Source organism: Coregonus lavaretus (assembly GCF_964263955.1).
Source record: "Coregonus lavaretus genome assembly, chromosome: 4".
Classification (NCBI taxonomy): Eukaryota; Metazoa; Chordata; class Actinopteri; order Salmoniformes; family Salmonidae; genus Coregonus; species Coregonus lavaretus.
The window spans coordinates 21397765-21469306 of NC_139991.1; the positions used below are offsets into that span (position 1 = coordinate 21397765).

Consider the following 71542-nt stretch of genomic DNA (forward strand, 5'->3'; position numbering starts at 1 on the left):
CAGCCACCAATTGTGCAAGTTCTCCCACTTAAAAAGATGAGAGAGGACTGTAATTTTCATCATAGGTACACGTCAACTATGACAGACAAAATGAGAAAAAAAAATCCAGAAAATCACATTGTAGGATTTTTAATGAATTTATTTGCAAATTATGGTGGAAAATAAGTATTTGGTCACCTACAAACAAGCAAGATTTCTGGCTCTCACAGACCTGTAACTTCTTCATTAAGAGGCTCCTCTGTCCTCCACTCGTTACCTGTATTAATGGCACCTGTTTGAACTTGTTATCAGTATAAAAGACACCTGTCCACAACCTCAAACAGTCACACTCCAAACTCCACTATGGCCAAGACCAAAGAGCTGTCAAAGGACACCAGAAACAAAATTGTAGACCTGCACCAGGCTGGGAAGACTGAATCTGCAATAGGTAAGCAGCTTGGTTTGAAGAAATCAACTGTGGGAGCAATTATAAGGAAATGGAAGACATACAAAACCACTGATAATCTCACGCAAGATCTCACCCCGTGGGGTCAAAATGATCACAAGAACGGTGAGCAAAAATCCCAGAACCACACGGGGGGACCTAGTGAATGACCTGCAGAGAGATGGGACCAAAGTAACAAAGGCTACCATCAGTAACACACTACGCCGCCAGGGACTCAAATCCTGCAGTGCCAGATGTGTCCCCCTGCTTAAGCCAGTACATGTCCAGGCCCGTCTGAAGATTGATAGAGTGCATTTGGATGATCCAGAAGAGGATTGGGAGAATGTCATATGGTCAGATGAAACCAAAATATAACTTTTTGGTAAAAACTCAACTCGTCGTGTTTGGAGGACAAAGAATGCTGAGTTGCATCCAAAGAACACCATACCTACTGTGAAGCATGGGGGTGGAAACATCATGCTTTGGGGCTGTTTTTCTGCAAAGGGACCAGGACGACTGATCCGTGTAAAGGAAATAATAAATGGGGCCATGTATCGTGAGATTTTGAGTGAAAACCTCCTTCCATCAGCAAGGGCATTGAAGATGAAATGTGGCTGGGTCTTTCAGCATGACAATGATCCCAAACACACCGCCCGGGCAACGAAGGAGTGGCTTCGTAAGAAGCATTTCAAGGTCCTGGAGTGGCCTAGCCAGTCTCCAGATCTCAACCCCATAGAAAATCTTTGGAGGGAGTTGAAAGTCTGTGTTGCCCAGCGACAGCCCCAAAACATCACTGCTCTAGATGAGATCTGCATGGAGGAATGGGCCAAAATACCAGCAACAGTGTGTGAAAACCTTGTGAAGACTTACAGAAAACATTTGACCTGTGTCATTGCCAACAAAGGGTATATAACAAAGTATTGAGTAACTTTTGTTATTGACCATATACTTATTTTCCACCATAATTCGCAAATAAATTCATAAAAAATCCTACAATGTGATTTTCTGAATTTTTTTTCCTCATTTTGTCTGTCATAGTTGACTTGTACCTATGATGAAAATTACAGGCCTCTCTCATCTTTTTAAGTGGGAGAACTTGCACAATTGGTGGCTGACTAAATACTTTTTTCCCCCCACTGTATATGCACTCACTACTGTATGTCTCGTCTGCTAAATGACTAAAATGTAACTCGTGGCCATCGCAAAGCCCTGACCTCAATCCTATAGAACATTTGTGGGCAGAACTGAAAAAGTGTTTGTAGGCCTCCTTGCTCGCACATGCTTTTTCAGTTCTGCCCACAAGTTTTCTATAGGATTGAGGTCAGGCTTTGTGATGGCCAATCCAATACCTTGACTTTGTTGTCCTTAAGGCATTTTGCCACAACTTTGGAAGTATGCTTGGGGTCATTGTCCATTTGGAAGACCCATTTGCGACCAAGCTTTAACTTCCTGACTGATGTCTTGAGATGTTGCTTCAATATATCCACATCATTTTCCTTCCTCATGATGCCATCTATTTTGTGAAGTGCACCAGTTCCTCCTGCAGCAAAGCACCCCCACAGCATGATGCTGCCACCCCCGTGCTTCACGGTTGGGATGGTGTTCTTCTAATTGCAAGCGTCCCCCTTTTTCCTCCAAACATAACGATGGTCATTATGGCCAAACAGTTCTATTTTTGTTTCATCAGACCAAAGGACATTTCTCCAAAAAGTACGATCTTTGTCCCCATGTGCAGTTGCAAACCGTAGTCTGGCTTTTTTATGGCGGTTTTGGAGCAGTGGCTTCTTCCTTGCTGAGCGGCCTTTCAGATTATGTCGATATAGTACTCGTTTTATTGTGGATATAGACACTTTTGTACCGGTTTCCTCCAGCATCTTCACAAGGTCCTTTGCTGTTGTTCTGGGATTGATTTGCACTTTTCACACCAAAGTACGTTAATCTCTAGGAGACAGAACGCGTCTCCTTCCTGAGCGGTATGACGGCTGCGTGGTCCCATGGTGTTTATACTTGCGTACTATTGTTTGTACAGATGAACGTGGTACCTTCAGGCGTTTGGAAATTGCTCCCAAGGATGAACCAGACTTGTGGAGGTCTACAATTTTTTTTCTGAGGTCTTGGCTGATTTCTTTTGATTTTCCCATGATGTCAAGCGAAGATAGACCTTGAAATACATCCACAGGTACACCTCCAATTGACTCAAATGATGTCAATTAGCCTATCAGAAGCTTCAAAAGCCATGACATCATTTTCTGGAATTTTCCAAGCTTTTTAATGGCACAGTCTACTTAGTGACCCACTGGAATTGTGATAGTGAATTATAAGTTAAATAATCTGTCTGTAAACAATAGCTGGAAAAACTACTTGCCAAAACTATAGTTTGTTAACAAGACATTTGTGGAGTGGTTGAAAAATGAGTTTTAATGACTCCAACCTAAGTGTATGTAAACTTCCGACTTCAACTGTAGGTATATTTTAGCAATTAGATTTACTTTTGATACTTAAGTATATTTAAAACTAAATACATTGACATTTACTCAAGTAGTATTTTACTGGGTGACTTTCACTTTTACTTGAGTCATTTTCTATTAAGGTATCTTTACTTTTACTCAAGTATGACAATTGGATACTTTTTCCACCACTGTTTATTTCTATCAAGATAAATATTAGCCACTATCAGTATCGACCATCAGTAGGCCTAATAACAACACATATTCAACTACTGTTGTTCCCTTCAGTTGGTATACAGTGCCTTGCAAAAGTAATCATCCCCCTTGGCGTTTTTCCTATTTTGTTGCATTAAAACCTGTAATTTAAATTTATTTTTATTTGGATTTCATGTAATGGACATACACAAAATAGTCCAAAATGGTGAAGTGAAATGAAAAAAATGTCAAAAAAATAAATAACAGAAAAGTGGTGCATATGCATATGTATTCACCCCCTTTGCTATGAAGCTCCAAAATAAGATCTGGTGCAACCAATTACCTTCAGAAGTCACATAATTAGTTAAATAAAGTCCACCTGTGTGCAATCTAAGTGTTACATGATCTGTCACATGATCTCAGTATATATACACACCTGTTCTGAAAGGCCCCAGAGTCTGCAACACCACCAAGCAAGCGGCTCCATGAAGACCAAGGAGCTCTCCAAACAGGTCAGGGACAAAGTTGTGGAGAAGTACAGATCAGGGTTGGGTTATAAAAAAATATCAGAAACTTTGAACATCCCACGGAGCACCATTAAATACGTTATTCAAAAATGGAAAGAATATGGCACCACAACAAACCTGCCAAGAGAGGGCCGCCCACCAAAACTCACGGACCAGGCAAGGAGGGCATTAATCAGAGAGGCAACAAAGAGACCAAAGATAACCCTGAAGGAGCTACAAAGCTCCACAGCGGAGATTGGAGTATCTGTCCATAGGACCACTTTAAGCCGTATACTCCACAGAGCTCGGCTTTACGGAAGAGTGGCCAGAAAAAAGCCATTGCTTAAAGAAAAAAATAAGCAAACACGTTTGGTGTTCGCCAAAAGGCATGTGGGAGACTCCCCAAACATATGGAAGAAGGTACTCTGGTCAGATGAGACAAAAATTGAGCTTTTTGGTCATCAAGGAAAACGCCATGTCTGGCGCAAACCCAACACCTCTCATCACCCCGAGAACACCATCCCCACAGTGAAGCATGGTGGTGGCAGCATCATGCTGTGGGGATGTTTTTCCATCGGCAGGGACTGGGAAACTGGTCAGAATTGAAGGAATGATGGATGACGCCAAATACAGGGAAATTCTTGAGGGAAACCTGTGTCATTCTTCCAAAGATTTGAGACTGGGACGGAGGTTCACCTTCCAGCAGGACAATGACCCTAAGCATACTGCTAAAGCAACACTCGAGTGGTTTAAGGGGAAACATTTAAATGTCTTGGAATGGCCTAGTCAAAGCCCAGACCTCAATCCAATTGAGAATCTGTGGTATGACTTAAAGATTGCTGTACACCAGCGGAACCCATCCAACTTGAAGGAGTTGGAGCAGTTTTGCCTTGAAGAATGGGCAAAAATCCCAGTGGCTAGATGTGCCAAGCTTATAGAGACATACCCCAAGAGACTTGCAGCAGTAATTGCTGCAAAAGGTGTCTCTACAAAGTATTAAGTTTGGTGGGGGTGAATGGTTATGCACGCTCAAGTTCTGTTTTTTTTGTCTTATTTCTTGTTTGTTTCACAAGAAAACATTTTTTCCATCTTCAAAGTGGTAGGCATGTTTTTAAATGAAATGATACAACCCCCCCAAAAGTATATTTTAATTCCAGGTTGTAAGGCAACAAAATAGGAAAAATGCCAAGGGGGATGAATACTTTCGCAAGCCACTGTACATTCTCATGATCTACATTATTACTCCATTTCATTACATTGCTTCCTCTGTAAACGCCGTCACGGCCAGGTGTTTTTTGCGGAGGATCATTAGTAACAGTTGATATATAAAAAAAGACATTTAAGCAAATTAAATCGTTTAGGAGTGGAGAGCAGACCAAGCAGTAACGGTTTAAACGCGACGCATGGCACAATACTTGGCTGTGTCATCGCACAGTTCCATGGTTCGTGCAGGCAATAGACGAGGGTATAGCCTACCATTATACTCTATTCTCCCTATTATAATTATATGTATACCAATCTTCCAACATCACCATGGGTTAAAGAACTGAATGTGGTCATTTTCAGAAAGAATCAAAAACCACTTTTCTTTCGTGCATAAAGGCTCTCCAAACCTGTTTATGATTCATAAATACTTTCCTAACCCCAAATAATCTACAAGATCAGAGCATTTTGAAATCTACCACTTGGTGCTGGAAGAGACGAATATGCATATATTCAGATGGCTTTCTTTCATTGACCCCTAATATTCTGAACCCATTCTCTTGATATATTCTATTGAGTCTGTCGACAAAATTCAAACTAAAAAGGGTACACCGTATTTAAAGAAATGGCTTAAGATAAATGTACTGAAAACCCTATTGAATGAAAACTCCACAAGAAAATCTGTTGGCCAGCAAGTGGGACGGTTTCAGTGGTTGAATTACATTTATTCAGCGCGCGCAAGAGAACCACGCCTGCAAAGCCCGTTACGCACCTTCATAAGGTTGAGGATTTGTTATACAGAAGCTGTTCATTTCAGGATGTACATAGCAGGTGTAACAATTAATCGAAGTAACCAAAATACTATCCATACATTGTTTTTTGAAACTACTTACTTACAAAAAAAAGAAGAAGCAGGTAATGTGGTGACTTGAGCAAGCAGAAGTACAGATAAAAATAAACAAATATAAAAAGGTCACTTTTAATTATAAAACCCCAAAGAATTTATTTGATGAGATCCCATCACCACTCACCCACACACACACCTACTGAAGCTACACTACTGCATTAGATCGCTGTGACGTTGGGGTGAGATAATCATCGGTTAAAATAATCACTCTGCGTTTTAGAAACGACCACAGTCAGAATCCCCTTATAGCCCAATATTGTTACAGAGCATTATTTGAGTACTTATAGCCCCCTATAGATAAATATCACTTCAGTCAACAGTACACATGTTGGTCATGATAAGGATGTCAATGTGGCCCCAGACATAATAAAATACCAAGTACCCACATACATGTACAGTACATGAACACGCGGCAGACATGACACATACAGTACATGAACACGTGACAGACTCCTGTCACAGGCAGCGTGACATCAAGCCTGTGACAAAATATAAAGGTCTTGTCTACGTCGAACACGCAGCGATGGCAGGGGTTAGAGCATCATAAAAACATTTCTGTACATCATTTATTTTCAGCGTCCTATTTGACATGATCTACTGCAGGACTATGGGCGGGTGATTAAAAATACAATTACATTATTTATTTTCTTCTGCTGCTTTCTGGTGTCTTCTTTCATGACAATGAGAAAAGGAGGAGACTAGAAGAAGCAACAGAGATTTACAACATCTATGGTGATCGTATTGGCCCCATGATTAAGCAAATAAAGGCGTTACACCAAAAATGTGGGTAACCCCAGGCAAACATACTGTTTTCAATAACACATCTTCAAAACCATCCCAATTCGGTTTCTTAGCATTATCTGATCTCTGCTAACTAAAGCAAACAATAGTGTTCCAAAGAGAAAGAAATCACTGCAGCTCAAACCGTGTCAGAGTTCTCTCCGAACCAGCTACACACCAATCAATTCACCACTGGTCTGTACTATTACCAAACTGATCCAAAGTGCTAGTTCCCCAATCAACGTCAAACAACTTCTGGAAGTGGCATTATTTAATCAAAACATAATACATCTCCAGTTGTGTTTGTCATCATGCTAGTTCCAAACTTGGGTCTAAAAGTTACTTTAAGCAGTCATAAAAAGAGGACCACAACGTCACCATACGCACATAAAGCCTGGGGTTCATTTCTACGTCACCTCTATCTTTAGTGATCTTAATATCTATACTGCGAGTGATACTGTAGCCGCCAGGTCTCAATCGATACCATGGAAGTTTGAATACATGTCAGAGGAAATATTTCAATTTAAAGTAAATTAACTAACAGGTGCAAGTGGGGCAAAGCAGCAAGAGTTCCTGGCATCTTATAGAACCAAGAATTTAACTAGCTATTATAATGGGAGTAGTGTTTTTCTGATGTCCTGCTTTACAATGAAAGGCCTTTCTGTCATAGCAGGGTTCGCCCGCTCACTTTATCTCTCTCTATTGCGTAGCCGAGCCAGGGTGAGTGTTTGTCCGTGACTCTTCTTTTATTCTAAGTCCTTTATCAGGCTGAAGCCTCTTCCCAAGGAGAGGAGCGAGAGAAAGGAAGACGGACAGGGACAGCTGAAAGACCTGAGAATGTCCAGCACACTTGAAAGAAGCACCGTGATCAATAGAATGACGGAGCGCGAGAGAAAGAGGAATCAGAAGTGATGGAGGGATGGGGAGAGACAGTTTGGTGTAGTGGGCGGGCTCATTGCCGAACCTCAACGTAATTGGCTGGGAAGAGGCCGTAGGCTCCCCGGCACACGCCCCTCCACCAGCCCTCGTCAATCATCTCAATGTTAGTGATGATGTCATCAGGGTCGAAGGAGATCTCGTCATCACCAGCTGGAAGGCAGACATTCCATATCAGTTTACTTTGCATTCCACTGCCCTCATATTATAAAGAATGTCAAAAGGGTTTGTTTATATGATAAATGTGTCTGAGTATTGTATTATATATTGTATCTATTGTAGTACTGTATTTTTGGGGTAATTATGAGGATATATTGATCTTAAAAATGAGGGTTTTGATAGATGTGATGATCAAAGTATAGACTATAGAGGGCTTGCCTCCACTCACCTGCTTGGTAGTCATACAGGGCCACTGCGGTTACCCCCAAGTCCTCCCCGTACTCATATGTCTTGGCGTCTGCAGGGAAAAGGTCACAGTTCATTCAGAGGACACAGGAAGACAAAACACAATGGGAGATTGTCAATTGGGCAAAATTCGGTCCTCTCCTTGACTCCTCCGTCCTCCTCTCCCTCTTGGCCTTGAAACCGATAAGTGGTCACCATATGTGGGAGTGTCAATTCATTAATAGGTGAACGGAGGAGTTTGTGCCTCTCCTCGATAGCCTTTTCCGGCCGAGGATACTTAAGTGTATACTATCGGGAAAAGTGTTGTAATCCGCCACACCCCCTTTGAATCAGCTGTTGTTTTCACGTAGGATGAACAAATGCACACCATTAAAAACAATACTCTAGTAATATTTTTATCAATAACATCTCTGGCACTAGCTCTCCTATTTTTAGTACTTTACACATATTTAGGGATTCCTCCTCTGTAAACGTAATTTGCCTGAAACGCGCTACTGGAGAAGGAGAGTCATTTCATGCATTTGTTTCCACGTTTCCTCTATTCCCCTCCGCACTTCCTGCTGAAAAAGGTCAAAGTTAATCGAGGAGAGGATGCAAGGAATTGAGCAGATCCAATCGAGATTCTCCCAATGGCTCAATCTCAATTGCTTAAAAATATGTCCTTTTCTCATCCTCTCCCCTTCATTTGCACTGATTGGAAAATACTTGACAGGTGAAAACAAGAAGGTAGAAACTCTCATTAGGCTGGCTTTCACCTGGTCAGTTCTTTCAGATCAGTGCAATGAAGGAGGGGACAGTGACTCAGCAAATGGCACTAAAAATATCCTGCTCCTCCCCCCTCACCTCGTTCACTCTCATTCTCTCACCTCCTGTCTCGTCAGGACTCTGGTATAGCGCCTCCTCCTGGGCGGGAGGCTCCTCATACATCTGCTCGGCAGAGGGCCGGGAGTTAGGCTCTGCCTCGTACAGCTCCTCCCCATTCTCCGCTGCTGCAGGATCCTCGTACACACCAGAGTCCTGACTCAGCCAGCAGAGGGAGAAACACCGTCAGATAATAGCTCCCTGGGTCAATTCAAATTCCTCCTTAACTGAATGTTTTTCAATTTTGGGGACTTTACCTTCTTTTTCTTCCTCTATGAAAACATCACAGAAAGCATGGTAAGGAAAGTCACAAAGGAAAAGCGAGAAGACTGCGGCATTGGAATAAATCAGATCATCCTTGTTCACGCCAATGTCACTAAACTGCATGAAGGATTGATTTCATCCATTTTTGAAGGATGTACTCATCCATATTTTACTCAGCAAACTAACTACTGGCAAAAAAAAGTGATGAGCATGTAGGCATGTTAAGCAAACAGGCATTTGTGGGAGTGCAGTGAATGGTGGAACCTGTTGTCATTCACCTGGTAAACTGGGTCGGCGGCTGCAGATACAGGCGAAGGTGCGGCTTGCTGGGCAGGAGGGGTGGGGCGAATGGTAGGGCTGGGCTCAGGAGCCGGGGAGGCAGGCTTGGCTTTGGCTGTCTCCTCTATCTTGCGCCGCGCCTCCTCTTGCTCCTGCTTCTCCTTGGCCTGGCGGCGGGTTCTCTCCTCATCCGCCCGCTTCTTGTCCTCCTCCTCCTTCTGCTTGGCGATGTTCTCGAAGCGGGCCTTGATGCTGCCCGTGCTGCTGCCAGCTAAGGAGGGCGGATCATAATCAAACCAGTGGTTCAAATTCATATTTTGCAATGATCTTGACAAACATATCGCACATTAACACACACACGCTGGTTTTGTGGTTACTTACCAGTTTCCACAGGCTTGGTCCTCTGGTAGGCAGGGCTTGGTTTCTCCACATCCTCAAAGTTACCTGCACTCTGCCATTCAAATGAGAGGGAGGAGAGTAACTACACACAATAGTTCAGAAATCCCCAGTCTTCAGATATTAGGTATAGAGACAATGTACCTTATCCATTCTGTCCTTCTGGACGCCAAACTTCCCTCCGAACCCATGGGAGTAGTCTGTAAACAGCAGACAATAAATAGTTAGTGTGCCTTTAATTCACAAATTCAATTGATAGTTCCCTAAAGAATCACTTTACGGGTGAACTATCGCTTAAATTTAAGAAAGGGTTAAAGTAAAAAAGGCATGCAGACCTGTGAAAGAGCATAAAATAAAATAAAAATGCTGACAATGGAGGAAGGGTAGGGCTGGGCGATCATTGTGTATTTGTCGGTATCGCGATAAAGATGTGCACTGATGAGTATTTTGCCAGTTGTAGCGTGAATATCGTGGAATACAAGTTGGCTACAATCTGTAGCCATTGTAGCCAACTTGGATTTATCTTAACATTTCTGAATAGTGGTTGCGTTACCATACAATAGGAATGTCTGAAAGGAATGTATTTAAATGTATTTATAATACCAATTATATCCTAGGATCCTACAAGTTTGTTTATCGATCTATATACACACACAAAAGTATGTGGACATCCCTTCAAATTAGTTGATTCGGCTAGTTCAGCCACACTCAGTGTATATAATCGAGCACACAGCCATGAAATCTCCATAGACAAACATTGCCCATAGAATGGCCTTACTGAAGAGCTCAGTGACTTTCAACGTGGCACCGTCATAGGATGCCACCTTTCCAACAAGTCAAATTTCTGCCCTGCTAGAGCTGCCCCAATCAACTGTAAGTGCTGTTATTAAGTGGAAACATCTAGGAGCAACAACAGTTCAGCCGTAAAGTGGTAGGCCAAACAAGCTCACAGAACGGGACCACCGAGTGATGAAGCACGTAGCACATAAAAATTGTCTGTCCTCGGTTGCAACACGCACTACCGAGTTCCAAACTGCCTCTGGAAGCAACGTCAGCACAATAACTGTTCGTCAGGAGATTCGTGAAATGGGTTTCCATGGCCGAGCAGCCGCACACAAGTCTAATATCACCATGCCCAATGCCAAGCGCCGGTTGGAGTGGTGTAAAGCTCGCTGTCATTGAACTCTGGAGCAGTGAAAATGCGTTCTTTGGAGTGATGAATCACTGGCAGTCCGACAGATTAATCTGGGTTTGAAGGATTCCAGGAGAACGCTACCTGCCCCAATGCATAGTGCCAACTGTAACGTTCAGGCTAGGCCCCTTAGTTCCAGTGAAGGAAAATCTTAACGCTACAGCATACAAAGACATTCTAGACAATTCTGTGCTTCCAGCTTTGTGGCAACAATTTGGGGAAGGCCCTTTCCTGTTTCAGCATGACAATGCCCCCGTGCACAAAGCGAGGTCCATACAGAAATGGTTTGTCGAGATCGGTGTGGAAGAACTTGACTGGCCTGCACAGAGCCCTGACCTCAACCCCATTGAACAGCTCTCATTACGCTTGTGGAATTTCTTTCCTTCTTAATGCGTTTGAGCCAATTAGTTGTGATGTGACATGGTGGGGGGGGGGGGGGGGGGGTATAGATAGGGGGGTATACATAAGATAGCCCTATTTGGTAAAAGACCAAGTCCATATTATGGCAAGAACAGCTCAAATAAGCAAAGAGAAACAACAGTTCATCAATACTTTAAGACACGAAGGTCAGTCAATACCAAAAGTTTCTTCAAGTGCAGTCGCAAAATTTATCAAGCACTATGATGAACCTGGCTCTCATGAGGACCGCCACAGGAATGGAAGACCCAGAGTTACCTCTGCTGCAGAGGATACGTTCATTAGAGTTACCAGCCTCAGAAATTGCAGCCCAAATAAATGCTTCAGAGTTCAAGTAACCGACACATCTCAATATCAACTGTTCAGAGGGGACTGTTTGAAATCAGGCCTTCGTGGTCGAATTGCTGCAAAGAAACCACTACTAAATGACACCAATAAGAAGAAGAGACCTGCTTGGGCCAAGAAACACGAGCAATGGACATTAGACAGGTGGAAATGTGTCCAAATTTGCACCGGTGTAGAAAATAGTAAAAAAAAAAAAACCTGGAATGAGTAGGTGTCCAAACTTTTGACTGGTAATGAATGAATGAAAGAATGAATGTATATATATTATTGCTATTGGTGATGAATATCTATTTTTGTCGATATTGTCCGGCCCTGGGGGTAGTTTGTACAGGGTGATGTTTTGAAGGGGGACGGGTAAAGGGCAAAGGCGCTTTAGACATTCCAAAACAGTTCTGGGGCAAAAAATAAACTTTGGAAAGAAAAGGAGGGACGGTGTGTGCTGTGCCTTGCTGAGACTCGTGCTTGGCCAGCCTCTCCTTGTGCTCATAACCCAGGGCACACTGGTCTTGCTTCTCCAGCTCTACCCCATACTGCCCTCCGAACCCACGCTTATAGTCTGAAACAATACAATACACACAAACATATATATATAGACACACACATACAAACACACAGAGTATATACAGTTGAAGTCGGAAGTTTACATACACTTAGGTTGGAGTCATTAAAACTTGTTTTTCAACCACTCCACAGATTTCTTGTTAACAAACTATAGTTTTGGCAAGTCGGTTAGGACATCTACTTTGTGCATGACAAGTAATTTTTCCAACAATTGTTTACAGACAGATTATTTCACTTATAATTCACTGTATCACAAATTCAGTGGGTCAGAAGTTTACATACACTAAGTTGACTGTGCCTTTAAATAGCTCGGAAAACTCCAGAAAATGATGTCATGGCTTTAGAAGCTTCTGATAGGCTAATTGACATCATGAGTCAATTGGAAGTGTACCTGTGGATGTATTTCAAGGTCTACCTTCAAACTCAGTGCCTCTTTGCTTGACATCATGGGAAAATCAAAAGAAATCAGCCAAGAAAAGAAATTGTAGACCTCCACAAGTCTGGTTCATCCTTGGGAGCAATTTCCAAACGCCTGAAGGTACCACGTTCATCTGAACAAACAATAGTGCGCAAGTATAAACACCATGGGACCACGTAGCCGTCATACCGCTCAGGAAGGAGACGTGTTCTGTCTCCTAGAGATGAACGTACTTTGGTGCGAAAAGTGCAAATCAATCCCAGAACAGCAGCAAATGACCTTGTAAAGATGCTGGAGGAAACAGGTACAAAAGTATCTATATCCACAGTAAAACGAGTCCTATATCGACATAACCTGAAAGGCCGCTCAGCAAGGAAGAAGCCACTGCTCCAAAACCACCATAAAAAAGCCAGTCTACGGTTTGCAACTGCACATGGGGACAAAGACCTTACTTTTTGGAGAAATGTCCTCTTGTCTGATGAAACAAAAATAGAACTGTTTGGCCAAAATGACCATCATTATGTTTGGAGGAAAAAGGGGGATCCTTGCAAGCCGAAGAACACCATCCCAACCGTGAAGCACGGGGGTGGCAGCATCATGCTGTGGGGGTGCTTTGCTGCAGGAGGGACTGGTGCGCTTCACAAAAGAGATGGCATCATGAGGAAGGAAAATTATGTGGATATATTGAAGCAACATCTCAAGACATCAGTCAGGAAGTTAAAGCTTGGTCACAAATGGGTCTTCCAAATGGACAATGACCCCAAGCATTCTTCCAAAGTTGTGGCAAAATGGCTTAAGGACAACAAACTCAAGGTATTGGAGTGGCCATCACAAAGCCCTGACCTCAATCCTATAGAACATTTGTGGGCAGAACTGAAAAAGCGTGTGCGAGCAAGGAGGCCTACAAACCTGACTCAGTTACACCAGCTCTGTCAGGAGGAATGGGCCAAAATTCACCCAACTTATTGTGGGAAGCTTGTGGAAGGCTACCCAAAATGTTTGACCGAAGTTTAAATTGTTTAAGGCAATGCTACCAAATACTCATTGAGTGTATGTAAACTTCTGACCCACTGGGAATGTGATGAAATAAATAAAAGCTGAAATAAATCACTCTACTATTATTCTGACATTTCACATTCTTAAAATAAAGTGGTGATCCTAACTGACCTAAGACAGGGAATTTTTACTAGTATTAAATGTCAGGAATTGTGAAAAACTGAGTTTAAATGTATTTGGCTAAGGTGTATGTAAACTTCCGACTTCAACTGTATAGGCACAAACAGACATTTACATACAGATATAAACAAGTACACAAGTCCTGCCGCACTCAGACCAAACACACACACACACACAGAGACGTACGCACACACATAGCAATCCTGCCTTACTTACTACATACAGTATATAAAAGCATACACACACAGAATAGAAACATACAGAATTACAGTACATAAAACACACATCAAATGAAAAACTTTGTCAACAACTTAAACCAAAAGAACCAAGGTGCTATGCACATCCAGTAAATCCAGCCTGAGCGCTAGACTGATCAGTCCTCTGTCTGTCTAGCGCTGTCTGTTCTCACTTCTTCTATTATGAGCCTGTGGCAGATGCCACGGCACCAGACAAAGGAAATACTTTAACCTCAATGACTCAATAGTAAAACCACAAAATAACCACATCAGTAAAAAGTGTGTTGGGTGGGTGGGTTAGGATGTGAACACATTTCCTGTGTGCGTTTTCCTGCTACTAAGGTTAGGTGTTAGGTGGAATAAAACGTTCGTAAACACAGGGTAAACACAGGTCAAACACGGGTACCTTTCTGTGACTCGTGGAGCTGCAGTTTCTCCTGGTGGTCCCATCCCAAGGCCGACTTGTCCTGTCTGTCCGTCTGCACGCCAAACTTGCCACCAAAGCCCTTCACGTAATCTGTGAAGGGCACGGAGAATATCAGCATGGATACTAAAGTGCAAAGTAGGATGTGTCTCCCGAGTGGCGCAGCGGTCTAAGGCACTGCATCATAGTGCTTGAGGCGTCACTACAGACCCGGGTTCGATCCCGGGCTGTCACACAACCAGCCGTGACCGGGAGTCCCATAGGACGGTGCACAATTGGCACAACGTCGTCCGGGTTAGGGGATGCTTTGGTCGGAGGGGCTTTACTTGGCTCATCGCGCTCTAGCGACTGCTTGTGGCGGGCCGGGCGCCTGCAGGCTGTCGCCAGTTGAACGGTGTTTCCTCTGACACATTGGTGCAGCTGGCTTCCAGGTTAAACGGGTGGGTGTTAAGGAGCGCGGTTCGGAGGACACATGACTCGACCTTCACCTCTCCCGAGCCCGTTGGGGAGTTGTAGCGATGAGATTGGGAGAAAAAGGAGGTAAAATACAAATAAAAGTGCAATGTAGGTAGGCCCAAGTTGGATAATTCAGTCAATGGCTGATTGGCATACAGTACAATACCGGATAACATATGTGATAACATTCTGCACTACAAAATGGCTACTGTGTAGGGATTCTGGTACCCGTGTCTGAGCCACCATCTCAACCATCGTGTGACCAACACCTGGGCTGTAAACACCGCCTTGGTGCAGTATGGGTAACAATGGAAGATCACCTTTCCCTCCCTCTGATACCAGCTGATACACTCAGCCTGGGATTGCATAATCAGTGAGGGAAAGCTAATGATAAGGTAACATTTTTCCAGGCCGTCGGGAGAGCTTGAAAACAAGATCCTACAAGCATAACTATTTAGCTAGTAGGATATTTGGGGCACTGTAGAGAAAAGCCTGGAAGAGAGAAACAAGTCTGATCAGAGCTGAAGGGGGTGTAGTACACTTGTCAGATATCTACAGCCCCACACTGTCTCTCCTCATCCCACTTGTTACACAGGCACAATAGAAAAACAAGTTAATGTGTGTGTGCATAAGGCTTAGGCGGTACACCATGGGATGGTTTGTCAATACCATTTAATCTATTTCTGTGTTTTAATAAATTAATATTTGTAGATACTTTTTAAGTAAATATCTGCAGTTAACTTGTGCAATATGTTAGGACATAAAGATTGCGTTCTTCATTTTACCTGTCACATAATTTTTCATTATGAAACTTACCAGTAGTCCCCAGTCACGTGGTGTTTGTTTACAAGCACAGAACAACGAGACCGGAGCCTTGTGAGTCACTCACTGTTGTGCAGCATGCTCCAGGTGATCTAATTACAGTATGGAATTCATAACTAAATGTTTGCCAGCTAGATATCTTATAACTATTAAGTTAACTGTCTAAAATGTGATAAATGCTCTGCAGTTGTACATTTAATGTGCTAAATTAGTAGCTAGTTAGCTATCTGCCTAACTGACTAGCTTCCTCCAAAATCAAGCAGAGTAACAGCAGAGAATCACCTCCTGGATCAACAGCCTTGCTGTCTAATATTTGTTTTGTGCGTGCAGCAAACTGTGAGCAGCATTTGTTTGTTACTTGTTTTGTTTAGGTCAGAGACTGTATACAATGTTCGTAATGTGCTTGTTAGCATTTAATTAGCATTGTCCCTGGGACAATCAGTGGGGTTTGAAAACAGCGCCCCTTGTGTTCAGTGCCGGTATTACTGAATATCCCGGTATTGCACAAGGTCGGTATGAAGGTATGACAATCTGGATACCGCCCAAGCCTTGTGTGTGTGTGTGTGTGAGAGACAAAGGGACATACACCTTTCTGAGACTCGTGCTTCTCTGTTTTGCCCTGGTACTCAAAGCCCAAGGCGCTCTTGTCCACCTTGTCCGTCTCCACTCCGAACTTCCCGCCAAAACCTTTGGTGTAATCTGATGATACCCGGGAAAGTGGTTGGGAAAATAGCAGATATAGTTATTCATAGAAAAAAAATAGTTGGGCTTGCCCCCAAGGCAGAGAATTCAGAGTTCAGTCAAAGTCCCATCTGGATACCCATTCTATATCCTATATACACAGGCAAGTGTTATTCACTGTCATACAGTCCAAAAACCATGTTTAGCAAACACTGTACAGCAGCTGATCAAGCTAAAACACAACAAAGCCATGAATTTGGCAGCCTAATATTTAGCAAGAACATTGCAACACTGTAAACCGGTGGGCTTCAACCTTGGTTGTGGAGAGCTACAGGATGTGCAGGTATTTGTTCCAGCCCAGCAATAAAAAACAACATATCATCAAAACCTTAATAAGCCGAATTAGGTGTGTCAGATCTAGGCCGGAACTAAAGCCTGCACATCCTGTAGGGTTGTTCCACGAAATGACTGCCTTTTGCATCCCTTCGATATTTTAAGTAGAAATTGGGCAGAAATATTGATTTTTAAAAGCCTGTTATATAAAAATGAAGTGCCTTTTAAAATAGACCACATGGAAAATTCAATTAATAAAAATTTTTATTTGAATAATGGCTTAATTAATCTTTTTTTTATATGAATAAAGGCTTGCTAAAGTGCCAAATTCATCATTTTGATATGTCCCTCTGTCAACCCTGTGTCACTTCTATTTCAACTCACTTAATTACTTTTTTTACCCAAGTTCCATCACTGTAAAGCCCTAGTTATATTGTTGCTTTGACAAAGTAATTTCTGAAGATTATTTATTTCATGTGATTAATGTACGTCTGTCTCTCATTTTAAGGTTAATGCCAGTACGTGAAAAGAAAACGTTTTAATATGGTGAAACTATTCCTTTATATATACACATATTAATGTTTAATTTTTTATAGAAACACTAAACATCCAATAGTCATGTCAACCCTGTTACACATCCAGGCCAGAATTGTTTTTTGTAAAGCTTGCATTCAATTGCCCCTCCCCGTTGCACATAACAAGCTTCCATTCCCACTGTCACAAAGGGATTCATGGCTGATTTACGATGAAATCGTCAACCCTGTTACTTTATTTGACACTTAATAGGCACTTTCTATAGTCATTTTTTTATGTAACCTCTTGAGATGGGAAAACGTGTTTGTTATTAAGTTTAACATGTGTTCTTTATGACAGAATGCTAAAATGAGGAGAAATCAAAAAGGCACTGAATTGGTGGATCGACCCAGTAGCTCTCCAGGACCAGGGTTGCTGACTACTGCTGTAAAATAATGTAATCAAGGAGTAAAAAAAAAGCTCAGACATCAATGTGGCTGGCTTTGACCTGCGCGCACACACACACACACACACACACACAGAGCGTGGGCGGGTGTTTGTGTGGGTAGGGGGGTGCAGCAAGGCAATGATACATACTCTGTAGCAGGTTTTGCCTTCATAAATACTATGTGTGTGAGACACCAGGACAGACTGTATTTCCCTACTTTGCCCTCAGTGTGTGTATGTGTACTCATGTTATGCTACACAAACCTTTCTCGGACGTAACTTTCGCTATATTTTTCCCCCACTAATGCATGTGTGCACGAATGTATGTGGGTGTGCCCATGTACAAATGATGTGTGTTTTACTCGCTACACAAACCTTTCTGGGAGTCGTGTTTTTCCGTTTTGCCCTGGTATTCAAAGCCCATTGCTGTCTTGTCCACGCGGTCTGCCTGCACCCCGTATTTCCCCCCAAACCCTGTGGAGTAGTCTGCACATCAAAGCAGGGGGAGGGGTCAAAGGTCAAGAATGAAGCAGGGAGTGGTGGCTGCAGTGATGAATACTCAATCCAAAATCAACCCCTAGCCCATATCATCTAGGCACTTAATGTACAGTAGGTCTGTTGTAAAATTCAGATTCAGAGTGTTTAATAGGATAGGTGTGAGCAATATTGGTACATTTCCACCTAGCCTATCAGAGGGCAAGGTGGAGCTGTTGTCATCTTGATTACACCGATGTAGTCATTTTAGATCAAGTGCCTTACGCAGTAGGAGCTAGGGGTTCATTTGGGATTGGGCACATAGCGCTAGCAACTAGAGGGGGGTAAGGAACAATGGTGGTCACAGCACAGAATCACGGGAGTGCAGCTGGAGTGGGGAGCACTGAGAGCTAAGAGCCACCCATCCTTATACCATAAAGGTCTGGCTGGGCGAGATACTATTACATCCAGATGGTCTACAGAGCAGAAACTTCTGAACAATGTGAAGTGTCTAAACAACTAGGATGTATTCAGAATGCTCAGGTCAGATTGGCCTTTTACCCTCTGATGGATACAGTTAGGATTTGTGGGGACTAAGGATGGTGAGCTGATCATAGATCAGAGCATATTGTGCAACTTCTACCTAGAGTTTCAAAACATTGAACTGTTCAACTTGTGTTGTTTGCCCGTTTTAACAGACCGTGTAAAATCACCTTTCTGCGACGCGTGTTTCTCAGTCTTCCCGGCATAGTCAAACCCAACAGCGGACTGTAAAGGGAGAGGAGATCTCCATGTTGATGTTAGCAAAGTCAGCAGCCAAAGGAGAACGCAGCATTTCTCAGCACCATCATCCAGTATCTTTTCATGCTATTCAAGTATTCTCATCTAAATGACACACCTTGAGAGATGGGCACTTACTCAAATTCTATTATTTTCATTCATCCTATAATTGGGTATTCCTATTGGGTCCCTCAAACTATATCTTACAAGGGAGATATGTCCCAAAATGCCACATCATACAGATGTCAAGTTAGCATTCAGACCTAAAATCACTGTGTAGTCATGAGTAGGGTCAGGAGTTTTTTCCTGACCATGTGACCTGACCGTGAGAGCCCAATGTGACCGTGATGAGCATACCTTGTCGACGCGGTCGCCCTGCACTCCAAACTTCCCCCCGAAGCCTTTGGATGTGTCTGTCTGAGAGCAGTGCTTGGACAGCTTACTCTGGTACTCATGGCCCACCGCAGACTTGGAGAGGGAGAGGGAGTCAAAGAGACAGAGGGAGACCGAGAGAAAGAGAGAGGGAAAGAGGGAGAGAGAGGTGAATAAATGCAAACAGTGTGAGGCTGACTGCAGGGTATGCAGTGGTTTGATCAGGTGTTGACAGCTGAGTCACACACAGACACAGTGGGGTAAACAGTGCTGGGTCATAACATTCACAACACACTGACCAGTGTGCTGGCAGAGTGAGGGGGGTGGGTCAAATGGCCCACTGCCTGCTCACGGTCACACATTACACACACATGCATACATATACACGCATACACGGTAAAACAGTGCACACAAACAGAGAGAGAGAGATAGTTAAGAGAGGGCTAGAGCATTGTGGATAACAACACAAGACTCAAACAGCAATGATTAGCTCAGCTGCTTTTGCCACAAATCCCAGTCAACGCACGGCAACATTCCTGCGTGTGTGTAAAAGTAAACATATCAGTAGAAGACTGAAATGCAATTGCCAATGCTATGCCAATCAGATCAGGTTAAACTAATTCCATTCCAAAAGAATGTTCCCGCCCTCCCTCTGGAGACTGTTGTAATATCGATCAGCTGTTGGGTCCTGGGCTTTGAATCATTGGATAAGCAGCTTTTCTACAGATATGGTCACCAAAATAAAAAAAATACAATCAAATTGCTGTGGTCTGAGGGGCATTTCCCGTTCTAGTAATTCTATTACTATGGTCACCACTCACCTTGTCCATGCGGTCCTGCTGCACCCCAAACTTGCCCCCATAGCCGTCCGAGGCCTTGGGCATGGTGGCCTGCTCCTTCTGCCTCAGGTCACTGTGCTCCGATGACACGTTCTCACGCAGCTGGTGGATACTGGAGAGGGGGTAGGAGGGAAAAGAGGGGGAGGAGGGAGAGAAATAATGGGGTAAGAATGACTGGGCTTCACTGACCATCCTCAAAAACCTTATGAAAGGTCAAAAATAAAAATAAAGTTAACTGAATAATGAAATGACCAAAGATGTATGAACATCGACAGGTAGACAATGAGAAAATCATGATTACAATGACGTTGAAATGATCCTGTTTGAAATGGTACTGACGCTGATGATGAAAACTGTTGTTGATAAGGATGATGAAGACAGCAGTGGTACTCACTTAATGTGTTCCTGGTGACCGGAGCCTTCCACCGTCTTGGCCCCCCACCGCTGCTCCTTCTCTGAAATGTCATTCTGTTAGCACGGAAACAAGGAGAAAGGGGTCAGCGGGGAAGGAGAGGAAAGAGGAAGATATAATAGGGAAAGGGGGGGGGGGGGGGGGGGGGGGGCAGAGGAACATGGAGAGGAAGAGGAGGAATAGTAAAAGAAAGAGTGGGCACGGGGTAAAGAGGGAGGAGAGGATATGGTGAGGTGTTAATAAGATGAGAGGAAATAGCAGAAACAGGTGAAAAACATCCATTGCTCTGGACTGAAACCAAAGTGGGACTTCATTACCATGGTTGACTTACCTCAAAGTCTGGGTCTGTCTCCCAGTCGTCACCTCCATCATCCACCGCCACGGTAACGGACTGACCTGCTGCTGCCTTCCACATCTGGGGAGAATACGCTTGTTTTACTGGCTTGCATGCTCAAACATACACACACTTAGCTACTTATGTCAGATAATGTGACTGCCGGAAATGATCGCTCCAAATTTCCTGTGAGCTATTAGTTTCTAACATTGCGTTGGTATATCAATATTCAAACATGCATCTTCCTATGAATTTGATCGGACCTGAAACCCATCTGAATGTCATTAAAAATGAGCAGACAATTGAATAACCTAATAATCATCAACCAGTAAGAAGTCTTTAAAAAGCTGGGATGGGGGTATTGTGGTGTATTTTGATTTTTTGAGGTTGCCTTTGGCCATCATCCAGCACCCAAGTCTCAGCAAGAAGGGCAACTTTTAACTAAGGCCTAACTCAGCACAAGACTGGATTCTGTGTTCAATGAGCGGCTAGTACGCAACGTGGCTCAATTCATTCCGAGGGGAAACGGAGGGAGGATGCACCCCGTTACAAAATGGGACTCTCTTTCTGTAACAACAACAAAATGATGTCTTCCGTCTGGCGCTGTTGTAACATACATACATACCACACCCCATATATAACAAAGCCCCTTAAAAAACGTATCAAATAAGAAAGAGGTGCGACCATAGACGGGTTGGTTGTTTAGCTACAAAACCGACGTGTGCGCAACTATGGGGCAAAACAGACGGGGTTGGCTTAGAATGTTGACAACATGTAAACGATATTTCATCTCCAATGTTTATTGAAAACATTTGCACAATAAACACTTATTTCTCAAATACAAGTAACAGTTGTTGGTTAGCTAGCTAGCGACTTTTAGCCATAGCATTGACATCAAATCAGTGAAAATAAGACATGGTATCAAGTCCAGAACAAGACGAAACTAGCTTAAACGAGCCACTTACGATTCCACACATCGAAGTTTCTTGTTAGCCATCTGGCCATCCAGCATCACAACTACACACAGACGTCTGCCCCATTGAAACGTGCTCATTGACTTTGTCAGCTAAACGATCCATTTAAGCTATTCCAAGTTAACCACAAAAGTCCCTCTTGTATTGCACATTGATGGTGAGTAGTCATAGTATTGAAGGCTGCCAGCCCCACCAGATTAAGTGTTTAGTTAGAAAAGCTACGTCCATGATACAAATGTAAGACAATTGGCTTCATTAGCTAGCTAGAATTGTTTTTCCAGGCAGCTGTGTTTTCATAATGTAGCTAACTAGTATTTCCGCGTTCTGTAGCTGGACTGTTCGACTGGACCACTGCACAGGGACAATGCAGCAACAACAGCCATTCAAATGTGCTGCCTTGTCAAGTGCACATGTGAGAGATTACAAACAAATAACATTGGCATAGTTAGCTAGCTTGTAAAGAAGCTACAGTTTTTGATCTTTATCAAACCTTGCGACATATTTTAATTTGCAGTGGTTTAACAGTGGAATCAGAAAAGACGATACAGGGAACGAGATATTTCTATTAGAAAATGACAGAAATGAATTTCAAGCGTAGCTAGATTTATAGCTACTAAACATGAAGAGGTTCATCGTAATAGTATTTCCTGTTCCAGTTAGCTAGCTCTGCCTTGTCTCGAAAATGATTTAGCCACTGGCACTGGTCGAGCTCGGACTGGTTTTTCCAATTCAGCCTGCATTCCATCCTGCAAAGCGCTCGAGCGCGTAGTAGTTAGAGATACTTTCATGTTTATCGCAATTACTTACTTTTTATGAAAATTCCCTGTTGTCAAAAATATATTTGAGATGTGAAAATAATGCAGCTCTTGACAGTCCTCGGGGTGTGATGGAACATTCCGTTTAGGCCCGATCTCTTCCGGCTCTCCCAATATCCCACTTCCTGCTTGGGGAGTGACGCAGTCTCATAGAGCTAGACAGAGGACTCATCTTTTGCTGCGTTTGTCGCGTTCAGAACAACTGGGAGCTCGGAACTCGGAAATCTCTGACTTCAGTGCGTTCAAAACAACTGGTAACTCGGGAAAAAACGAGCTCCGACTGAGAAAAAATTATTTTTATGGCAGACTAGAACCTATTGGTGTATTGCCTCCACCTACTAAGCTGCAAAAAACACTCAAACTGAACAGATTTATCTCCATCTCTTCATTCAAAGACTCAATCATAGACAGTCTTACTGACAGTTGTGGTTGCTTCAGGTGATGTATTGTTGTCTCTACCTTCTTGCCCTTTGTGCTGTTGTCTGTGCCCAATCATGTTTGTACCATGTTATGCTGCTACCATGTTGTGCTGCTACCATGTTGTGTTGCTACCATGTTGTTGTCATGTGGTGTTGCTACCATGTTGTTGTCATGTTGTGTTGCTACCATGCTATGTTGTTGTCTTAGGTCTCTCTTTATGTAGTGTTGTGGTGTCTCTCTTGTCGTGATGTGTGTTTTGTCCTATATTTTTTTATTCCAGCCCCCTTTCCCGCAGGAGGCCTTTTGCCTTTGGGTAGGCCGTCATTGTAAATAAGAAGATAAAAATCAATCCAGAACCATCCCACTTCTTCAGTCACAGTTCAAATCACATCCCTAGACAGGCTCAGGGGCCTGTGAGGACGGAGCATTCATCGAAAGGATTCCTTGTAATGCATCTGCTGTAAAATCCCTGAAGCCTCATTCACATTAACCATAAGCACTCAGCAGGGTTGGGGAGTAACGCCACGTGCACACTGCTTGCATCATCACGTTGCCGTACTGTACATTTTATGCAATTGGCACAATCCATGCTCTGCATCTTCACAGTTGAGATCACACAAAGGGAAAACACGCCTTCTGGGAGATGGCGGAAGGGGGGGGGGGGGGGAAGGGGAGGGGGGGGACCCGACCAACTTGGTCGGGGATTGTTGAGTTAGTAGGGAGGAGTGTGGAGAGGGTCAACGTCAAAGGTAGAGGGGAGGATCGGAAATGGCGGCGAGTAGTGCGGATGAAATTGAGAAAAAGTTGGTGAAGCAACAGCTGTGCTGGAATGCGAACAATATGGGTGTCAGTTCTGATGGTATGGAGCGGGAGGATGAGGGTCAAGGACCGGAATGGTCGGTAGTGGAAAGTCATAGGAAGAAGAGCGATCATGATACAGAAAGCAGTGGAGCGTCTAGTGAAGAAAGCATAAAGAGGGCCAAGGTAGGAAGCAAGAGTAATCATGTGTTGGAGTGGAAAGTGGTGATGGTGTTTGATGAAACCACAGGGCCTCACTTACAACCTATCCGACTAACTAATTCCATAGAGAAAGAGGTAGGTGAAGTCAAATTAGTTTGGTTAAATGGAAATGTTAGGTTGTTAATATTTTGTGGTAGCCAGGCTCAGCAAGACAATATTCTGAAAATGGAAACGCTTAATGGGAAGAAGATTAAAAGCCATGTCCCTGGTGCTTATGCTAGATTGAGGGGAGTCATCACTGGGGTCCCTATATCTATGTCCATGGATGATATTAAAGAAAATGTGAAGGGAGGAAGCGTGATTGAGGCCAAAAGGTTGATCAGTAGGAAAGAGGGTAAAAGAAGTGAAAGCCTATCAGTGCTGCTGAGATTTGAGAAAGTTTTGCCTGGATAAGTACAGATAGGATTCCTTAGTTTCAATGTCAGAGAATTTGTCTCATCCCCATTGCAGTGTTTTAAATGCCAAAGAATGGGACATATACAGTGAGGGAAAAAAGTATTTGATCCCCTGCTGATTTTGTACGTTTGCCCACTGACAAAGAAATGATCAGTCTATAATTTTAATGGTAGGTTTATTTGAACAGTGCGAGACAGAATAACAACAAAAAAATCCAGAAAAACGCATGGCAAAAATGTTATAAATTGATTTGCATTTTAATGAGGGAAAAAAGTATTTGACCCCTCTGCAAAACATGACTTAGTACTTGGTGGCAAAACCCTTGTTGGCAATCACAGAGGTCAGACGTTTCTTGTAGTTGACCACCAGGTTTGCACACATCTCAGGAGGGATTTTGTCTCACTTCTCTTTGCAGATCTACTCCAAGTCATTAAAGTTTTGAGGCTGACGTTTGGCAAATCGAACCTTCAGCTCCCTCCACAGATTTTCTATGGGATTAAGGTCTGGAGACTGGCTAGGCCACTCCAGGACCTTAATGTGCTTCTTCTTGAGCCACTCCTTTGTTGCCTTGGCCGTGTGTTTTGGGTCATTGTCATGCTGGAATACCCATCCACGACCCATTTTCAATGCCCTGACTGAGGGAAGGAGGTTCTCACCCAAGATTTGACGGTACATGGCCCCGTCCATCGTCCCTTTGATGCGGTGAAGTCGTCCTGTCCCCTTAGCAGAAAAACACCCCCAAAGCATAATGTTTCCACCTCCATGTTTGACGGTGGGGATGGTGTTCTTGGGGTCATAGGCAGCATTCCTCCTCCTCCAAACACAACGAGTTGAGTTGATGCCAAAGAGCTCGATTTTGGTCTCATCTGACCACAACACTTTCACCCAGTTCTCCTCTGAATCATTCAGATGTTCATTGGCAAACTTCAGACGGGCCTATATATGTGCTTTCTTGAGCAGGGGACCTTGCGGGCACTGCAGGATTTCAGTCCTTCACGGTGTAGTGTGTTACCAATTGTTTTCTTGGTGACTATGGTCCCAGCTGCCTTGAGATCATTGACAAGATCCTCCTGTGTAGTTCTGGGCTGATTCCTCACCGTTCTCATGATCATTGCAACTCCACGAGGTGAGATCTTGCATGGAGCCCCAGGCCAAGGGAGATTGACAGTTCTTTTGTGTTTCTTCCATTTGCGAATAATCGCACCAACTGTTGTCACCTTCTCACCAAGCTGCTTGGCGATGGTCTTGTAGCCCATTCCAGCCTTGTGTAGGTCTACAATCTTGTTCCTGACATCCTTGGAGAGCTCCTTGATCTTGGCCATGGTGGAGAGTTTGGAATCTGATTGATTGATTGCTTCTGTGGACAGGTGTCTTTTATACAGGTAACAAGCTGAGATTAGGAGCACTCCCTTTAAGAGTGTGCTCCTAATCTCAGTTCGTTACCTGTATAAAAGACACCTGGGAGCCAGAAATCTTTCTGATTGAGAAGGGGTCAAATACTTATTTCCCTCGTTAAAATGCAAATCAATTTATAACATTTTTGACATGCGTTTTTCTGGATTTTGTTGTTGTTATTCTGTCTCTCACTGTTCAAATAAACCTACCATTAAAATTATAGACTGATAATTTCTTTGTCAGTGGGCAAACGTACAAAATCAGCAGGGGATCAAATACTTTTTTCCCTCACTGTAGCTGTTCACCAGAAAGGAAGGAAAAGATGTGCCAAGTGTGGAGGGGAACATGATTACGGTGAATGTGGGAGCAATTTGAAGGTGTTGAAGTGTTGTAAATGTGGGGGGGAACATAGTGCAGCATTTGGTGGATGCCAGGTGCAGAGAGAGGCTAAAGAGACTCAGAGATATAGAATTAGTCATGATGTATCGTATGCAGAGGCTGTAAGACAGATGGGTGGAACTACATTGTGTAATGATGGAGCTTCCATGGCTGTTCCTTTACTAAGTGGACCTACTGTCAGGGCTGGTGTTTCTGCTGGTCCTGGCATGGTTTCGAGGCCTGTTCAGAAATATTGTGCTCATGAATGTGCGGTGTCAAAGGACACTTTAATAATGAACAAAGTTGACTTCATAGCTTTTATTGGTAAGGTTATCAATACGACTCGGGTTGTGGAAAGCAGAAATGCCAGGTTGAAGGTTATTGTGGAGACGGCAAAAGAGGGTAACTGATGTTACTGTTGAAATGGTTGTTGACATGCTGAACAATCCTAAGGGTGGAGTGTTTCAGCATAATATAGATAAAGTTTAATGGGGGAGGGGTTTTGGGGGGAAGGGAAGGGTGTGGTAGAAGTTAGTAGGGATTTATTTGGTTTTTATTTTATTTTCATGGTAGTACAGAATTGGACAGATCATGATTGATCATACATTCCAGCACAGTAGGTAGCGGCATGCACTTAAACGATTGTTTGCAGACCTCCATGATATCATAGAAGAAGAAGAAGAAGAAGAAGAAGAAGAAGAAGAAGAAGAAGAAGAAGAAGAAGAAGCAGAAGCAGAAGCAGAAGCAGAAGAAGAAGAAGATGGCGGAAGGGGGAGTGCTGGTTGATGGCATGTCGTTGAGTAAAGTTGGTGAGAATGAATGGAAGACGGTGACAACGGGAAATGGAGCAAAAAGAGTAAAAGTTGTAAACTAACATTTGTTTCTTGTAGGAGTGTGATTCATCAACAATGATTTATTTCTGGGAGATCCATTTGAGGTCACGAAGATGGTTAAGGTGGCATTAGGAAAGGTAGAGTCAGTCAGAGTGACCAGGAGTGGTTTTGTTTTGATTTCCTACTTCTCAAAAGAGGAGAAGGAGAAGGCATTGTGGCTATATAAACTATCAGGAGAGTTTTGATTTTCGGAGCAAAGCACTGATAAAAGGTGTTATATCTAGAGTCTCGTTGGACATTGTGACTAGTTATCTGACGAAACAGATTCCAGGAGTGGTTGGAGCACGTCGCCTAAACCGTGTAGCAGATAGAAAGGAGGAAAGTCAATCGTTGTTACTGATGTTTGAAGAAGAGTATTTGCCTACTCATGTGAAGCTGGGATACATGAGAGCATTTGTGAATAAACATTTGCAGTGTCGAATTGCGAAAGGTTTGGTCATTTATCAAGTCTATGCCAACGGAAGCAATATGTTGGTGAAGAAGGGGATGATCTACGGTGTTGTAATTGTGGTGGAAATTATGTTGCCGAATTCCCGGAGTGCCCTGCTAGGGTGGAGGAGTTTGAAGTAGCACGAATCTGGGCTGTACAGCAGGTCTCCTATACGGAGGCACAGGAAATTGTTGAAGGAGCGAGTGGAGCTGAGGACGCTATGGCAGTGGATGCCCAGCAGCCAGTTGAGATTCAAGAATGTCATTCATCAGTTGAAGGATACAGATACATTGATAGTGAAGAAGGTGTATTTAATTGCACTGCCTGAATGAGCAAGAAGTCCAAGAAGCTGGACATAATTGTATCTGCAGCTGCAAGGTTATTGGGTATTCAGGAATTAACAGCTGAAACATTGCGGGGAATACTGACTGAAGATGATCCCCTCCCAGGCTCCTGAGTGTGTGGGATGGTTTTTTGATTCATCTATTTTTGTAATTTGTATGATGTTGTATTTATTTTCCCTTTGCGCAATGGTTGAAAAAAATTAATCCAGTTCATTACCTGTACAGTTGGTGGCGGCATGCACATTAAATTAGTGCCATTATATCAGAGAAGAAGAAGAAGAAGTGATCACGCAAAAACATGGGGGAGAGACTAATTTTGTCCCTGTCAGGGTACCCCGCGCTATTCGATACAACTTCTGATGTATACTGTGACCAGAATTCCCAAAATGCAGCCTGGAAACTGCAGCGCTCATTAAGATGCCAGGTTGGTTAATAGGCTATAGAATTAAGAAAGACCACATTTCTAGCTAGCTAACGCATGTTAGCTTGCCACCTTAGTTTGTGTGTGGTGTGTGTGTGTGTGTGTGTGTGTGTGTGAGAGAGAGAGAGAGAGAGAGAGAGAGAGAGAGAGAGAGAGAGAGAGAGAGAGAGAGAGAGAGAGAGAGAGAGAGAGAGAGAGAGAGAGAGAGAGAGAGAGAGAGAGAGAGAGAGAGAGAGAGAGAGAGAGAGAGAGAGAGAGAGAGAGAGAGAGAGAGAGAGAGAGAGAGAGAGAGAGAGAGAGAGAGAGAGAGAGAGAGAGAGAGGCATAAAGGAGAAAAGGGCAGAGAAGGAAAGAAAGAGGAGTGAGACTGCAGCCAGCAACCACTGTCTCTGGCATTTTATCCCAATCAACAAGTGGGAATATGACAGACAAAGACAGCCAGGTGCAGGGAGAGGACAGGAAGAGGGAGAGGAGAGGTAGAAAACACCCAGCTAGAACTAGACAGGTGAACACTCGAGGTCGCTATCTGGGAAGAGCCTATGTCTTCAGAGTAACCCTATGCTGACCCTGAGCACCACTCAAGCTACCAGACCTCCGACCCCAAGCACCTCTCAAGCCACCCAACCCACTAGAACTCATACCCAGAAACACCAAGCCACTAGACCCCTTTCCAGCAGCGCATTCTGATTGCAATCGAAGCAGAAGCAGATAACCTGTCCGTTCCACCACCAGCACTACCTGGACTTACTGCAGTTGACGAAGATGAGCTCGGAAGTCAATCTTAAACAAATCTCTCTTTATTGTCAGCAAGCTGGAGAGGTCACAGTCAAACTTAGATGCATAAAGGACCGGTCTGAGGTGAGCTCTAAAAGGGCGTTCCTTACATAGAGCCTTATATACGGCTACCTAAACCTACATAAACATGATTCATTAGATTGGTTCCTACATGTGGCTGGCTCCGTCTCCTATCTTAACTTAAATAATATATTCTGGGCGTTCTGCCAGATGTTCCTCTGGAGGGGGCCATGACGGCCCCCATCTCATATCTTGACCAGACACAGGCAGGAACCAAGGATTGTTTAAGACACCAAAGATAAGATGCACAAACATTTCCTTTACATTCCATCATTTTATTACTTGTGTGATAATAATAATAGCATTTTTAAGTAAGCATTAGATTTGAGCTTCTATCAAAAGGAGGTTTTATCAAATTTCATCACTATAATAAATCATAATATGGGTTATACTTCTATTAACTACGTCATTATAATGAATCATAATATAGCTAAAATCTACAATCAAAAGGTTATAATCAACGGGAGTGAGTATCACAAATACACACACATACTCAAGGGATCTGTAGAGTTAGAGGTAAATAAATCTCTCAATGTTAACCATTGTTTCCATATATCTTACCACAATCGGGTTGGATTGACATATGTTTTTCTAACTGTCCCTGGGACATCGACTTAGTCAAAATATATAACCTTGTAGTTTAACAATTCTGCTAAGACCTTCAAAAGGTTGGTGCTGGCTCATAAGCTCAGTGTTCCACATAATGGAAACAGATTAAGGGTTTAGATTAATTTACCCTCAATTTGTTTAACGAAAACAACCTTCAGTCATTACTCATCGTCCGTATCTACAGGGGGAAATGGGAGCTCATCCAGAGATGGCAGCTCATTAGTTTCACCATCGTCTGGAGGAGCAGAAAACATGATAGCTGCTGAAATCTTACCAGCCAGAGAGGCACAGATCGCCTTACAGCATGTTAATAACACAATTAAGCAAACTAGACAAAAAACACACGCTGCCGCCCATTGGCCAATTTGGGATCCCCAACTTCCAAACAGGGATTCCAACGAAGTAGCAACAGTTGCAATGTATTCGGTGAGATCAGTCATATTAGAAGAGTGATCTGGGACAAAAGTACAACATTCATTGCCAATGATTGCACAAGTGCCCCCTTGACCTGCCAAAAGATAGTCAAGAGCCTCTCTGTTTTGCAGAGCCAATTTACACAATTATTTTAGCATTGCCAATTTTCTCTACTTTTCTAGAGATCTCCCGAATTTGGTCTAGGGCACATGCATATTGACTTTCACAGGGAAGAGAGAGAACACATGTTATAACAGTTTCACACCAACCTTGATAAGAATGAGATTGCGGCAAGGTTAGCCCAAGCTACAGTCTAGTGGCTCTCCTCACTATTTGGGGGCATAGTTCTGTCTCTAGAAGCCTCGCCTTTCCAAATCATACTTATAACTATTGATAAATTATCCAACGCAAATTTAGAATGACAGTCCTTAGTGCTTCACGTTGGTTCTATCACTTTAATTTAAGACCCTCAACTTAGCACACACCGATGCTGGCAGAATGTACATTTATATACAGTATATTGATCTTATATCTTTAGCGTTAACTATTCTCATCACTTGTGGTAATGACAGATTGGTGTCTCAATGCATTCTTAGTCGAAATTACTATAAATTGTGCAGTGTGCAGACCTCCACAATCAACCTGATACCCCAAAGAAACAATTTTGGATAAGCCTAAATCAATTATAGGCATGGTTGACCACCCCCCTCCCTCCCGGAACTCATCCTTCTGCCGTTTCTTCATGTTCTTCTTCAGATAGTGTTTCAGTTCCTTTTAATTACACATGTTCAAAGTGGATGGCCCTTGATAATGTCTCTCACCTGAGCCGCCACTGTCCTTAACTGTTCATTATTTCTTGTCCATTTTCCTATCAGTACACCAGCAGCATGAGAGAAGTTTGGATGGGATCTCTCTCTATGCTCACTCCACGTGGACTCATGTCGCACTCCTGAGAGAAAAGGCATGAGAGAAAAGGCAGTTGATAGCTTCGACTGGATGCTATGTACAGGTCGCTGGCTTGGACTCAGTTCTCAAGGTAGAAGTGGTGAAAGACCATATTGAATGCCATTTTCGCCATTACTTCAGCCTGTTAGGGGGGTTTGAGGTTCACACTGTTCTTGGTCAAATTATCCCTTCCATGCATCTAGATACCATCTGTGGTCATCTTCACCATAACCTCGAGATAGGACAGACCAGAACAACAGTTTAGTTTAGTTTAGGGCATATCTGATTCAGGAAATCCAGACAAATGATTTACTGTATAACAAATTATTACTACTACCAATATTCTTTTTTTTTGTTTTTTTTGTTTTGTTGGGGGGGTAGATCAGCTTAATATTGCAGATAGATTGTAACTTCCATCAATGTAATTGTCTGCATCACTTCCAATCCCCCATGTTTTTTATATATATACTCCCCTTTATTACTTTTCAACCCCGCCATCCTTTCCCTACTTGGGGTAAATTAGTGAACAACAATGCTTAGGCCTCTACTTCCAGCTTATACTTACTATCTACATTTTATGGACACAGTCAATTTTACAATAATTCTATTTTATTTGTTTTTGCTCCTGAACTTCTTCTACTCTCAACCTCTCCGATCATTTTCATGATGTCCATCCGGTTTGCTTCTATATGCCATATCTTTCTAACTGTGCTCTTTCCCAAAAGCTCCCAACATACAACCTATATACTTATTATGGACACAGTATGCTTACATTATTAGTTATCTTGTTATAATTTGTTGTTATTTGTTATTAGTCCCATCCTTCAACTCCATTCAACACCTCCCATCTATCTCTTAACACCATCCATATAGGATTTCTATTTGCCATATATATTTCAACTGTACTGTGATGTTTTACAAAAGTTCTGAACCTTTCTATTCTCATTGCTTCTACAGATTGTGAATTAAAAATATACATTTTTGCTAAAAGTATTATTATATTATTGATCGATTGACTATGACCTTTCAGATCACCCAGTAATGCTATCTGCAAGGTTAGCTCCAAGTAAATATTGCAATCCTTTAGCCATTCCTGGACCTGTGTCCAAAAACAAGCTACAAATGGACAGAACCAAAACAAATTATCTAATGATTCTGTCTCTTCACAGCAAAATCTGCAGAGCTGGGAAGATTGTATCCCCAATATAAATAACATTCTATTGGTAGCAAGAATTTTATATAATAATTAAAATTGAAAGATTCTAATTTTTAAATCCGGTGTCGTTTTGCGTGTCAGTTCATAAACACTATGCCATGGGATCGGTACGTCAAAAATCTCTTCCCAACTATTTTGCAATCTATATGGGACGGCTGTCAATCCTTGTTCTTTAAAGCAAGGCCGACAGACAAGTTCCTTACTTTCTCCCCCTTCCACTTTCCTCTTCCATTTTTGCGGTAAGGCTGCAATTAATTGGTTGTAATTTTGGGTAGAGCAGACATTTCCATATGTTTTTGTTAGCTGCATGTGCGACATAACTCCACCAGTCCTACCGATGATATCATTTACGAACATTATACCTTTTTTAAACATTTTGTCAAAAAATAAAGTTTTTTTGTCAATTAATATATTTGAATTTAACCACCATTTTTGTTGCATTATTTGTTCTGTCGTTTCTGGAGGATTAAATTGAAATTGCAACCAACTTTCTATGGCTTGTTTTAGAAATAGTGATATTTGGGAGATGATTTCCTTTTCAAATAACTGAAAATGAGTGGTTGTAATTTACATTTACATTTTACTCATTTAGCAGACGCTCTTATCCAGAGCGACTTACAGTTAGTGAGTGCATTCATGATTATTTTTATTTTTTTCATACTGGCCCCCCGTGGGAATCGAACCCACAACCCTGGCGTTGCAAATGCCATGCTTTACCAACTGAGCTACATCCCTGCCGGCCATTCCCTCCCCTACCCTGGATGACGCTGGGCCAATTGTGCGCCACCCCATGGGTCTCCCGGTCGCGGCCGGCTACGACAGAGCCTGGATTCGAACCAGGATCTCTAGTGGCACAGACCACTGCGCCTTAGACCACTGCACCACTCGGGAGGTAATCTGAATAAAGGGAAAAAGGCCATTCTTGAACATTGGGTGAGACAATCTTACTAATTTGCTTGAGAACCAGTTCGGATTTAAGTATAACTTAAACTATAACTATTTTGTATGACTGAAGCTTTTAGTGATAGGTCTAATGCTTTAATATTTAATAATTTCTGTCCTCCGAATTCATATTCATTATATAAATAGGCCCTTTTAATTTTGTCTGGCTTGCCGTTCCAAATAAAATTGAATATTTTTTTCTCATATAATTTAAAAAACTGTTCGCTAGGCGTAGGCAAGACCATAAGCAAATAGGTAAACTGGGATAATACTAAATAGTTAATTAGGGTGATTTTTCCACAAATTGACAGGTATTTACCTTTCCATGGTAGCAAGATCTTATCTATTTTTGCTAACTTTCTATTAAAATGTATTGAAGTGAGATCATGTATTTCCTTTGGGATATGTATTCCGAGTATATCCACATCACCATTAGACCATTTTATTGGTAAACTACATGGTAATGTAAAACTTGTATTTTTTTGTGATCCAATACGTAATATAGTACATTTGTCATAATTTGGTTGTAATCCAGAGAGATTAGAAAATGTATCTAGATCCTCTATGAGGCTGTGGAGGGATTCTAGTTGTGGATTTAAAAGAAAACATGAATCATCAGCATACAATGACACCTTTGTTTTTAAGCCCTGGATTTCTAATCCTCTGATATTATTATTGGATCTGATTTTAATAGCTAACATCTCGATGGCCACAATAAATAGATATGTCGATAGTGGACAACCTTGTTTCACTCCTCTTGACAGTTTAAAACTTTCGGAGAAATAGCCATTATTTACTATTTTACACCTAGGGTTACTATACATGACTTTGACCCATTTTATAAGAGATTCTCCAAAATTGAAATGCTCCAGGCATTTATATATAAACCCCAGTCGTACTTTATCAAATGCCTTTTCGAAGTCTGCTATGAAGGGGTGGTACTTGCCTTATATTATACTTGCCTTATATTATCTCCAATGTATCTTCCATGTAAAAAACCTGTCTGATTAGAATGAATATTATCCGACAATATCTTTTTAATTCTATGCTCTATACATTTTGCTAGAATTTTTGCATCACAACACTGAAGTGTAAGGGGCCTCCAATTTTTTAAATGGACTGGATCTTTATATTTTCCACTTGTATCCTGTTTCAGTAATAATGAGATCAGACCTTCTTCTTGAGTGTCAGATAATCTACCATTTACATAGGAGTGATTAAAACATCCTCTTAGTATATCAAAAAAGGTTTGGTATACCTCGACTGGTATGCCATCCAACCCTTGAGTTTTCCCGGACTTAAAGTCTTTAATTGCATCCAGAAGTTCCTCCTCTGTAATTTCACCTTCACATGAGTCCTTCTGTATGGCTGTTAATTTTACATTATCAATAGAAAAAAATCTCTACAATTAGCTTCAGTTAGAGAAGATGGAGGTGACTGAAAAGAAAACATATGCTAAAAGTACTTTGTTTCCTCCTTCAAAATATCGTTTGGTTAATCATGGGTGACTCCGTCAATTATAACCAGTTTCATTAAATTATTTTTGGTAGCATTCCTATGTTGAAGATAAAAAAATAATTTTGTGCATTTTCCCCATATTCCATCCAGTTTGCTTTATTTTTATAATATATTACACTTGATCTTTCTTGAATAATTTTCTCAATTTCTTTTTGTTTTTCCTCTAATTTATTCTGAGCCTCTATGTTTCAGTTTTTATTGCCATCTATCTATTCTGTTAGACTTTCTATTTCCTTTGTTAGTATAAACTCTTTTGACCTAAATTGCTTTTGTTTTCTAGATGAGTACTGAATTGCATGGCCTCTAAAGGCACATTTAAAGGTGTCCCATACAATAAGGGGATTTGCTGTACCTATGTTATGTCGGAAAAAGTCAGTTATAAATTCCTTTGTTCTAATTATAAATGAATTATAATCCAATAGGCTTTGATAAAATTTCCAACAGCCTCGCCCACGTACCACTACCAATATTCTTAATACAGATTTCTAAAACAAATGTCAAAGAGAATAACAACACATAGTTGAAACCATTGTTGTTGTTTTTCCAAATTAGGTTATACTCCCCTATCATCTTGGCGATCTCACTGCAGAGTTACAGGGTCAGGGAGTCAGAGGGCTAATCCTTAGGGAGAAATCCAGACCATCCAGCAGACCCAATCTGGTGAGATTTGTTATTGAAGCAAGACAAAAACAAAGAAAAGAAAAGAAAACAACAACAACAATACACATATATCACTCGAGGTGGGGAAAACGTCAATCCTTCATGGTCGAATTGCTGAAAAGAAACCGTTACTAAAGGACATCAATAAGAAGAAGAGACCTGCTTGGGTCAAGAAACACGAGCAATGGACATTAGACCGGTGGAAATTAGTCCTTTGGTCTGGACTCCAAATTGGAGATTTCTGGTTCCACCGCTGTGTCTTTGTGAGAAGCGGTGTGGGTGAACGGACGATCTCCGCATGTGTAGTTCCCACCGTAAAGCATGGAGGAGGAGGTGTGGAGGTGTGGAGGTGCTTTGCTGGTGACACTGTCTGTGATTTATTTAGAATTCAAGGCACACTTAACCAGCATGGCTACCACAGCATTCTGCAGCGATACACCATCCCTTCTGGTTTGGGCTTAGTGGGACTATAATTTGTTTTTCAACAGGACAATGACCCAACACACCTCCAGGCTGTGTAAGGGCTATTTTGACCAAGAAGGAGAGTGATGGAGTGCTGCATCAGATGACCTGGCTTCCACAATCCCCCGACCTCAACCCAATTGAGATGGTTTGGGATGCGTCAGACCACAGAGTGAAGGAAAAGCAGTAAATCAAACAGAGTATTAACCACTAACAAATATTCATTAACAGGTGAGTTGTGTGTGGGTGCTGGCATGTATACACTGCCTTGCAAAAGTATTCATCCCCCTTGGCTATGGAGGACTAAAAGTGCCACAATTAAATAAATAAATACACCATTAAATAATTACTTAAATGTGTCATTAATTAATTAAAATTAGAATTAAATACATAAATGTGTAATTAAATGTATCATTAATTAATTCAAATACCGATTCATTTTATGTAAAATACATATATAATTATTTCACTATTTACATTTACATTTCATGATCCTGCATTGCAGTGATTCATGAATTACTTAAAACTGTCAAACTGACCCATCAAAGTCAGTGGGCGGGGCTAACGCGAATCTAGTCTGATCCATTGCTTTGGTCTGAAGTAGAGTAGGCCAACCTGGATAGAGACAATGGAGGATCTCCGTGAACTTTCCAGGGAGTTGGTTAGAGACATTTTAAACTTAGCAGAGGATGTAGAAGCAGGACCTGCTGACCCAGAGCATGTAGCTAGTAAAGCAGAGGAACTTATTGAAGTTGTTGGAGTCATTTCCGCACTTTCCGACGAAGATATCGACCACAGAGTGATTGCAAATCTAGAAGAAGTTGTCCACCGCTTCTCTGGTACCAGGGCACTTCAGGCCCAACACACACAGGGACCGGGGCGTTTGGCGTTTGACATACCGAGTGCAGTTCTGGAGCATCAACTTCTTTGTGGAGTTCCCGCAGTTCAAATTGCAGCGATGTTCGGTGTGTCAAAGAGGACCATCAGGAGGCGCATGCAACAATACAGTTTAAGGTATTTACACTAAATTCATGAGTTTTCTGTTTATGAATTGCTGCTCTCATACACTCGGAAAGAATATGACGTTTAAGGTAACATTACTTGATGTTGTGTTTTTCTTGTTTGTACAGAAAGACAGATCTCTATTCAGCTGTGAATGATGAGGAGTTAGACCGTATTGTAAGTGAAATTCACAGAAGTCATCCAAACACCGGCTACAAGCTAATGCGTGGTCACCTGAATGCAAGAGGTGTGCATGTTCCAAGTGAGTAGATAATAATATGGGCATTATTTAAATGTATTTTTAATTTGGAGCTCTGCCCCTTTGAAAGGTGAAGGAAGCCCGCTTATGGAAAGACATCGCCTCTGAGATGTAGAATGTGTAGAAGAAATGTGAAGAGAAACACACATTTCAGGACGGCTGACTTGTATCATCAGGATAGACATGTCCTGTGATTTTTAGCCTCCTGTTTAATAGAGGTGGAACAATATCTGACAGTAATATTCTCAGCTGTCCGGATGTGCCCCTGCTGTAAAGGGTATAATATAATCATAGAAAAGCAAAATATCATAGGAGGCAAAAAATCTCAGGTCATCTCTGTTCGAGCATGTGGTATCTATCTATCTATCTATCTATCTATCTATCTATCTATCTATCTATCTATCTATCTATCTATCTATCTATCTATCTATCTATCTATCTATCTATCTATATATGTGTGTATATATATGTATATGTGTATATATATGTATATGTGTATATATATGTATATATATGTGTGTATGTATATATATATATATATAAATATATATATATATATATATATATAAATATATGTATGTATGTATATATATGTATGTATATGTATGTATATATATAAATATATATATGTATGTATGTATATATGTATGTATATGTATGTATGTATGTGTATATATATATATATATATATATATATGTATATGTATATATAATTTTTATATATGTGTATATATATGTGTATGTATATATATATATATATATATATATATATATACATACATATATATACATATATATATATGTATGTATGTATATGTACAATATCTGACAGTAAAGTACATTTTTGAAGCTGTGGTGGTTCTGTAATAGTTGACTGTTTTACACACATTATTTATTTTATTATGACACCACTATATCCTCAAAATAAGTAGCCAGTGAGTGTGTGGTTATTCATTTTAAATTCCTCCCCTCAGTCTCAAGACTGCAAGAGTCTTTACGCAGAGTCAATGCAGAGGGAGTCTACATGAGACGTCTGAGGCTGCGTGTATTAAGGCGACGGCAGTATTTTGTTCCTGGCCCAAACTCTTTGTGGCATATAGATGGCCACCATAAGCTTATCAGGTCAGTGATATTAGCAGATAAACAATGCATCTTTCTATATGTTTCATTACAATTGTTATACAATAAAGTTATATTTTTTCATGTGTTTGCAACAGGTGGAGATTTGTTGTCCACGGTGGGGTGGATGGATTCAGTCGTTTAGTGGTCTACCTGACTGTGGCCGGCAATAATAGAGCTCATACGGTCTTACAGAGCTTTATCGCCGCTGTTGAGCAGTATGGGCTGCCATCAAGGGTACGGTCTGACAAAGGGGGGGAGAATGCAGATGTAGCAGAATTCATGATCAGAAGCAGAGGTACCGACAGGAATTCACACATCACAGGCAGAAGTGTCCACAATCAGCGGTAAAGAAATATGTTTGGCAACTAGGCTCACACAACTAACATACTAGTTGAATGTACTTTAGCATATGTCATAAATTAACAATTTCTCAATTTTATCCTAAACACAGAATAGAGAGGATGTGGAGAGATGTTTATGAACATGCCCTGGACCTCTTCTATCAGATCTTTACTTCATTGGAAGATCAGGAGACACTGAATCCAGACAATGAAGTCCATCTTTTCGCTCTGCACCGGATTTTCCTTCCACTGGTTCAGCAAAGCCTCGACTCTTTTCGAGATGCTTGGAACTTCCACGGTCTTAGAACTGAAAGGAATCAGTCACCACAGCAACTCTGGAGAAGTTACAGAGAGCAAGGCCCTGAGGAGGATCCTACTGAGGTTAACAATGAACTTTAAACACTTTCTTAAAATTGTTTCCCCAAAGGAATTATGGGAGAAAAAAATGGTGCTAAATGTGATACTTTAAATGAAACATTTACTATAGATTATTGTCTCTTTAAAATCTCCCGAGCTTTTAAAGATCAACCTGTGAGCTGTAGTTTCTACAGTGCATACTATGCAAAGCTGTATTATTTTAAAAAACTGAATAAGTAACATTTCATTTCTCACTGCCTTGGTGACCAAAAATAACAATCTTGTGTAAGGACATGTCAAACTAGTTTTAAGTACAAGACTGATTATGCTTGTCATCCATTCAGGTTCCTGAAGAATATGGGATCGATTGGAACGGACCTCACTGCCTTCATCGAGGCACTGTGTCAGTCCCCGAGGTTCAGCTGGCCCGTGAGCTCTCAGATGAAGAGGTTGCAATTTTGCCAGCTCCAGGAGTTTCTGTTACTGATGCACTTAGACTATATGTAGAGACTGTGGAAGTGTTATCAAGAATCTTAGACTGATGTCCAACCCATGTTTTTATTTGTTGTGTTAGAACAAGCAAGGAAAAACTGAAAGTTTACTTTCCTTTTAAAAGAAAGGAAAAAAAGCTGTTTCTTTGAAGCTTCCTGTCTCATTATGGTCCACAGAATGACTAACATGAATGCTGTACTGTTAGCACTGAAGGTGCAGAACAGTTTGATTTTAGTAAATGGAAGAAAAAAAAGTCAACTACTGCACAGTGTGTTAATGTTTTCAAAGACACTGAACTTGTGTCAATTCATCTGAACTGTGTATGCATTGACATTAGGGCTGGGCAATATGGAGAAAATCAAATATCACATTTTTGACCTAACACCTTGATGTCGATATTGCAACGATATTGTAAGGTTGACAATTGGTGCATTCACAAAATATCTTCCACATTTAGATTTCGGATAAATAACTATCATATTGTGGATATAATGACTAAGTGGTAAAAGGCAAATAATAGAACAGCTAGAACAGTCTGGTAAGTTCAGAAAATGACATCACTTTACTGTAATGCAGCCTTTGAAACCAGGAAAAGACTAAACTTACCATGTAACGATATTACACTTCTTCAAAATCTAATGGTGCTTTTCCATTACATGGTACCTACTCGCCTCGCCTCGCCTTTTTTGGTTTTCCATTACGAAAAAAAGTACCTGGTACCTGCTAACATATACTTTTTTTAGCACCTGCTCAGTCGAGGTTCCAAGCGAGCTGAGGCGAGCCGAGAAGGTGACGTGAAACCCTGCAGGCTGCTGATTGGTCGGAAAGAATCGTCACTGATCACTGCATTGCCAGCGACAGACAGCATTTTAAAATACCGTAGTTTAGCCAGCGGTGGTTTTTACTGCCGGAGGCTCCACGCAGAGCTTTCTCCGTAGCATACAAGTGGCCTGATGGTTATACTGGTGCGCTGGTGTGTGTAATGTGTGATGTGTGTGTGTCGAGTCGCCATATGTGTGTGTGTGTGTGTGTGTAGCTAGTGAGCGAGGGAGAAGTGAGAGAGTGACGGCGATTATCTCCGCAGCGAGTAGCGACTCTAGTCATATATATGTGAGAGAAACAAAGCGAGTAGCGACTCTAGAGTCATATATATGTGATCACGGTGGGAAATCTGGAGCAGTTAACGTTAACTATCTCTTTGATATCATGTTGTTCACGGAGACTGAGAACCAGGAAATGCGGCGGGGATTTGTCAATGGGAAAGCAAGCTACTAAGCCACGCCCACGGCAGTCGCTATGACGACCAGCCACGCTGAGGCAATCCTAAAATCTGCAATGGGAAACGGACGCACAGCGAGTCGAGGCGAGGCGAGTCAAGTAGGTACTGGTAATGGAAAAGCACCTTAAGACGATATCTAGTCTTATATCACGATAGATATAATATTAAAATATTGCCCAGCCCTAATTGACGTCTGAAAAAACTTAAACAAGCCCAAATCCAGTACTTTTTATGGCAGCGACAAGTGCTTTCTCAAAGTCCATGTAGAGTTTGAAATGAGCTGGCAGCTTTAGGGTTTCAAAGCATGTGGAGGACGTAGGAAGGGTTCCCCCAGAAATCTCCACTCTCAGTTCAGGAGGAAGCATCTCCCAGCCAACCCAGAATGTCAGCAGCTGGGCCAGGGTACCTGATGAAGCTAAAAGTCATAAAATGGATTAAAGACATTTAGTTCAACTGTAATTGATCATATCTATCCATGAGACATAGAAGCATTTGTAAAGAGAGAAAATAAGGTTTATACCTGTTTCAATGAACATCCTTAGAAAGCCAGTGATGCGGCAGGTGGTGTCTAAGTCAAAGTCTTCATCATCACTGTCCTCAACTGGCCATGTGATTTTTTCTAGGAGCATCTTAAAGAAAACAAAAATTGTAATTTAAAAAAAGGGAGAACTTATTTTGGTGAAGGACTATGCAGATCAAATTCTTAGAAAATGGAAAAATATCCATCTCAGTCATTGAAAATACACGTAAATTCATCAAGTTAAGTCACAAATATAACTAAATTACTGACTTACCTGGGGTGTGAACTGCATTTCAGCCATTTTGGGGAAAAGAAGTGGTACAACATCCGGCCTAGATGTCAGCAGGGGCCATACCATCACATCTTTCAGTCCCTTTCTCAACTGTTTAATTTGGCGCATGGTCCTCCCAACGACCTAAGAGACAGACCGACCCATATTACAGCCCAAATCCTTAACCCAAATTTGACAAAAGTTGGCACAGTAGGAAAAATGTTAATAAACACAATAAAGTGCTTTATAAAAATCCATTAAAACTCTAGTACTTAAACTCTCGTGTTAACATAACAAGCCAGGGTTCACAACACATTCTATAATTTCAACAAGTACAGCGATGAATTCTGTCACTTAACCAGCAGGAACTCACTGCATGGAGTAGAAGTTTGTTATGTAGCCATCTCCGATTTGTTTTGGTGACTGCCGGAAGATCCCAAGACATGGAAAGATCTGAAACTGTGTCCTTCTGTTCCGGTGTAAGATCTTCATGTTCAAGCTAGAATTAAGACCATACAAGTTATTATATCTGCCCAAGCAATATTTTTTACATGGCAAAGTTTCTTTTAGGTTACATACCAGTTCTATGATGCTCCTGATGTGCAGATCAGGACAGTCTTCTGTAACAACAGTAGCCATTTCAGGGTCCCCATTGAACAGTACATGAATTACAGCAGGACTTAGTCCTGTGACATGGGGACCATCATGCAGAAAGGTGTGGCCCAACATCCTTCCTGCAACCCGGAAGAGGTTGCTTTCAATAAGTGCCTCTGATGCTGCTGGAACAAGATGGTCAGGTTCACCCTCAAATAGCAGTGTTCGGCCCATTCCTCCTGTAAAGTACCAAGAGAGCAGGGAATAAAGTCACAACAATTAACCTCTTAAATACATTAAATAAAAATGTATGATAGATAGATAGATAGATAGATAGATAGATATATTACATCATACTAGTGGCGATTACTTGGCCTGTGGTATTGCTGCTTGTAGAATTCACTTAAACCAAATTGTAGCCTACTCCAAAATGACTTACAGAAGGACCCCAAACCACTTCAAATTCAATTCCCCTGTATACCCTACTACAGACTTACCTGACACAAAACATTGCCCACCGGCCCTCCGCTAAACAGCACATATCCGCGTTCATCAACCACCAGAACGTACGTGTACGCGTGTGTGTGTGTGCGCGCGCATAGAGAGAGGCGGTGTAGAGTGAGTCACGACACAAACAGGTGCTCAGTCAGCGTTGCATGCAGTGTGAGAATGGCAAGCAGCAAGAGCGGCAAAAGCCAATGTGTGCTTATTTTACCTATATATGTAACGCTATCTTTTGCGTTTATCCAAACGTCGTCAAACTTGGCACTGCACTTACTCGTGACCAGAGCAAGACACCTGTCAAGTTTGAAATCCATCGGACTAACTGAGAGACATGCGCTACAGACAGACATTTCTGCAATTTATAGATGGATTAACCTTCAAAAAATTAGTAAGATACTTACCAAGATCTAGACTGAATCCAAACTGGAGTTTGGATATGATTGTTGTCATAAAGTACCGCATCACTCCCTCTCCGATAGCAACATCACCTGAAATAAAATACTGATAATAACACTGGAAAAAAAGTGGCGGCCTAATACAGGTAACTGGATTTGGTAACATTTAACAAGAAAGGGAGAAAAACTTCTATTGGCTGTAATTCTAGAATAGCATCCTTAATATTGATTATTCCAGATAACAAGAGTATATTGTGCACAATATTCACATACATACATATAACATTTTTATCAATTATATAATTTTGTGCATTCCATTCTCCCATTTAACAATTCCATATAAGCTACTTGAGTGGTATAAACTGTACTGATGTATTTATATTATAAATGTTATATTACTTACCAACCAGAGTACAATGAAGTGGACATGCCCATTCTTGCTGCTGTTTATATAATAAGAGAAGCTCCCGTTCCCTGTCCTCTTCAGAGTCCCTTACATCCATCTTCATTCTAAGTGGTTTCCCAGTTGCATGTTCCCTTAGCAGATTCTCTTTGAAAACTTTGGCAGCTTGAGTGGGTTCTTTAATAAGCTTCCATTCTAAACAAACAACAACAATAAAGTTATCTATTACAGAGAGACATATTGTGAGTTGGCATGTTACCTGCATATACAGATATCCTCTCACTCTACAGAACAGGAGGAAAATTCTGTTCATTTCACTGACAAAACGTGAGACCCAACATCTTCAGAACCTGTCACAACGCTGAGTTGACATAAAAACAGCACTACTAAACAACTACAACTAAATATTAGAAAAATAGAAAAACCCAGTTGCATGTTATTAATTGTCTGTAACTGTATTATCTTATCTAATTATATCCTACAGGTGTTATCTTTCTATTAACTTTTCAGTTACACACAATCTTATAGCAACACTATTGTGATGACACAAACCACTGTCTGTTTCTTTGCGATCCAACTCCTCGTTGACAATCACTGCCGGTACTACTGCACTCTCAGCTGATGTTTCAGGCCTCACTGGAACACTGTCACTGACTAGGGCTGTCTCACTATCATTTTCTTCACTTTGGCCTCCCTCTTGTTCTCTTTCTGATTCCTGCATGGGTGTCCTTGAAGTTAACACAATTGAAATGATGGTCATACTCGCTTATTTGTGTGCACAACAATAAGAGAGACATATTCCCAAAGAAAATAAATTATGCTACCCTTGCATTGCTTTAAGAAGTACATACCCATTGCAGCTCAATCTGTGCAGCTTCATCTCTGAAAAGGGAACTTCCTTCTGACAAGTGATGCAGGGGATGACTGGACCAGAGGCAGGACGTGAGCTCTCCTAACAACAACAACAAATGGCTTTTAATTAATGATTAAAAGTCACCAGTAATCTTTGTTTTGATTATGTATTAAACTAAGTCTCTGTAAATGTATGTACACAATCTAAGGGTAGATCCTGTTGAAGTGGACGTATGTAGATTGTAGCCTGTCCAATCATCGTCGATGGATCTTTCAGATAGGCAAGGGTGTATCCAGTGCTGGGACACTGAAGCAACGCAAGATTTCGACTGCGAGTAGATCCTACAAGTTTTAGAAATTCAAAGCCTCCCCCTTGTTGGAGCTTCGGAAACACTTCCATCAGTTTATTTGTTATAACCATGGGATCGTGGTCATTCCCTGGAGAAAAAAACAAAACAAAATCATAACTCACCTCACCTTAAATTAAGCAAATAAGCCTGTGATAACTATTATTGACACTATGAACACCAATTAAGTTTGAGTCACTATAAAAAGAAATGCAAATAATTTCAACAAGCCACAGACAGTACAAACTTTTTTTACTTTTGGTAAATGCCTAGTTTCGCACTGACCTGAAAATGTTACTTTTTGCTCTCCAAGTCCTGAAGTAAGAAGTTCAGCTTTAAACAGTACGCTTGGAATTTTATCCGCATTGTGGTCAGCCAAACAACAGACAGTGTGTGTGTAGCTTCTTCGGCTAACTTGGACTTGTGCTGGTCGTCTCGTCATATTCCTTCTGGCTCCAATGTTATATGGCGCAAAGAGCCTTGCTACCTCCGCTGCAACACAGAAAAACGTAACAGCTCAATGGTCACCAGTCAGCTAAAACAGCCTCTACTTCTATCTTGGGATGCTCAAGCCAGCTAACACCATTTAGCCGATTAGCGAACTAGCTAGGTTTATGCTTCCCCCCCCATTAACAATAAACGTGTCACGCACGAAGCATCATAATACCGCATGCAAATACATGTTCGAGTCGATCTAATTTAACCTACACGTGTGTCCCGAATCATTAAATAGTAGCACACCTGGCTAACATGAAATTACTTAGCTTACCTTGGACAGGTGTACGTGATTGAGCGGCCGGTATCTGCTGTGACTGAGCTGCCGGAGTCACCGGTGCCGCGGGAGCCGTTGGACTTCTGCTCAGAGCTTCCTCAATCAAATTCGCTGCTTCTCTCAGCAGCTCCGGGCAACTTTTAGACATTTTGTCCTGCACCTCACACAGCGTCTCAACATTGGGGCTAGCAGGACCGAGTCTTCTCTTGATTTTTAGCCGTTGCAATGAAAGTTCTGTTTAACCGTGTAACTAAACCAACGTAGAGGTGAATAGCGCCACCCAGTGTATTGGAATGTGTTCAGTAGCTCTGCATCAATCCATTATCCGGAATTGATTTGTCTTGGCTTGATGCAGAGGGTAACCAATCAGGCGTTAGGTTCCGCCTACCAACTTTTGATGGGTCAGTTTGACAGTTTTAAGTAATTCAGGAAGCACTCCAACGCAGGACCATGAAATGTAAATGTAAATAGTGAAATTATTATATATGTATTTTACATAAAATGAATCGGTATTTGAATTAATTAATGACACATTTAATAACACATTTATGTATTTAATTCAAATTTTAATTAATTAATGACACATTTAAGTAATTATTTAATGGTGTATTTATTTATTTAATTGTGGCACTTTTAGTCCTCCATAAAAATAGTCCAAATTGGTGAAGTGAAATGAAAAAAATAACTTGTTTCAAAAAATTCTAAAAAATAAATAACGGAAAAGTGGTGTGTGCATATGTATTCACCCCCTTTGCTATGAAGCCCCTAAATAAGATCTGGTGCAACCAATTACCTTCAGAAGTCACATAATTAGTTAAATAAAGTCCACCTGTGTGCAATCTAAGTGTCACATGATCTGTCACATGATCTCAGTATATGTACACCTGTTCTGAAAGGCCCCAGAGATGCAACACCACTAAGCAAGGGGTACCACCAAGCAAGTGGCACCATGAAGACCAAGGAGCTCTCCAAACAGGTAAGGGACAAAGTTGTGGAGAAGTACAGATCAGGGTTGGGTCATAAAAAAATATCAGAAACATTGAACATCCCACGGAGCACCATTAAATCCATTATAAAAAAATGGAAAGAATATGGCACCACAACAAACCTGCCAAGAGAGGGCCACTCACCAAAACTCACGGACCAGGCAAGGAGGGCATTAATCAGAGAGGCAACAAAGAGACCAAAGATAACCCTGAAGGAGCTGCAAAGCTCCACAGCGGAGATTGGAGTATCTGTCCATAGGGCCACTTTAATCCGTACACACCACAGAGCTGGGCTTTACAGAAGAGTGGCCAGAAAAAAGCCATTGCTTAAAGAAATAAAATAAGCAAACACGTTTGGTGTTCGCCAAAAGCCATGTGGGAGACTCCCCAAACATATGGAAGAAGGTACTCTGGTCAGATTAGTCTAAAATTGAGCTTTTTGGCCATCAAAGAAAACGCTATGTCTGCCGCAAACACAACACCTCTCATCACCCCGAGAACACCATCCCCACAGTGAAGAATGGTGGTGGCAGCATCATGCTGTGGGGATGTTTTTAATTGGCAGGGACTGAGAAACTGGTCAGAATTGAAGGAATGATGGATGGCGCTTAATACAGGAAAATTCTTGAGGGAAACCTGTTTCAGTCTTCCATAGATTTGAGACTGGGACGGAGGTTCACCTTCCAGCAGGTCAATGACCCTAAGCATACTGCTAAAGCAACACTCGAGTGGTTAAAGGGGAAACATTTACATGTCTTGGAATGGCCTAGTCAAAGCCCAGACCTCAATCCTATTGAGAATCTGTGGTATGACTTAAAGATTGCTGTACATTAGCGGAACCCATCCAACTTGAAGTAGCTGGAGCAGTTTTGTCTTGAAGAATGGGCAAAAATCCCTGTGGCTAGATGTGCCAAGCTTATAGAGACATACCCCAAGAGACTTGCAGCTGTAATTGCTGCAAAAGGTGGCTCTAAAAGTATTGACTTTGGGGGGGGTGAATAGTAATGCATCTTCAAAGTGGTAGGCATGTTGTGTAAATCAAATGATACAACCCCCCCAAAAATCCATTTTAATTACAGGCTGTAAGGCAACAAAATAGGAAAAATGCCAAGGGGGGTGAATACTTTCGCAAGCCACTGTACCTGTGCCTTCATAGCTGGAATTGCCTGTGTCTGCGACGGCTGTGCTGACTCCATCTACGCTGACTCCAGCAGCGGCTTCGTCGGCGAGTTCGGCTCTTTTCCCTCTCTCTGGATCTGCCTGCTGTGGGAACTTTGGACCTATCGCCAGGAGGAGCAGGTGTACGCTATCCTCCTTCTCGTGGGCCCTCCTCGTTGGGGCTGTGAAAGGCTCAACTAATTGTGTGAGGGGTCGGAATAGGCAGATTTCTCCATCCCCTTCTCCAGCCGTTGTATTGGGCAGTTCAATGGTGAGAAATGTCTCAGTCCCTGGAGCAAAAACGTTGTGTTATCCAAGAGCACGAGTACAGGACATCAATAAGCTGCTCCCAAACATTTTAAACCAGCAACAGGAAATGTAGTCTTTCATAGTTCATATGGGATTTAATTACATTATGAAGGGCAGCTCAGAACAGCTGAAGATGGATTTTAAAGAACTGATTGGGTCTCTGCTTGACACCAACAAACGCACAATAAAATCTGGCCCTGTGCCCTCCCTAAATCTTGGAATTGAACGTTTCAGCAGACTTTTAGCCCTCCATAACTGGCTATGAGACTATTGCAGCTCTGTGGGTGTAACATTTATTGACAATTTTGATACCTTCTGGAAACAAAGCTAGTTTTATAAGGAGGATGGGATCCACCCAAATAATTTGGGTTCCTGGATCCTTTCACAGCATTATTAGGCAGCGTTGAGACAATTAATTATCAATGACCCAAGCCCAGCTCAGTTAATCGCTACTATTGTGTCGCTTAGTTGTCATAATGCTTCAGCAAATATAGATTATCCCAGGGGCGTTGGAAGAAACAATGTAAGGAACCTAATTTATGTCCCTCTAACTGCCCTGAATGCCTCTGCTGATCCTACAGCTATTGTATGCATTAATCATGTGAAATCAAAATCAAATCAAATTTAATGTTATTTGTCACATGCGCCGAATACCACAGGTGTAGACCTTACTGTGAAATGCTTACTTACAAGCCCTTAACCAACAATGCCGTTCAAGAAATAGTTAAGAAAATATGAATGTAAATAGTCCATTTGATTAATTGTTCAGTAGTCTTGTGGCTTGGGAGTAGAAGCTGTTAAGGAGCCTTTTGGACCTAGACTTAGTGCTCCGGTAACGCTTGCCGTGCAGTAGCAGAGAGAACAGTCTATGATTTGGGTGACTGAAGTCCTTGACAATTTTTTGGCCCATCCTCTGACACCGCCTAGTATGTAGATCCTGGATGGCAGGAAGCTTGGCCCCAGTGATGTCCTGGGCCATATGCATTACCCTCTGTAGTGCATTACGGTCGGATGCCGAGCAGGTTCCATACCAGGCAGAGATGCAACCGGTCAGGATGCTCTCAATGGTGCAGCTGTAGAACGTTTTGAGGATCTGGGGACCCATGCCAAAGCTTTCCAGTCTCCTGAGGGGAAAAGGTGTTGTCATGCCCTCTTCACGACTGTCTTCGTGTGTTTGGACCATGATAATTTGTTGGTGTGGACACCAAGGAACTTGAAACTCTCGACCCGCTCCACAACAGCCCCGTCGATGTGAATGGGGGTGTGTTCAGCCCTCCTTTTCCTGTAGTCCACGATCGGCTCCTTTGTCTGGCTCACGATAAGGGAGAGGTTGTTGTCCTGGCACCACACTGCCAGATTGCTGACCTCCTCCCTATAGGCTGTCGTTGTCGGTGATCAGACCTACCACTGTTGTGTCGTCAGCAAACTTAATGTTGGAGTCGTGCTTGGCCATGCAGTCGTGGGTGAACAGGGAGTACAGGAGGGGACTAAGCACGCACCCCTGAGGGGCACCAGTGTTGAGGATCAGCGCGGCAGATGTGTTGTTGCCTACCCTTACCACCTGGGGGTGGCCCGTCAGGAAGTCCAGGATCCAGTTGCAGAGGGAGGTGTTTAGTCCCAGGGTCCTTAGCTTAGTGATGAGCTTTGTGGGCACTATGGTGTTGAACGCTGAGCTGTAGTCAATGAACAGCATTCTCACATAGGTGTTCCTTTTGTCCAGGTGGGAAAGGGCAGTGTGGAGTGCAATAGTGATTGCGTCATCTGTTTATCTGTTGGGGTGGTATGCAAATTGGAGTGGGTCTAGGGTTTCCGGGATGATGGTGTTGATGTGAGCCATGACCAACCTTTCAAAGCACTTCATGGCTAGCGACGTGAGTGCTACGGGGCGGTAGTCATTTAGGCAGGTAACCTTCACATTCTTGGGCACAGGGACTATGGTGGTCTGCTTGAAACATGTAGGTATTACAGACTCGGTCAGGGAGAGGTTGAAAATGTCAATGAAAACACTTGCCAGGTGGTCCGCGCATGCTCTGAGTACACACCCTGGTAATCTGTCTGGCCCCCGCGGCCTTGTGAATGTTGACCTGTTTAAAGGTCTTGCTCACATCGGCTACAGAGAGTGGGATCACACAGTCGTCCGGAACAGCTGGTGCTCTCATGCGTGCTTCAGTGTTGCTTGCCTCAAAGCGAGCATAAATGGCATTTAGCTCGTCTGGTAGGCTCGCGTCAGTGGGCAGCTCGCGGCTGGGTTTCCCTTTGTAGTCCGTAATAGTTTGCAAGCCCAGCCACTTCCGACGAGCGTCAGAGCCAGTGTAGTAGGATTCAATCTTAGTTCTGTATTGATGCTTTGCCTGTTTGATGGTTTGTCTGAGAGCACAGCGGGATTTCTTATAAGCGTCCGGATTAGTGTCCCGCTCCTTGAAAAGGGCAGCTCTAGCCTTTAGCTCGGTGCCGATGTAGCCTGTAATCCATGGCTTCTGGTTGGGATATGTACGTACGGTCACTGTGGGGACGACGTCGTCGATGCACTTATTGATGAAGCCAATGACTGAGGTGGTATACTCCTCAATGCTATTGGATGAATCACGGAATATATTCCAGTCTGTGGTAGCAAAACAGTCCTGTAGCGTACATCCGCGTCATCTGACCACTTCCGTATTGAGCGAGTCACTGGTACTTCCTGCTTTAGTTTTGGCTTGTAAGCAGGAATCGGGGGATAGAATTATGGTCAGATTTGCCAAATGGAGGGCGAGGGAGAGCTTTGTATGTGTCTTCTTGTGTGGAGTAAAGGTGGTCTAGAGTTATTTTTCCTCTGGTTGCACATGTGACATGCTAGTAGAAATGAGATAAAACTGATTAAGTTTGGCTGCATTAAAGTCCCCGGCCACTAGGAGCGCCGCTTCTGGATGAACTTTTTTTGTTTGCTTATGGCCTTATACAGCTTGTTGAGTGCAGTCTTAGGTAAATAGACGGCTACGAATAATATAGATGTGAACTCTCTTCGTAGATAGTGTGGTCTACAGCTTATCGTGACCTACTCTACTTCAGGCGAGCAATTCCTCAAGACTTTTCTCAGAGGTCAAATTATATTTCAACAAAACAATGTTGCAGGAATGCTAGTCTTGTTTCTAACTACAGAAACCATTTCAGAACAATCTGAGATGGTGGGTGTCAAAATAATTTTCTTCCATTCTATTTGACCTGTAATGACTCCTAAGTGTCAAGTGTAGACATGTGTAAGCTGATCTGACCACTTTCCAAATTCTGAAGACAGCATGCATAGATACAGTGCATACGGAAAGTATTCAGACCCCTTGACTTCTTCCACATTTTGTTACGTTACGGCCTTATTCTAAAATTGATTAAATAGTGTTTTCCCCCCTCATCAATTTACACACAATAACACATAATGACAAAGCAAAAAAAGGTTTTTAGAAATGTTTGCAAAATTTTTTTACAAATAGAATGAAATATCACATTTACACAAGTATTCAGACCCTTTCCTCAGTACTTTGCTGAAGCACGTTTAGCAGCCTCAAGTCTTTTTGGGTATGACGCTACAAGCTTGGCACACCTGTAATTGGGGAGTTTCTCCCATTCTTCTCTGCAGATCCTCTCAAGCTCTGTCAGGTTGGACGGGGAGCTTCGCTGCACAGCTATTTTCAGGTCTCTCCAGAGATGTTCTTCTGGCCACGGACGGCACAGAGAACAATACCTGTTCACATCTGAAAAACAAAGCAATGAGCGCTCCAAACAGCTGACTGACAAAAGCAAACAATGATAAATCAACTGATAAATCTAATGCATTGGAATAAATGCTATTTTTATCAAGGGTGCATGGCAAACAAATGGCGAAAATGAGCAAGTAGCCTACAAATAAAAATGTATGCGTTTAAAGGAGCTCAGCTGAGGCTGAAATTCAGCACTACTGAGTGGACAGTGCTGTGGACAGGGAGACAGTTTGTGCAGCCATGTAGAAATAAAGGGTTTAAACCATGACAGAGAGGTGGGGGTGTTCTTTCATTTGGAAGCTTTTATTTTCATATTTACCACTGTAAAACATATTAACCACTGCATTTTAAACAAATAGGAGAATGGTTAAATTAGCATTATTTAGAGACCCCCCAAAATATTGACTTTTGTTGCATTTAGGGGAGCTAATGTCTCATTCAGGGGAGCTAAGCCCTTTCTAGCTACCCCGTAATTCGCACCCTGCTTGTAAAGATAACATAAACAAACAATCTTTATACACATTTTATTGAAAATAGATTCTTAAAATGAGTCTAATTGATATTCAACAGGTGACAATGATCTATACTACAGAACATTAAATACCTTTCATCATTGTGAACAGCTGAGTTAATTTGTTTTTGTTTTTCATCAATGCTGTCTGTTGTCATGTAAATTCAGGAGTAGCAACTGATGCCATCAATTTGAGGCAAAGGGTCTGACAGAGAGGTGCAGTCCTAGCTAAGCACACCATAGGAGTTCCCATAGTATATAGACACTTCGGTTTACACAAAACATAATGGGAACAGGGGATTTAAGCAATGGCACTGTGTTAAGGAATTTACATATTTTCAATGGATTTTTTCACAGACCATCTATCATATTCGTAATGTTCTTCATAGTCAACTAGCTTGACTGGAATATATTCCTTTATCATTATTCTATTACTAAATTCTATATATATCCTATATGTCTTTTTTTGCAGTCGCAGGCTCGGCAATAGGCTCCTCTAGTAAAGTCACAGTGAAAGTAACGTTTAAGGCGAAGAACACCAATTTCACCTCAGACTGTTACAGTAATAAGCTGTTGGGTCATCTCATCCCCAAATGCTCCTAAATACAGTAGGGATCGTCTTGTTCCCTGTGCATCTTCAAAAGTGTAACTTCTGTATATGGAGGAGATCCACTTTTCTGTGCTGTAAAAAACAACAATTCATATTCTGTACTTTTACTGTCCATGTCCTCTATTCAACATTCCTATTCTTTCTCGCTTGTGTTCCTATTGCCCAGTCGCAAATCAACCACTAGCCCCTAACCGAAGACACTCATCTTGATGCCCACTTGAAGAGCTGATATAACTAAATACCCCTGTAGGAAACAAGGCAGAAACTTCACCCCCACCTATTCTGCCTTTCCGATCTGAGGGAGGATCAAGTGTCCAGGGTTAGGCACTAGCTGTTCGTTTTGGACTGGACCACAGTCTGTTCTAGCCTTCCGTTATAATGTGACAGTATGGTGGTTAGAGCGCTGTATCCTCAGATCCAAACAGCTTGGTAGCGATGGCCTTGCAGTCAGTGATGGGGGCTTTCCCGTCGAAGTCTGCAGGCAGGATGTCAGCGTCAAAGTCCTTCAGGTAGCCATCCAACTCATCACCGTGAACAAAGACCTGCCAAGAGGAGGAGCCACAGACCAAAATTAGAGGAGAGGAAAAGGTAGGTGCACAACACATTTATAATTAACAATTTCAGAGACATGGTTGAATACCAATATTTGAGGCACTGAGTAAAAAATTCAGGGTTACATGTTAAATAGAATTGATAGGTGCACTCGAGGTGGGGCAGAAGCAACCTATGTCCTCGATAAATTACCTTCTATTTCACCTGAGATTGTCCCTTTAGATTTTGAAGGTTTATTTATTAAAATAACTACATGAGAAAAGGTAATTGATGATTGGTAACATTTACAGACCACCCAATGCCCCCAGTAGACTCCATTAACAATATTATCAACACTGTTAATTCAATGCATTGGTCAAATAAATGTATCATCTTAAGTGACTTTAATAAGAATTGGCTCGGAAAATCCTTTGCTAAGGGACAGATTGAAATTTACGTTGGATGGGGGAGCGTCGCTGCACAGCTATTTTCAGGTCTCTCCAGAGATGTTCGATTGGGTTCAAGTCCGGGCACTGGCTGGGCCACTCAAGGACATTCAGAGACTTGTCCCGAAGCCAGTCCTGCGATGTCTTGGCTATGTGCTTAGGGTCATTGTCCTGTTAGAAGGTGAACCTTAGCCCCAGTCTGAGGTCCTGAGCACTCTCAAGCAGGTTTTCATCAAGGGTCTCTCTGTACTTTGCTCCATTCATCTTTTTACAGACAATTCCTTCGACCTCATTACTTAGTTTTGCTCTGACATGCCCTGTCAACTCTGGGACCTTATATAGACAGGTGTGTGCCTTTCCAAATCATGTCCAATCAATTGAATCTACCAGAGGTGGACTCCAATCAAGTTGTAGAAACATCTCAATGATGATCAATGGAAACAGGATGCACCTGAGCTCAATTTCGAGTCTCACAGCAAAGAGTCTGAATCCTTATGTAAATAAAGTATTTTCTGTTTTTATTTTTTATAAATTTGCAAACATTTCTAAAAAACCTGTTTTCACTTTGTTATATGGGGTATTGTGTGTTGATTGAGGGAAATCCATTTTAGAATAAGGCTGTAACGTAACAAAATGTGTAAAAGGTCAAGGGGTCTGAATACTTTCTGAATGCACAGTGGCTTGCGAAAGTATTCACCCCCCTTGGCATTTTTCCTATTTTGTTGCCTTACAACCTGGAATTAAAATGGATTTTTGGGGGGGTTGTATCATTTGATTTACACAACATGCCTACCACTTTGAAGATGCAAAATATTTTTTTATTCGGAAACAGCGTGCTATAACTATTCACCCCCCCCCCCCCCCCCCCCCAAAGTCAATACTTTGTAGAGCCACCTTTTGCAGCAATTACAGCTGCAAGTCTCTTGGGGTATGTCTCTATAAGCTTGGCACATCTAGCCACTGGGATTTTTGCCCATTCTTCAAGGCAAAACTGCTCCAGCTCCTTCAAGTTGGATGGGTTCCGCTGGTGTACAGCAATCTTTAAGTCATACCACAGATTCTCAATTGGATTGAGGTCTGGGCTTTGACTAGGTCATTCCAAGACATTTAAATGTTTCCCCTTAAACCACTCAAGTGTTGCTTTAGCAGTATGCTTAGGGTCATTGTCCTGCTGGAAGGTGGAACCTCCGTCCCAGTCTCAAATCTCTGGAAGAAAGACACAGGTTTCCCTCAAGAATTTCCCTGTATTTAGCGTCATCCATCATTCCTTCAATTCTGACCAGTTTCCCAGTCCCTGCCGATGAAAAACATCCCCACAGCATGATGCTGCCACCACCATGCTTCACTGTGGGGATGGTGTTCTCGGGGTGATGAGAGGTGTTGGGATTGCGTCAGACATAGCATTTTCCTTGATGGCCAAAAAGCTCAATTTTAGTCTCATCTGACCAGAGTACCTTCTTCCATATGTTTGGGGAGTCTCCCACATGCCTTTTGGCGAACACCAAACGTGTTTGCTTATTTTTTTCCTTTAAGCAATGGCTTTTTTCTGGCCACTCTTCCGTAAAGCCCAGCTCTGTGGAGTGTACGGCTTAAAGTGGTCCTATGGACAGATACTCCAATCTCCGCTGTTTCAGGGTTATCGTTGGTCTCTTTGTTGCCTCTCTGATTAATGCCCTCCTTTCCTAGTCCGTGAGTTTTTGTGGGCGGCCCTCTCTTGGCAGGTTTGTTGTGGTGCCATATTCTTTCCATTTTTTAATAATGGATTTAATGGTGCTCCGTGGGATGTTCAAAGTGTTGGATATTTTTTTATAACCCAACCCTGATCTGTACTTCTCCACAACTTTGTCCCTGACCTGTTTGGAGAGCTCCTTGGTCTTCACAGTGCCACTTGCTTGGTGGTGCCCCTTGCTTAGTGGTGTTGCAGACTCTGGGGCCTTTCAGAACTGGTGTATACAGTGGGGGAAAAAAGTATTTAGTCAGCCACCAATTGTGCAAGTTCTCCCACTTAAAAAGATGAGAGAGGCCTGTAATTTTCATCATAGGTACACATCAACTATGACGGACAAAATGAGAAAAAAAAAATCCAGAAAATCACATTGTAGGATTTTTTATGAATTTATTTGCAAATTATGGTGGAAAATAAGTTTTTGGTCAATAACAAAAGTTTGTCAATACTTTGTTATATACCCTTTGTTGGCAATGACACAGGTCAAACGTTTTCTGTAAGTCTTCACAAGGTTTTCACACACTGTTGCTGGTATTTTGGCCCATTCCTCCATGCAGATCTCCTCTAGAGCAGTGATGTTTTGGGGCTGTCGCTGGGCAACACAGACTTTCAACTCCCTCCAAAGATTTTCTATGGGGTTGAGATCTGGAGACTGGCTAGGCCACTCCAGGACCTTGAAATGCTTCTTACGAAGCCAATCCTTCGTTGCCCGGGCGGTGTGTTTGGGATCATTGTCATGCTGAAAGACCCAGCCACGTTTCATCTTCAATGCCCTTGCTGATGGAAGGAGGTTTTCACTCAAAATCTCACGATACATGGCCCCATTTATTATTTCCTTTACACGGATCAGTCGTCCTGGTCCCTTTGCAGAAAAACAGCCCCAAAGCATGATGTTTCCACCCCCATGCTTCACAGTAGGTATGGTGTTCTTTGGATGCAACTCAGCATTCTTTGTCCTCCAAACACGACGAGTTGAGTTTTTACCAAAAAGTTATATTTTGGTTTCATCTGACCATATGACATTCTCCCAATCCTCTTCTGGATCATCCAAATGCACTCTAGCAAACTTCAGACGGGCCTGGACATGTACTGGCTTAAGCAGGGGGACACGTCTGGCACTGCAGGATTTGAGTCCCTGGCGGCGTAGTGTGTTACTGATGGTAGGCTTTGTTACTTTGGTCCCAGCTCTCTGCAGGTCATTCACTAGGTCCCCTTGTGTGGTTCTGGGATTTTTGCTCACCGTTCTTGTGATCATTTTGACCCCACGGGGTGAGATCTTGCGTGGAGCCCCAGATCGAGGGAGATTATCAGTGGTCTTGTATGTCTTCCATTTCCTAATAATTGCTCCCACAGTTGATTTCTTCAAACCAAGCTGCTTACCTATTGCAGATTCAGTCTTCCCAGCCTGGTGCAGGTCTACAATTTTGTTTCTGGTGTCCTTTGACAGCTCTTTGGTCTTGGCCATAGTGGAGTTTGGAGTGTGACTGTTTGAGGTTGTGGACAGGTGTCTTTTATACTGATAACAAGTTCAAACAGGTGCCATTAATACAGGTAACGAGTGGAGGACAGAGGAGCCTCTTAAAGAAGAAGTTACAGGTCTGTGAGAGCCAGAAATCTTGCTTGTTTGTAGGTGACCAAATACTTATTTTCCACCATAATTTGCAAATAAATTCATTAAAAATCCTACAATGTGATTTTCTGGAATTTATTTTCTCAATTTGTCTGTCATAGTTGACGTGTACCTATGATGAAAATAACAGGCCTCTCTAATTTTTTTAAGTGGGAGAACTTGCACAATTGGTGGCTGACTAAATACTTTTTTTCCACACTGTACCGTCAATTCTTGGGTGAGAACCTCCTTCCCTCAGCCAGGGCATTGAAAATGGGTCGTGGATGGGTATTCCAACATGACAATGACCCAAAACACACGGCCAAGGCAGCAAAGGAGTGGCTCAAGAAGAAGCACATTAAGGTCCTGAAGTGGCCTAGCCAGTCTCCAGACCTTAATCCCATAGAAAATCTGTTGCCAAACATCAGCCTCGAAACCTTAATGACTTGGAGAAGATCTGCAAAGAGGAGTGGGACAAAATCCCTCCTGAGATGTGTGCAAACCTGGTGGCCAACTACAAGAAACGTCTGACCTCTGTGATTGCCAACAAGGGTTTTGCCACCAAGTTCTAAGTCATGTTTTGCAGAGGGGTCAAATACTTATTTCCCTCATTAAAATGCAAATCAATTTATAACATTTTTGACATGCGTTTTTCTGGATTTTTTTGTTGTTATTCTGTCTCTCACTGTTCAAATAAACCTACCATTAAAATTATAGACTGATCATTTCTTTGTCAGTGGGCAAACGTACAAAATCAGCAGGGGAACAAATACTTTTTTACCTCACTGTATATTCTCAAAGAAATTACCGGTAGTTCAAAAACTTGCCATCATATTTTTGCCATGCTGCTTTCTTTGTTGACAACTCCAACCACCTCACGCACCTGCTATTCAGCCAATTAGCGGCCGCCACTGATTGGTACCAATTTCTTTTTAAATGTATCGACTTAAATTTCCCTGTATATAGTAAGGAAAACCTAACTATACAAGACTCACACTACTTCTTTCGACAACAGCAGCTATTACAAATTCCAAGGGTACATCATGAGATTGGAGTAAGATCTTTCAGATACAAAGGCCCAACTGACTGGAATCATTTACCTATAGAAATCAGGGCATTAAATCACACAGTGAATTTAAGAAAGCCCTTTTTCAAATGTTAAGAACAAACTGTTTTTAACTATTAGAAAAATCACCATGTAATATGTATAGCTGTAATATAGGTACTTCAGTAGTAGTGTTTTTTTGCTGTTAATGTAAATTTGGATTTTTTATTGTTTCATTGTTGTTATTATTATTAGAAAGTAGTTGCCATATTATTTTTGTTTCGAAGTATTTACATTTTTTTATTTGGACACCTGCATCCTGCAAAATGTCAAATAAATAAATAAATATCTGGTATCTGTATGGAACTACAGAAAAACTATTACGCCAAATACATTGATTATGTTCCCTAATGCTGACATCTTGTTGGAAGCTAAGCTAGAGTGCAAAAACCTTGCCAAACAAGACAATGGAGGAGCCTGAAGGAGAAACAGGTAGCTTAGCGCCATGTAGCCTAGTTCGAATCCCAGAGCCAGCTAGGTGAAAAATCTGTCGATGTGCCCTTGAGCAAGGCGCAACCCTAATTGCTCCTGTAAGTCACTCTGGATAAGAGTGTCTGCTAAAAAAAATTAATCAGACTGGCTATTTGCATCTCCTGCTGCCCTTCTCCCTCCTTTAACCTACCCCATCCCTTCTGCCATTCTCCTTTTCCTCCCGCTCACCCTCTGCCACCATCCCCTTGCACCTCTATTCATACCCTCCAACTCCCCCACCTCTTCCTCCTCCTTCTTACCCTCTCCAGCAGCTTGCTCTTCATGAATGGTTTGACCACGTTGTAAGTGGTGGTGAAGTACCAGGGCTGGTGGGTCACGTGGATTGCCTTGAAACGGGCCGGGAATGAGTCCTGCAGTGCATACAACATAGAGACCAACACAGGCTGGGTCAGACACACTTAGGCAATAAGCACATTTAGCACATCCAGAGAGACATTCCGATAAGAATGCTGAACCACATAATACAAATAGTATCAGTGATCATATTGAGTGGACTTCATTTTCTGTTTGTGGGGAGTGGGACAGCTGGACTGATCACATACTGTACATTGATCTTTCTGTTTTGTTTGGACTGGCTGGTCTGATCAGATCTGAGTAGTTCCTAGACGGTCATGTTAGAATGGATGAATGGTAGTGATAACCACTGGTCTGATTAGGGCCTTGCCTTGTTCAGAAGGCATTCATTATTATAATTGTTTTAATGTACTGAAACAGATAGGCACTACTTGAACTGTAACACTTTACTTGACACCCAGTGTCATAACCATGTCATAATATGTCCTAACAGCTGACATAACTTGTCATAACCTGGTCATAACACTGTCAAGACCCATATATTTATACCTGTTGTGACATATATTGCATTATTTTATGGCTGGTTATGACACCTACATAAGAGTGTCAAAACCCACATTTATTCAAATTAGTTTTTTCCCTGCCAAGAAGTTTCCTTTCGTTTAAAAGTTTGTTTCTTAAATCCTTTGTTGTTGTAATGAATTATTTACAGTAATGTTTTTTTAATCATATTTTAAATAACTTTATGACACTGTCATGAAGCATTATGATCATCCTGTGTCACTTTACTTGGACTAAGAAAATACACTTTATGACACTGTCTAGAAGCATTATGACCATTCTGTGTCACTTTACTTGGACTAAGAAAATGCACTTTATGACACTGTCAAGAAGCATTATGACCATCATATCATATAAGCCAGACAGGCCTATCACGTACATGCCCTTATATCAGTCATCAGTCAAAAAGAGGGTGTCTTGTCCTGCTCCTGAAATCTGCTCCTGCATTCATCCCAGTCACCAGCAACAGAGCATTGGGGAAGGTTAATGTCTGACATCAATGTGTGCGCAATTACAATGATAATTTAATATGGCAAATAAATAATATATATATAACATAAACATACTGTTGACACATAGGCTATGGTGTAATGGAAAGTTTTGCCTTGTGTGGTAGGTTTTGTGGGTTTTGACACTCTTATGTAGCTGTCATAACCAGACATAAAATAACTACGTGGTAGTTTTTGTGGGTTTTTACACTCTTATGTAGGTGTCATAACCAGCCATAAAATAAGGCAATATATGTCACAACAGGTCTAAATATGTGTCATGACAGTGTTATTACCATATTATAACAGGTTATGACAAGTAATGTCTGCTGTTATGACATATTATGACATGGTTATGACCATGTCATAACGTGTTATGACGCTGGGTGTCACATAAAGTGTTACCACTTGAACTGTCCCATTAAGAACGCCCATTTTATTTTTTCGTAGCAAAATGTCTTGCTACATTGTGCCTTACGGAACTGCATCCAGAACTAACAATCTATGGGTATAACTATTTTCTGTGTAAGGGTGCCTTTAAGTCTGATATTGTGTATTGATTTGTGTGTGTTGCTGCTCTGACCTGCATCATGTCCACCATCTTCTTGAGCTCAGTGGGTTTGATGCCAGAGGCGTGCTGCATGGTGAAACCCTTAAAGTTCTCTATCAGGACAAAACCATTGATCTGGGTCTCCTCATTCTCCAACAACTTCTCCAGGATCACACAGTATGCTCGCAGGGTCTATTACAGAGTGGGAGAGAGAGAGGAGGAAGAGGGAGAAAGGAGAGATAAATTCATAAGGTTTGAATGTTTGTCCTAAGAGAAACTGCAGTGTGGCAAATGAAGTAGCTAAGTGCTTTTGGCTTTCAGTTTGTGAGGTAAGCTTTCCTGGTAGTCCAGATCTTCTATAACACCTCTCTGTTTTTTTAATTGTCAGGCCCAAAATATGAACTCTTTAGGATTGGCCTCATTGGTGGTAGTCTGAGTGCCAGTCTGTTTGTATAGCCCCTGGGTAGCCCGCCTCTGGTGCTGCGGACATGAGGACAAAATTGGCTACACAGAACAGATAATACAGAACCAGTCTGATCTGTGGGTTTGGATGAGGATTACAACATTTTTGAAACTTTCCCAAAGTTACCAGGATTTTCAGAAATCCCAGTTGGAGGATTCCCTCCAATCGGGATTTCTAAAATAAAAACAAAAAAAACAAAAATCTGGAATTTTGCAGCCGTAGTTTGTATACTCTACCTCATCGAAGGTGACCTCCTCCAGGTCCCAGTTCTCGATGTTGAAGAGGATCACTACACGGCCGTACTTGTCCCTGCTGGGCAGGACCACAGGGTAGCCCGCCTCGATGGTGCTGCGGACCGCCTCGGGGGTTAGGTTCTCAAACAGCTCAGGGTAGTCCCTCCTAAAGCGCACATAACCTTTGCAGAAACAGCCACAGATATGAAATCAATGAGGTTCCTCTTGAAGAGCACGTATTAACATTGCCCTAACACCACCAATGTAGCCTGTTCCCAGATCTGTTTGGGCTCTTGCCTACTCCATTGGTGTCATTTTGAAGCCAACATTGGCATGACAATGAGTGACATGGAGTTAGCGTGATAGAATAAACAGAATCAGAATCACCTTTATTCGCCAAATACATTTACACATACTCAGAATTGTACTGGTGATATGGTGCTGCTAGTGATAGACAACATTTAGAGACAGAATACAGACAGAGGAATTTAGGCAACACAAAGTTGACATACATTATATACAAACAGACTGGCACTCAGGCTACGACCAATGAGGTCAATCCTAAAGAGTTCATACATTAACCTGACTGAATACATTAACCTGACTGAATGCCCCAGCAAAATGGGATCAATGGTTTAACTACTCATAACACCTGCAAATTCAGATGAATGAAGTCCTTTTTGAAGAACACATGAGGTCAGTACAGTTCATAAGGCTGACACCCCTACGCCCCAAGCAGCACCGAAGCACCACCGCAAAGCGTTATATTTTACAGAGAATGCTGCAGAAGAAGCAACTCTTTCATCCGAGCGCGCGCGCACACACACGGTTGGTTGTTTAAACCTGTCTGAAAAGAGCCTATACTGCACTGAGTATACAAAACATTAAGAACACCTGCTCTTTCCATGGCATTGACTGACCAGGTGAATCCAGGCAAAAGCTATCATCCCTTATTGATGTCACTTGTTAAATCCACTTCGATCAGTGTAGATGAACGGGAGGAGACAGGTTAAATAATAATTTTTAAGTCTTGAGACAATTTAGACATGGATTGTGTATGTGTGCCATTCAGAGGGTGAATGGACACTACAAAATATTGAAGTGCTTTTGAACAGTAGTAGGTGCCAGGTGCACTGGTTTGTGTCAACAACTGCAATGCTGCTGGGTTTTTTACGCTCAACAGTTTCCCGTGTGTATCAAGAATGGTCCACCACCCAAAGGACATCCAGACAACTTGAGGCTGTTCTGAGGGCAAAAGGGGGTGCAACTCAATATTAGGAAGGTGTTCCTAATGTTTGGTTTACTCAGTGTATTTCTTTGTCAAAAAACATAATCTGAGCTGCATGCGCTCCTTCCATTGCCTTCCTTGTAGACAAAATAAAACAGGGTTGGGCGGATTACTTGAAAAATGTACTAGCCTACTAAGCCTACTAACATATTTATTAATAAAGAAAAAACGTGCACATATTCAATAGCCTAGAAGAAACAAAGAAACCAAAAGATACGTTATTTTAACTTTGTAATAATTCATTTTCTTTCAATTTGCTCTAGAATCTATTATCAATAATAAAACTAGGCCTACAATATTTCCTTGAAAAGTAGACTCAAACCGCATATGTTGAATAGGAATTGCCTTGAACTTGTCAGCAGCACACCAAATCTCTCCAGACTCCATCCATTGGAGGAGTATTAGGCTACTAGTGATTGGCACCAATATGTAAAGTCTGCCTGTAGGCTATTAATAGGATACCAATACATTTTTTACGATATGATAAGAAGGGGGAATGTGACTGACCTGCACAGATAGGAAAGTGTCCAGACAACTGTGTGCTGATTGACCAGTAGGCTAGATTTTAATGTTCTGAAAGATTAATTATAATCAATCATCTGAATACTTTTAGAGCCCCCATTGACACCTGATTGGCCATCAGCGGGACAATTAGTCAATATCCCTATATTGATGTTGGTCGTCTGCTATTGTCTGCTTGATTTAAAGCAGTGTCTAGTAACATTTAACAAAGAAAGCAAGGATGTTTCGAAACTGCATTCGTTTTTCCAAACTGCCCCCTGTAATTATTTTTCTTTCATTTAATTGAGTCTTATGATGGAAGCCTGGAGGTTTTTATTCTAGGCATGAAGATATTTCATCATCATGTCTAGATGTGTCACGGTCGTTGAGAGACGGGTCAAACCAAGGTGCACCATGGTATGCGTACATGTTTATTAAGACGAATAAACACTTGACAAAAATAACAAAACAACGAAAATGTGAAGTCCTATGGGCTATACACACAACAAGCCTAACAGGAACACAAATAAAATCCCACAACTAAGGTAGGCAACCATGCGAGGAGCAGGCACGGGCCGTGCGAGGAGCAGGCACGGGCCGTGCCGGACTGGGAACATGCACCACTTGCTTGGTGCGAGAAGCAGGCACGGGGCATACCGGGCTGGGAACTGGTGTTGGAGATCCACGACTGTTCCAGTCCTTCTCTCTCCACTGCCAATCCCCCACCAGTGAGGACTCCTCCGGGATCCCCCACGAGTGAGGGAACAGAAATTAATCGTCGTCTTCCTCCGACTCCTCTGTGTAAAACTGCTCCCATTCCTGCTCCCATGGTTGTAGGGAATCCACCTGGAACCCCCACGGGTGCAATGGTTGGGGCTCTTCTCTCTCGATCCCCGACCAACCCTTTAGCCCCACCCCAACATTTTCTTGGGGCTGCCTCTCAGGCTTCCTCTTCGGCCGGCACCGTTGATGTTGCCGTTGATCCTCTCCTACCCGGGCTTCGTCCTTCGCCCAGGGTCCTTTATCGGCTACACTCTCCTTCATTGCCTCCCGGTAACGACGGCCTCCTCCTCAGTAATTTTCCCCCAACCAAGGAGGACATCTACCAAGGTTACCTCCTGTTGAGTCCCAGGCGTTTGCTCCTTCTGGGCACGCTGCTTGGTCCTTTTATGGTGGGATCTTCTGTCACGGTCGTTGAGAGACGGGTCAGACCAAGGTGCAGCGTGGTATGCGTACATGTTTATTAAGACAAATAAACACTTGACAAAAATAACAAAACAACGAAAATGTGAAGTCCTATGGGCTATACACACAACAAGCCTAACAGGAACACAAATAAAATCCCACAACTAAGGTAGGCAACCAGGCTGCCTAAGTATGATCCCCAATCAGAGACAACGATCGACAGCTGCCTCTGATTGGGAACCACACCCGGCCAACATAGATATACAAAACTAGATATACACATAGAAATTCACACCCTGACCAAACCAACTAAAGACAACCGGGCTCTCAAGGCCAGGGCGTGACAAGATGATAAAAGACTACACTGATATCTTGTGCTTGGCTGCGAAATGTATGTGTCCACATAATATTTAAATTGAGGAAGTGTTATCATAATCATTATTTTACATCCACGGTAGACGTCCCTCCTAATGAAAAGGCAGCCCATCCTGCTGACATGAGCTGCTGAACAGCGCACTTGCACTTGAGATGCATTCATGGATGAGATAGTAAACTTGCCATTTCCAAAATGTTTTCAATGTAGTCCATTCATATGAAATATGTGCACAGTACTTGATTTTAAGTATCAATTTATCAAATCAGTTCTTGTTTTCTTGCTCTAACTGCAAGCAGCACCTGTCAAACTGTAATGTCTTGGAAAACACAGGGATGTCGTTGCGCACGAAACTCGTAGGCTATTATCATAGGACCTTGGAGTTTGCCAACAAACTGTAGGTTATTCTGTCTGGAATTGTTACTCTCCACCACGTACAAATTGCGATAGAAACAGGCCAATAAGAAAGCTGATAATTTTGCATGTGACTTGATGGTGAGAGCCCAATAATACATTCCCATGCAGTCCCTTTAATCATAGGCTATTGGTACTTTGTGCCTCCATTTCTATACAAATAGTATTTTTTTTACCAGATCCGAATATTTTACCAGATCCGAATATTTTCGCATGAACTGTATAATCACAGTTTCTAAACCCAGAGACGCAACATCGCTAGACTTCTGGGAACGCTTGCGAAACAGACCAAACAGACCAGGCCGGGGGTTGGGGTTTGAGAAGTCAGTGAAAGAAGTGAACAATTATTTCTTAGTTGTTAATTTTCTCAAAATCGAATGGCACAACCTAGATTCGAGCCAATGTCTTAAATAGTTGAACATCTTATTACTCCAACCTCGTGAAAGTGACAAACTGACACGTTTTCATTTTAGTCAAAAACGACTTTATATTGAAGGAGTGCATTTTGATTTGATGGTAAGCCACGGCTGCCACCTCTACAATATATTTTTTAAAGGTTCAAAATGTAACCCCTCCCATCACAAAAATGTTCCGGTTTGAACCTTTACACAGGGGTTCCTCAAATACCCTTTTCAGAGGGGTTCCTCAAGGAACCTTTTTAAACTAGAAAGGTTCCGCCGGTGTGGCACCCAAAAGGTTATTCCAGGCACCTTTACATCTAAGAGTGTAAAGTGCATAGAGGGCGAGTGTGCTGTGGGCTCTGTATACAGCGTTGGCCCCTCGCTGATGTATTTTCCTCAACAAAAAGCAGCATAAGCCCCACCACTAGTATTTAGGACTGTCCGCAATTGTAAACATTTGTCGCTGTGCTTTCACATGGTGAGCAAAGACAATAACACCAGTTTCCCCCGCCTCTCCTCTCCTGCCCTAGCCCCTTCATACTGCAGAACCAATTAACCTCACGGTGTGTGTGTGCCTCGCCATATCCCTTTATACTGGACCACCAATTAACTCCAGAGAACAAGTGCATTCCTCTCTCACATTGAACCCACAAGGAAATAATGTGTGTGTTACATAATCATAGTATAATGCAATAAAAGTTACAACTAACTCATTTCACCTCTTTAGCGCAGTCCGCTGTAAGAGACGTGTGTTTATTTGCATGTCTCTGTAGCATGTTTATAGCCAGGTGTGTGTGTGTGTGTGTGTGTGTGTGTGTGCACATAAGTGTACACGTCTGTGTGTGTATGTGTGTGTGTGCATATATATGATTGTGCGTGGGTGTGTGAAAGAGAGGAAGAGGAGGGATGAAAGCACAGCCCGTCTCTGTCTCTGTTCCCAGCAGAACACTGCAGGCGTATAGGCTTAACAGACTTTCTGCCCTATTTGTGTATAAAAGAGCTCCTTTGTCCATGGGACTTTGAAAATAACTAAGTCCACAATTAATGAACAGTATTCTCTCTGTCTTAGTGATGAGCAGGCTTCAGAGACTCAAAACAGAGCACAAAAGAGATTTGGCACTAAATTACTCAATCTATTACACAATGTTTATGGCAGAGAAAGCATGGGAGACCAGAGGTACAATATGCAGTGTGGGACAGAGAGATGCTATTTCATCTGAACACACATCAGGGTAATTCAGACAGGATGAAGATGATGATAACAACACTACATATGATGAATATGATGTCTCCCCAATATTCTTCTCTACAATTCTTTGATTAATTGATTGACCATTTACCACAGCTTGATTAAATGGCTGGATGGGTTGGTGGGTGAGTGGATGGATGGTGGGAGGGAGAGATTAACGGATAGATTTATGGGTGGGTGGATGGATGGATGCCATTTCTTTCCTTTGAGGCCTCCACACCAGCCAATATTTGTCCTTGAGGCCTCCATTATTAGCCAGATAATGATCAAGTCAGACAGGCCCACTGGGCTGAAAATGGACCAGCCCAACTGGCCAATTCACTCCTGATGGATGGATTGAACTAGTCTGATCCTTCCGGCCATTGAGAAAAGGAGCATCATGCAGGAAACATGCATCCCTTAGAAAAATAGGAGCTATCTAGGACCTAAATGGATTCTTCGGCTGTCCCCATAGGAGAACCCTTTGAAGAACCCTTTTTGGTTCCAGGTAGAACCCTTTTGGTTCCAGGTAGGACCCTTTCCACAGAGGGTTCTACATTAAACCCAAAAGGGTTCTACGTGGAACCAAAAAGGGTTCTCCCTAGAACCAAAAAGGGTTCTCCTATGGTGACAGCCGAAGAACCCTTTTGGAACCCTTTTTTTCTAAGAGTGTACACAGAGTAGGCACCCCCTCTACCTCTTACGCAGTTTTTCCAGAAATCGTGATTGGAAGATTCCAGAATCAGGAAGAAATCAGCAGAATATCCTCCAACCAGGATTAATGGAACATTTGGGGAACGTTACTGGAATTTTTGCAAACCTACTCTTACTATAGCCTTTCCCACTCACCCTTCAGGAGCTCGTGGGCTCTGGCCACGTCAAACTTGCGGGCTCTGATGAAGCGCAGCAGCAGGGAGTCTGGTTTGTCCCCGAAGCGCTCCTGCACCGTCTTAGCCAGGTCATCCCCCTCTCCCGCCTTTTCTTTCATCATGGCCCTAAGCTCCTTCAGAGATGACACTCTCCTTTCTTCCGTCTCGTTGAGTTCATCCTTCGCCTGGAAGAGACACGAGTTAATCTAATTTGGAAGGAACAGGCGCGACTCTTGCTGTAACTCAGGGTGTTTTCACATATAGTACTCTTTAAAAGAACCAATCTCAGTCTGGGGTAAAATAAATAGCAAAATAACTCAGTTCTCTTTGTGTTCACACTGCCCTCTTCTTTGAATGAGGACTCAACTCTTTTGCCAGTTCAGTTCACCTATTTTGTGGTCTGAGTCCTCTTTGCATTCACATTGTTATGTTTAGAAAGGAACCAAGATCGTTTTCCAACATTCACTCAATACAAAGGGCAGGACAAGCCATTTTGTACACTGCTCAAAAAAATAAAGGGAACACTAAAATAACACATCCTAGATCTGAATGAATGAAATAATCTTATTAAATACTTTTTTCTTTACATAGTTGAATGTGCTGACAACAAAATCACACAAAAATTATCAATGGAAATCAAATGTATCAACCCATGGAGGTCTGGATTTGGAGTCACCCTCAAAATTAAAGTGGAAAACCACACTACAGGCTGATCCAACTTTGATGTAATGTCCTTAAAACAAGTCAAAATTAGGCTCAGTAGTGTGTGTGGCCTCCACCTGCCTGTATGACCTCCCTACAACGCCTGGGCATGCTCCTGATGAGGTGGCGGATGGTCTCCTGAGGGATCTCCTCCCAGGCCTGGACTAAAGCATCCGCCAACTCCTGGACAGTCTGTGGTGCAACGTGGCGTTGGTGGATGGAGCGAGACATGATGTCCCAGATGTGCTCAATTGGATTCAGGTCTGGGGAACGGGCGGTCCATAGCATCAATACCTTCCTCTTGCAGGAACTGCTGACACACTCCAGCCACATGAGGTCTAGCATTGTCTTGCATTAGGAGGAACCCAGGGCCAACCGCAACAACATATGGTCTCACAAGGGGTCTGAGGATCTCATCTCGGTACCTAATGGCAGTCAGGCTACCTCTGGCGAGCACATGGAGGGCTGTGCGGCCCCCCAAAGAAATGCCACCCCACACCATGACTGACCCACCGCCAAACCGGTCATTCTGGAGGATGTTGCAGGCAGCAGAACGTTCTCCACGGCGTCTCCAGACTCTGTCATGTCTGTCACATGTGCTCAGTGTGAACCTGCTTTCATCTGTGAAGAGCACAGGGCGCCAGTGGTGAATTTGCCAATCTTGGTGTTCTCTGGCAAATGCCAAACGTCCTGCACGGTGTTGAGCTGTAAGCACAACCCCCACCTGTGGACGTCGGGCCCTCATACCACCCTCTTGGAGTCTGTTTCTGACCGTTTGAGCAGACACATGCACATTTGTGGCCTGCTGGAGGTCATTTTGCAGGGCTCTGGCAGTGCTCCTCCTGCTCCTCCTTGCACAAAGGCGGAGGTAGCAGTCCTGCTGCTGGGTTGTTGCCCTCCTACGGCCTCCTCCATGTCTCCTGATGTACTGGCCTGTCTCCTGGTAGCGCCTCCATGCTCTGGACACTACGCTGACAGACACAGCAAACCTTCTTGCCACAGCTCGCATTGATGTGCCATCCTGGATGAGCTGCACTACCTGAGCCACTTGTGTGGGTTGTAGACTCCGTCTCATGCTACCACTAGAGTGAAAGCACTGCCAGCATTCAAAAGTGACCAAAACATCAGCCAGGAAGCATAGGAACTGAGAAGTGGTCTGTTGTCACCACCTGCAAAACCACTCCTTTATTGGGGGTGTCTTGCTAATTGCCTATAATTTCCACCTGTTGTCTATTCCATTTGCACAACAGCATGTGACATTTATTGTCAATCAGTGTTGGTTCCTAAGTGGACAGTTTGATTTCACAGAAGTGTGATTGACTTGGAGTTACATTGTGTTGTTTAAGTGTTCCCTTTATTTTTTTGCAGTGTATTATCGGACAGCTATATATACCTACTTACATTTTGGAAGCTAATAGCTTAATTTTTTATAGCTTTATAGTATTCACCCCCCTTGGCATTTGTCCTATTTTGTTGCCTTACAACCTGGAATTCAAATTGATTTTTTGGGGGTTTGTATCATTTGATTTACACAACATGCCACTTTGAAGATGCAAACAATTTTTGGGGGTGAAATAAACAAGAAATAAGACAAAAAAACAGAAAACTTGAGCGTGCATAACTATTCACCCCCAAAGTCAATACTTTGTAGAGCCACCTTTTGCAGCAATTACAGCTGCAAGTCTCTTGGGGTACAGTTAAAGTTGGAATATTACATACACTTAGGTTGGAGTCATTAAAACTGGTTTTTCAACCACCCCACAAATTTCTTGTTAACAAACCATCGTTTTGGCAAGTCGGTTATGACATCTACTTTGTCCATGACACAAGTACGTTTTCCAACAATTGTTTATAATTCACTGTATCACAATTCCAGTGGCTCAGAAGTTTACATACACTAAGTTGACTGTGCCATTAAACAGCTTGGAAAATTCCAGAAAATTATGTCATGACTTTAGAAACTTCTGATAGGCTAATTGACATAATTTGAGTCAATTGGAGGTGTACCTGTGGATGTATTTCAAGGCCTACCTTCAAACGCAGTGCCTCTTTGCTTGACATCATGGGAAAATCAAATGAAATCAGCCAAGACCTCAGAAAAAAAATTGTAGACCTCCACAAATCTGGTTCATCCTTAGGAGCAATTTCCAAATGCGTGAAGGTACCACGTTCATCAGTACAAACAATAGTATGCAAGTATAAACACCATGGGACCACGCAGCCGTCATACAGCTCAGGAAGGAGACGCGTTCTGTCTACTAGAGATGAACGTACTTTGGTGCGAAAAGTGCAAATCAATCCCAGAACAACAGCAAAGGACCTTGTGAAGATGCTGGAGGAAAAAGGTACAAAAGTATCTATATCCACAGTAAAACGAGTCCTATATCGCCATAACCTGAAAGGCCGCTCAGCAAGGAAGAAGCCACTGCTCCAAAACCGCCATAAAAAACACAGACTACGTTTTGCAACTGCATATGGGGACAAATATCGTACTTTTTGGAGAAATGTCCTCTGGTCTGATGAAACAAAAATAGAACAGTTTGGCCATAATAACCATCTTTATGTTTGGAGGAAAAAGAGGGATCCTTGCAAGCCGAATAACACCATCCCAACCGTGAAGCACGGGGGTGGCAGCATCATGCCGTGGGGGTGCTTTGCTGCATGAGGGACTGGTGCACTTCACAAAATAAATGGCATCATGACGAAGGAAAATTATGTGGATATATTGAAGCAACATCTCAAGACATCAGTCAGTAAGTTAAAGCTTGGTCTCAAATGGGTCTTCCAAATGGACAATGACCCCAAGCATACTTCCAAAGTTGTGGCAAAATGGCTTAAGGACAACAAAGTCAAGGTATTGGAGTGGCCATCACAAAGCCCTGACCTCAATCCTATAGAAAATCTGTGGGCAGAACTGAAAAAGCATGTGCGAGCAAGGAGTCCTACAAACCTGATTCAGTTACACCAGCTCTGTCAGGAGGAATGGGCCAGAATCCACCCAACTTATTGTGTAGGGGTGTAACGATCCATCTACTACATCGATGTATCGATTTATATTCCTATGATTCAACTACATCGATCTGTGCTCGGCGAGTTGGCCTTTTGGACAACATATATCGATCTAACATCGTTTTTAAATGTAATAAATCGATTGTATCGATACTAGGAAATAACCCATTGGATTTAAGCATGTCAGACTTTATATGGATGTTTTTTCTTAGCATTTGAATGATAAAGGCTTTAAACATTACTCGATTCAGTCTGCCTATCCGTGACGTCATCGCGCCAGCAGCAGCGCAAAGGCGCCAAGACAACAAAACATAGCG

At 42.2% G+C, this 71542-nt stretch overlaps 4 protein-coding genes across 6 annotated transcripts in view; 1 reads left to right on the plus strand and 3 right to left on the minus strand.

Moving 5' to 3' along the window:
• Positions 1-5740: 5740 nt before the first annotated feature.
• LOC311128485 (src substrate cortactin-like) lies at positions 5741-22762 on the minus strand. 2 transcript variants are annotated; one of them, XM_084160655.1, is made up of 15 exons: positions 22617-22762; positions 20833-20916; positions 20484-20557; positions 20072-20201; positions 19236-19346; positions 18812-18866; positions 18000-18110; positions 16239-16349; positions 14355-14465; positions 9748-9803; positions 9589-9658; positions 9207-9478; positions 8670-8820; positions 7787-7855; positions 5741-7551 (listed from the first exon to the last, which is right to left on the minus strand). In XM_084160655.1, exons 2-15 carry the CDS (start codon positions 20914-20916, stop codon positions 7415-7417), a joined length of 1542 nt encoding a protein of 513 aa, XP_084016781.1. In that variant the 5' UTR covers positions 22617-22762; the 3' UTR covers positions 5741-7414. The 2 variants fall into 2 exon arrangements, with proteins under 2 accessions (XP_084016781.1, XP_084016782.1); XM_084160656.1 differs by having other exon boundaries at positions 8647-8820.
• A 14040-nt stretch (positions 22763-36802) lies between these two features.
• LOC311127564 (uncharacterized protein) lies at positions 36803-39757 on the plus strand. The gene is made up of 6 exons (XM_084159379.1): positions 36803-36956; positions 37073-37206; positions 38178-38325; positions 38421-38669; positions 38777-39047; positions 39368-39757. The coding sequence occupies exons 1-6, from the start codon at positions 36901-36903 to the stop codon at positions 39563-39565; spliced, it is 1056 nt and encodes a 351-aa protein (XP_084015505.1). The 5' UTR covers positions 36803-36900; the 3' UTR covers positions 39566-39757.
• Positions 39758-40549: 792 nt separating this feature from the next.
• Positions 40550-44527, minus strand: LOC311127565 (uncharacterized protein). Of its 2 annotated transcripts, XM_084159381.1 has the most exons (8): positions 44333-44527; positions 43482-43676; positions 43085-43171; positions 42165-42418; positions 41959-42084; positions 41589-41729; positions 41315-41423; positions 40550-41209 (listed from the first exon to the last, which is right to left on the minus strand). In XM_084159381.1, the coding sequence occupies exons 1-8, from the start codon at positions 44334-44336 to the stop codon at positions 40998-41000; spliced, it is 1128 nt and encodes a 375-aa protein (XP_084015507.1). In that variant the 5' UTR covers positions 44337-44527; the 3' UTR covers positions 40550-40997. The 2 variants fall into 2 exon arrangements, with proteins under 2 accessions (XP_084015507.1, XP_084015506.1); XM_084159380.1 differs by lacking the exon at positions 44333-44527 and having other exon boundaries at positions 43482-43900.
• An 8625-nt stretch (positions 44528-53152) lies between these two features.
• The window catches only part of LOC311127216 (retinaldehyde-binding protein 1-like), a gene marked incomplete at its 3' end in the record, with an annotated part of 21444 nt that continues 3054 nt past the window's right edge, over positions 53153-71542 (minus strand). Inside the window, exons 2-6 of the mRNA XM_084159012.1 lie at positions 67495-67699; positions 61259-61437; positions 60593-60751; positions 58906-59016; positions 53153-53299 (exon numbers count right to left, since the gene is read on the minus strand). Of these exons, the coding sequence (XP_084015138.1) occupies positions 53153-53299; positions 58906-59016; positions 60593-60751; positions 61259-61437; positions 67495-67699 (801 nt within the window). The remainder of the gene's footprint in view (positions 53300-58905; positions 59017-60592; positions 60752-61258; positions 61438-67494; positions 67700-71542) is intronic.

Excerpts from the sequence above, each read along its gene's own strand:
- LOC311127564 (XM_084159379.1), top strand. The coding sequence starts at position 36,901 with ATGTTCGGTGTGTCAAAGAGGACCATCAGGAGGCGCATGCAACAATAC. Across the intron at positions 37,207-38,177 it reads AAGAGGTGTGCATGTTCCAA|TCTCAAGACTGCAAGAGTCT; the intron begins GTGAGTAGATAA and ends TCCTCCCCTCAG. Across the intron at positions 38,670-38,776 it reads AGAAGTGTCCACAATCAGCG|AATAGAGAGGATGTGGAGAG; the intron begins GTAAAGAAATAT and ends TCCTAAACACAG.
- LOC311127565 (XM_084159380.1), bottom strand. The coding sequence starts at position 43,794 with ATGAACAGAATTTTCCTCCTGTTCTGTAGAGTGAGAGGATATCTGTAT. Across the intron at positions 41,730-41,958 it reads ACAAACTTCTACTCCATGCA|GTCGTTGGGAGGACCATGCG; the intron begins GTGAGTTCCTGC and ends TCTGTCTCTTAG. Across the intron at positions 41,210-41,314 it reads AAGGATGTTCATTGAAACAG|CTTCATCAGGTACCCTGGCC; the intron begins GTATAAACCTTA and ends TATGACTTTTAG.
- LOC311128485 (XM_084160655.1), bottom strand. The coding sequence starts at position 20,916 with ATGTGGAAGGCAGCAGCAGGTCAGTCCGTTACCGTGGCGGTGGATGAT. Across the intron at positions 20,558-20,832 it reads AGACAGACCCAGACTTTGAG|AATGACATTTCAGAGAAGGA; the intron begins GTAAGTCAACCA and ends CCGTGCTAACAG. Across the intron at positions 7,552-7,786 it reads CCTGTATGACTACCAAGCAG|CTGGTGATGACGAGATCTCC; the intron begins GTGAGTGGAGGC and ends TCTGCCTTCCAG.